General features: G+C 37.5%; 3 protein-coding genes, 1 long non-coding RNA gene and 1 other non-coding gene across 6 annotated transcripts; 2 read left to right on the top strand and 3 right to left on the bottom strand.

Annotated features, from left to right (window-relative positions):
- Positions 1-4,068: 4,068 nt before the first annotated feature.
- LOC104439678 (protein DETOXIFICATION 16) lies at positions 4,069-6,886 on the top strand. The gene is made up of 8 exons (XM_010052703.3): positions 4,069-4,170; positions 4,773-5,317; positions 5,649-5,735; positions 5,848-5,904; positions 6,001-6,239; positions 6,417-6,535; positions 6,644-6,730; positions 6,824-6,886. The coding sequence occupies exons 1-8, from the start codon at positions 4,084-4,086 to the stop codon at positions 6,884-6,886; spliced, it is 1,284 nt and encodes a 427-aa protein (XP_010051005.2). The 5' UTR covers positions 4,069-4,083.
- Positions 6,887-9,479: 2,593 nt separating this feature from the next.
- Positions 9,480-12,628, bottom strand: LOC108958396. 2 transcript variants are annotated; one of them, XR_005548918.1, is made up of 4 exons: positions 12,287-12,628; positions 11,975-12,087; positions 11,459-11,494; positions 9,480-9,780 (listed from the first exon to the last, which is right to left on the bottom strand). It is a non-coding gene; the product is annotated as an uncharacterized LOC108958396 (long non-coding RNA). The 2 variants fall into 2 exon arrangements; XR_001985556.2 differs by having other exon boundaries at positions 11,975-12,170.
- Positions 12,629-14,185: 1,557 nt separating this feature from the next.
- On the bottom strand, positions 14,186-14,311 carry LOC120292359. The gene has a single exon (XR_005550155.1). It is a non-coding gene; the product is annotated as a small nucleolar RNA snoR86 (small nucleolar RNA).
- A 4,817-nt stretch (positions 14,312-19,128) lies between these two features.
- Positions 19,129-28,544, top strand: LOC104437443. The gene is made up of 10 exons (XM_010050382.3): positions 19,129-19,875; positions 20,392-20,459; positions 21,709-21,779; positions 21,982-22,287; positions 22,702-22,865; positions 22,967-23,022; positions 23,127-23,179; positions 23,291-23,411; positions 27,521-27,618; positions 28,275-28,544. The coding sequence occupies exons 1-10, from the start codon at positions 19,685-19,687 to the stop codon at positions 28,344-28,346; spliced, it is 1,200 nt and encodes a 399-aa protein (XP_010048684.2). The 5' UTR covers positions 19,129-19,684; the 3' UTR covers positions 28,347-28,544.
- Positions 28,545-31,932: 3,388 nt separating this feature from the next.
- LOC104437444 (CBL-interacting serine/threonine-protein kinase 21-like) lies at positions 31,933-35,156 on the bottom strand. Its single transcript, XM_010050383.3, has 15 exons — positions 34,605-35,156; positions 34,418-34,480; positions 34,235-34,306; positions 34,047-34,154; positions 33,883-33,954; positions 33,744-33,797; positions 33,446-33,571; positions 33,278-33,367; positions 33,078-33,200; positions 32,901-33,008; positions 32,701-32,817; positions 32,564-32,629; positions 32,390-32,464; positions 32,206-32,315; positions 31,933-32,128 (listed from the first exon to the last, which is right to left on the bottom strand). The coding sequence occupies exons 1-15, from the start codon at positions 34,764-34,766 to the stop codon at positions 32,071-32,073; spliced, it is 1,404 nt and encodes a 467-aa protein (XP_010048685.2). The 5' UTR covers positions 34,767-35,156; the 3' UTR covers positions 31,933-32,070.
- Positions 35,157-69,891: the final 34,735 nt, after the last annotated feature.

Consider the following 69,891-nt stretch of genomic DNA (forward strand, 5'->3'; position numbering starts at 1 on the left):
AGAGCATAGACCCAAGTCTTCCTTGTTGCATCATCAATGAAGGTGACAAAATATCTCTTACCACCATAAGAGAGTTCCTGAGCAAGTCTCCATACATCATTATGAACCAACTCTAGCTTTTGGCCTTTATTTTGTCGCTCATTCAATTGAAAACTAACAGCCTTTTGTTTTCCATAAATGCAACTCTCACAAAAATCTAACTCAACTTTTTGTAAACCCGGAATTAATTTCATCGAGTGTAATTGTTTTACACCTTTTTCACCAAGATATCCCAAACGATAATGCCAAAGAGTATATAAATTACCTGTAGCTATTGTAGTTGCAACCATATCACTGATATTGTCTCCTTGGAGAAGGTAAAGTGTACCCGTACGCTTTCCCTTTGCTACTACTCTTACCCCTGAGGTTATCTTCCACTCTCCGTAGCCAAAAGTTATTACCAAACCTTCTTGGTCAAGTTTACTGGTTGAAATCAGATTTTTCTTTAATTCTGGAATATGCCTAGTTTCACGCAAAACTAGACGTCCTCCACCTGAGATGTTCACAGTCACGGTTCCTTTCCCAATAATTGGACACGTGGCCGTTTCCCATAACCACTTGTCCAAAATCTCCACTGGCATAATCATCAAATATGTCTCTTTGCGAGGTGCAATGAAAAGAAGCGCCAGAATCAATAAACCATTTATCTGTTGTCAAGTCAAACCCTGCAGACAAACATAAATTATCTAGCAAAGATTCATCGCCAACCATATAAGCTCATTGATTCTCATCTTGCTGCTTCTTTTTGTAGGCTTCACACCGAAACCTCTGGTGTCCGGTTTTGTGACAAAACCAACACTCATCTTTTGCAACCTATCTCTTACCCCTTGATTGTGATTTGCCACGACCGCTGAAATTTCCTCTACTTTTACTTCTTCCACGGTTCTCCACTGCAAGTGCCGTTGAAGATGTAGATGCAGAAAAATTATTATCTCCACCTGAGACTTTCCTTCGCATCTCTTCATCCATGATACTACTCACAGCATCATCAAGAGTTAAATCATCCTTCATGGTGCTCGAAATTCCCTGCATTGCGGTATTGTAGCTCATTGCGGTATTGTAGCTTTCTGGAAGAGAACATAAAAATAATAAAGCTTGAAGCTTCATATCTAAATTTATGCCTGTGGATTCCAATTGACCCGTGACCTGCGTGAAACTATTAATATGCTCTGCCACAGAACCTCTATCATATAACTTCATATTAACCAGTTTCTTTAGAAAAAATACCTGATTTGATGTGGACGGCTTCTCAAAAATATTCGTTAGAATATCCATGGCTTCTTTTGTAGTTTTTGCTTTCACGATGTGGTACCCTGTCTTTTTCGTCAACCCTAAACGAATCGCACCTAATGCCTTTCGATCAAGAATTTTCCATCCGGCTTCTGCTATCGGATCCACTTCCGCCATCTCGGGTTTCCAACCCTCAAGTGGTGCATAGAGATCTTTTTGATAAAGATAATCCTCTATTTGTAGTTTCCACCATCCGAAGTCCTCCCCATTGAACTTATCGATTCTGATTTTATCTTTTGCCATCATGTTTGCTTTCAATCGAACATCACCGAAAACCCTCGATGTTCTCATTAGCCAACCCAGCTCGATACTAGTTGTTATGAAATCGCACGTCGATTCCAGAAAAATAATGCTCGCAAACAATTCACCAGACAGAATATAGTAATAAAATAGCAGAATCAAATGAACACGCCATAAAATTTGTTATCGAAATTCACCCAAACCCGGGCTACGTCTCCGCGCAGAGGCACTCTGCGAATCCACTAGATTTCAGAAAAAGTTGGAATACAACGATGATCTTCTCTCAAGATCAGAGCACAAAGAGATTGAGAACTCTCATCAAGAAAAAACTCACTTTTTTGTTCTCTCTTTTTCTTGCTTCTCTATTTCCTTTTTCAGTGTCTTGACGGCTAGGGTTTTGCCATCGCTAATATAAAGATACCACTTTTAACATAAAAGAAAATCTAATAGAAAAGACAAAAAAAGCCCCTAAAAACAATTATTTGACTTCATCTATAACACTTTTTATGTACAGTTGGATTAGCCTAGCCTAGTTTCTTTTTGGTTTGGCATAGAGGATGGATCGGCCCTCTGTTGGGCTTGTAATTCGGAAACGATCCTCCATAGGTTAATCCAATATGAAAATGTATATATGAGTAGTTGTGGTCTTTCTGCTGTTCATCTCACTATCCTTATTTGAATGCTTGATTGTATGTTGATGGGGAGATGATATGTTTCCCGCTTGTGCATAATGAAAGAATAAAAATGAAGGGTCGGCAATGAGTCTTGGGAACGTCGCAATTGTTATCGACTATCGAGGGATGTGCGCGCACTCGAGGTTCGGGGTGTGATACCCACTGCATTGGTTGTCGACAACTGGTCGGGTGAGATCGTCGAAGGCTCGCTAGGCCAGGGCGAGGCTTGACCCAACCCCGACAAGGCTCGGCCGACGAGGCACGGCCTCATCGAGGGCCGGCGATGCTCCAATAAGGTCACTGACCCTCATTTGGCCGATCGCGGGCCATCCCATAGTCGATAACCAGCAACTTAAAGAAGAAGAAGAAGAAGAAGAAGAAGAAGAAGAAGAAGGGAAAAAAAGTAATAAAGTTATTTAAAACTTAAAATAAATGATTTGAAGTAGAAATTTTGAAAAAGGTATCAAACGCAATTCTATTTCGAAAATTGAAATTTTAGAGAGTTATCAAACGGCTTAAAATGTTTAGAAATTGTTCTAGGAACATAATTAAAAAATAATCATTTATAATCAGAAATTGTTCCTAGGAATAGAAGCCTTACCAAATGCTCCCTTTATGTGCATTTGAAACATCAAAAGCACTCACACATCGATTAAAGAGACCTCAACGGTATTTGACGCACAAAACAAACCCAATCCAACAAAAACCTACCAATTTTTAATTCACAACTTGTCACTAGATAAACTTAGCGATTAGGTAAGAACTGGGTAAGATTATATAAAAAAAAAAAAAAATCAATAACAATAATAAAACACATACTTTCATGCCATGTCATGTCTATTATTTGATATCAACAGCAGATTAATGTAAATGAAATTGAAAAAGTACAAATGAAAAAGATAAGAATATCTCCTGATTCACTGTTAAAGAAATCATAGACTTTATTTTTATTTACTTATTTATTATTTTTTCCTCTCTTTTTATTTCTTTTTATTCCTTCCATTAAAATTTTTATTAAATGATAATTATACTAATATACCTAAAATACTAATGTACCTCATATATGTAATAAATATAAATACTAAATTATATATATAATACAAATTATAGCATAGAAAAAAATTCAAATATGTATAAGTAGGAAAAAATGAAAACAAAATTGTTGTTATTTTGAAATTTCTTTTTCATATTAGAATTCGAAAATTAATTATAATTAATTATTATTTTAATTTTATTAATTTAGGAAGGTTCTTATTTGAGAAAATTAGCTTTTATAACATTGATGTAAAAAATTCTGTCCACTTTAATCCCACCTACCCCATTGTCATTTTTATCCAGTTTATATTTCCCTTCTATTCGACTTTATTGGGCAAAGACTAAAATATAAATGGGATAATTTTTATCTTATCCTGTCTCTTAGCTGGTTGCCAACTGTATCCTTGAGGTGTTTGATGGTCAAAAGAAATCTGACTGGACAAAAAACTGCCAAATTACATGTCACGAAATAAGCATTGCTGTCGGAGGAGGAAAGTGTGTTGATGTTCTTTAAAGCCCTCTACTTGTTCGTTTTCTGCTGAAAGAATTCTAGGATCTCTATAGCCATTAGCCTGTTTTTTTCCTTGTCTTTGGCTCTGCTTCGCTCACTCTAATGGATGTGGAAGAACAGAAACCGCATCTGGAGTCACCCCTGTTAGCAGTTTCCCAGGAGAAGGCTGCGCCTGAACCGGGGAATGGATTCAAGAAGGACGAGATTTTCTCGGAAATAAAGCGGCAACTGTCGTTGGCAGGGCCATTGGTGGCGTTGAACCTGTTGATGTATTGTTTGCAGGTGATCTCAGTGATGTTCGTAGGTCATCTCGGAGAGGTGGCACTTGCCGGTGCTTCCATGGCCACATCCTTCGCTTACGTGACTGGCTTTAGCTTGTTTGTAAGACAGAACAGTTCTTCCATTTTTAATCTTGAGACTAAACCATTTTTCTCTCCGAATGCGTTGCTAAGACATTGAAGATTTTAAGCATTGAAAGTAGCATCATACTGTTTTGCTTCTATGCAATCCCGCTTCTATTCTCGATGTGATTATTGGGACTACCATGAATAGATTGCTTGTCTATTAACCTTGGCTCTTTTTCAGATTCTTGCAGTTTGACAAAGATTGATCTACTGAACGTGTTATCTCTCAATTAGCTCAATGTGCTAAATGTGTGATTTTTCCCCTTTAGCTAGGCGTGGCAATGCTGAGATTGCGAACTGAATGTCAGTGTTTGTCACGAATTAGAACATTTATTAACTGGACTTAAAAAAGATTGTTCGGGGCCCTAGGACAACAATGAAATAGATGAACTACTTTTTCTTGTTAAAATTCTTCCATTGCATGTCGGTTGAGTGAACTATGGTAATACTCTCCTTCTGATGCTCCAAGCAAGGCCTCATTTGAGTTTCTAGGGCGTACTGACAAGACTTTTTGATATTATTTGTGGACATCTATGAATTGCTCCAGACATTATCTTATAGATGCTTGGTCCATAACAGATAGGCATGTCAACTGCATTGGAGACATTTTGCGGTCAGTCTTATGGAGCTAAACAATACCACATGCTCGGTATCCACAAGCAGAGGGCCATGATTGTTCTCCTAATAACTAGCTTTCCGGTCGCTATCATATGGGCTTACACAGGCCAAATCCTTCTCTTTCTCAAGCAAGATCCTCAAATATCAGCAGAGGCAGGATCCTATGCTCGGTTCATGATCCCTAGTGTTTTTGCATTTGCGCTTCTGCAGTGCCACATCAGGTTTCTGCAGACGCAGAACAATGTCGTTCCGATGATGGTCATATCAGGAGTCACCACATTGCTGCACGTTTTCATATGTTGGTTCCTGGTGTTCAAGTCTGGACTTGGAAACAAAGGCGCTGCTTTGGCGAATTCCATCTCCTATTGGATAAATGTGTCATTGATGGCAATTTATGTTAGACTTTCACCGTCCTGTAAGAGAACCTGGACTGGTTTCTCCAAGGAGGCCTTGCATGGGATCTTTGCATTTCTGAAATTAGCAATTCCTTCGGCTGTCATGATCTGGTACTTCTCAAGCTCTTAGGCTTCTCCTAGTTCACTAACGGCAAACCAAAAGACTTATAAGAATTTCAACAACTCACAGGACCAGTGTACAAGACAACTGATAGTCATAATCCTTCTTCAGAATCATTAATGAGCTGTTTACTTTTTCATTCTTATTTACGTTCATGATCTGATTTTTACAACTTCGAAGGGATTTCATGTTCTTATTAGTTGGCTCTGATGCTATTCTTTGCGGGCAAATATATGATCTTACATTATTGACATTGGTTTTCCTGATTCTCTGTAACTTGGAGCAATGATGATATTCTGTTTGGTTCATCGCCTGCAACAGCCTCGAGATGTGGTCATTCGAGATGATGGTCTTATTATCGGGACTTCTTCCAAACCCAAAACTCGAAACATCGGTCCTCTCAATCAGGTACATCAATACTTAGTATGTCAACAGGAAGTGAACAAAAAGGCTAACCTCCTAATACCAGTTGCTATCATTTCCAAAAAAATGTAAACGTGGTATCCTGTGCTTCTTTCAGCCTGAACACCTGTAGCTTGGGTTTCATGATACCTCTTGGACTCAGTGGTTCAATAAGGTAAGGCTGACTGGTTAAGCTCTACTTACTTAAGTGGATCTTGCAAAAGAAGCAGCTATTCCACGTTCTGACACTTCCTTTGCGTTACCTTGGCAGTACGAGAGTTTCAAATGAATTGGGTGCAGGAAGACCACGGGCAACTCGTTTGGCAATTTATGTTTCCTTAATGATGGTCGCCACAGAAGCCTTGTTTACAGGTGCTCTCCTTATCTTCGGTCGGAGGGCGTGGGGCTACCTCTATAGCACGGAAGAAGAAGTAGTGAGATACGTGGGTGATATGATGGTGCTACTCGCAATTTCCCACTTTTTCGAGGGCATTCAGTTGATCCTTTCAGGTATGCGCGGACTTTGCCTAGTATTGCAGTTTATGGTGCACCTGATATAGTACAACTTCGACTACTTATCCTCACAATTAGCGAGGGAAGATGGAATATGTCATATCACAAGTACTTCAAAGTCAAAACCGATTTGTATATCGACCATTTTTTCATTCTATTACATTTTTTTTTCAGGCATTGCAAGAGGATGTGGATTGCAAAAGATTGGAGCTTTCATCAATTTGGGTGCCTACTATTTGTTTGGTATTCCTACCGCCGTACTCCTTGCTTTCGTCTGTCACATCGGTGGAAAGGTAAATACCGGTCACCCGACCATTCTACCTCGTTTCGTCCTTTACTTTCATCGTAGATAGTCTAGTCCAATATTCATATAATTGATTGATCTTCTAATCGAGCCGCAGGGCCTCTGGACCGGGATTATAGTTGCACTCATTGCGCAAGCATTTTTCCTTGCGATCCTAACAGTATGTACCAACTGGGAGAAAGAGGTAAGATACAGTGAATTAATAAATTGAACCTTTCTATCGTGTAAAATTATTGGTCGACCTGTGGTTGGTGCTTGATATTTGGCATTGTGTCAGGCAAAGAAAGCCACAGACAGAGTACACAGCGCTGCGAGTCCTGCCGGTGGATTGTTATCATAAAGCTATGGTGAAGAAATATCATCCTCGGAATCAGACGTTAGACGAGAGAGATTCTGGTTCATAGCGTAGAAACCTAGTGGAACTGGAAATAGATGAAGTAAGACAGAACTTATCGTGCTGTTTTTCGTGAGGAAGAGTCACATCTGGAACTTCTGCCAAAAAGTCTGAAACAAATTTTAAATCTGTATGCCATAAAGTTGATCTCGGAAGCTCTTTAGCAAGACCTAATGTTGTAGCACAATCCATGTCTCGCGTTTTCCTTATTCATTCTTGACTTCCTAGACTCTTGGGGGAATCGTGCGCTGGCGGATCCTACATTTTCTTCCTTAACCTTGATCAATTAGTAGGACATGAACAAGTGCCCTGAAACAGCTACTGGAGACCATCTCAAATTTGAGCATTTTTTCTCGACCCTTTTAACTGAAGCCTGACATGAATCTCCAGGAAGCATCAAGACAGTTTGAATTTCCCCTTTTTTCTCGCAACAAAAATCCTCGCTCGCTCTCTCTCTCTCTCTCAGGGGAACCTTTTAGGGATCAGACCACTTTCGTGGTCCAGGACCATCTCCTCAGTCCGGTCAAAGGTAGGCTATACATGCCGAGATTAGGAAATCGCAGTAAATTGCTTTCTGACAATCACAATAGAATCTCGAGAAGCAAGCATCGAGACCTTACGATTAAGGTAAGATTCTTCATGGATCCATTCACCGTATCAATTGTTACCGATCCTGTTAATAGATGTTACCTTCTTTGATTGTTCTCTACGGATCACTTGGCCATTGGGATGACTAAAATTGATATTGATTTAAGCGTTCATGTTGCGTGAATCAGGAATAATCTTATATTACAGCATAGTAAGTCATCAATGAGAGATTCCGTCCTTTAGCACAGAACTCTAATTCGCAAGAGTCTAAAGATATTTGCACTACAAGTCCTATAACTTATCACGAAAATACAATCCAATCATAAAGCTTTCAAAATGTATAATCAAATCTTAAAACTTGTTAAATTGATGCAAACGAGTCATTCCATTAACACTATCAATTTGTCTAATAGAAAATGCTAATATTGCATTTTCAAATTAATTTTTCTCTCATAAATATCATGTTTGACTACTTTTCCTTAAATCTTATTTAAATAATATTAAAATTAAATAAAACAATTTTAAAAATGTTAAAAATTCTTTTAAAAAATAGAGGGTAGAGACTCACCGATGATCGTTGTTGCTGCCATTACTCATCTTTATAGGGGCCGATGAAATTCATCAAGCCTAATTGGGGGTCGTCGATCCTTGTCAACACTAGCCCCAAGTGAGGCCTCATAGGTCCTCAACTAGGTCAGTGAGACCTCCCTTGAGGCCAACAAGAACTTACCACCCTCAATTAGACCAGTCGCTAACCCCAAGTGAGGGCCGGTGTCACTCAAATCTAAGCGCCCTCAACCCAATCTTGGCAAGCCACGCCGACCCTTGCCTAGGCCAACCCCTTTCATCTAGGGCCAACACCCTTTGCCAAGCCCTCCGGCGATGGGCGGTGATGATGGCGGCGCCTAGCCGCAAGTCCTTAACATTTTTTTTTTCTTTTTTCCATTTTTTTTACTATTTTTACTTTTTTTAAATATTGATATTATTTAAATAAGATTGGAAGAAAAAATTAATTAAAAAAACGCCATGTATGAGATAGAAATTAGCATAAAAATGCTATGTCAACATCTTCCATTAAATAAATTAATGGTGTTAGCGAAAGTACTTAATTGAATTAATTTAACAAATTTTAAGATTTTATTATACTTTTGGAAAGTTTCAAAACTCAATTGTACTTTCGCAACAAGTTTTAGAACTAAATTGATGCAATTGAAAGTTTATAAATAAATTTATATCAATAGATTTAAGACTTTTTTCTTTTTTTTTTACTTTTCCAGATGATAAAGTGGCGATGCCTATATACTAAGTACCTAGAGTTCTCAGGAAGTTATGATAAATAATATTTTTTAATGTGTTAAGTCGCCAAGACGACATCCGATTCCTATATCCGAACCTATGGCCCAACTTTCACCATTCCTTTTCCAGCAGCGGACTAGGAAGAAAGAGCAACACAAAGACGAGGAAAAACGCCCATCCAATGTCTTTTTCTTTCTCGACAAAAAGGTCCTTTCTCTCTTCTTTCTGGAAGGCGAATCCTCCCAGTTCAAAGTGTACCATCAATCTCTTCTCCTAAGGCTCTTCTTTATACTTGAGAAAAATATGGCTTTACCTAATTGCTTTCTGATTTCTTCTGTCCGATCATAACATGACATATAGGGTGCGTTTAGGAAAACCTAAGCATTTCAAAAGCTTATATAGAGAAAGTATTTCGACTCCAAGTGTAAGGGTGAAAACAATTGAGCGTTTTGTAAACTATAATTAAAAAGTGCATTTGAAAGCAACCTTGGAATATGCCGCTTAGAGATGACTATACATCAACCTTGATAACTGCCCCTTTTCTTACAAAAAAGAATAATTTTTAATATAACATATTTCCTCCAAAATTAAACCATAGTACACGTTAATGATTTTTCCAGTCCTGAAAGTACTCCACCTCTATCAAGTCCAAAAATGTAAAGAAATAGTCCTAGCATTTCCGCAATACTAGTATTGCTAAATCCTTTGAGAACCTATTGTGTTACAAAGTCATGTATTAGATTATTAAATAAAATTCTACTAATGCTACAAATATGATAGCACCTCATCTTACTACACCTTCGCCCATCGACTCTTTTCGCCATGCATTTCGTCTATACTATAAGGTCATCCAACCTCCTTCATGAGTGTATTTTACATAATAAAGCAAGTATAGCATGGGTGGCGGCTACGACAAATTGTCAAAATTCATCTTCTTCTTCTTCTATATGGTTTTCCTTTCATCAAGAGAAAAATCATCAACCGTCATAAATATGCAGACTCCACCCAATAAGGATAACAACAACTGGAAGTGCCATATCCAAACACAAATAGAGACAGTGTTCACAAATAGTACAAATAGAGTTAAACAATGTAGCATGCCAAATATTACAAATTAGTTGCTATGATTAGTTATCTTTTGCTCATACTTAAGCCACCCAACTCCTCTTTCATTGTTGTTTAAGCTCATGAAGATCTCTCTATTGTCTTTGCTTTCCTTAAATAGATTGAGTGCCAAAATAAATAAATAAATAAATAACTCGTTGTCTTGCTCAATCTCAAATATGGTTTCCAACAACACTATAGAGCTCCTTGTAGCTCGAGCCCAATCCCTCCTTTGGGTGAGATATGTGACTATTCCTACTTTCAGTAGCTTGCTCATACTTCAGCCACGCAACTCTTCTTTCATTTCTTTTTAAGCCCTTGAAGATCTGCCTATTGTCTTTGCTTTCCTTAAATAGATTGAGCTCCAATCCCTCCTTTGGGTTCAATATGTGACTATTCCTACTTTCAACAACTGAAAAAAGCCGTTGTGTTAGCTTAGTTGATCCTATCAATTTCTTTTCTTTCTTTTCTAGAGTTTGCCTCAATTTACTCCAAGCCACTCTTTTACAGCTCTTACCTACACTTGATTCAACAATCTTTTCATCTATCTTATGCTCTAAATTATCATCCGTAGGTCCTATACCATCCCTACTATCAAGTTGTGCGGCCTCAATATCCTCATTAGTACTTAAACTTTGTGCAGAATTCCATGCGACATCTCCAGTAGCAACTGTATCTTTGAACATTCCATCTAACAAAACTACAAGATCTAGATGTATACCTTTTGCTCTTAAAAGCTTGAGCTTAGGATTTACTTGTTATAATATAACATTCTTGTGAGTTGTATCCTCCACATGTAGAATATGAACTCAAAGAAAAAAAAAACATAAAAGGCAACAAACAAGGTGATAGAAAAACTGAATTTTCCTCTTCCACCATGTGTCACTTGCATCAATGGTAATCTTCCTAAGATTCCATCCTAATCCCATTTCCTTGTTGAGCAATTGCTTCCATTTACTTTTCATTTGAGTTATATCATACTATTTGCCCCTCAAATCCTCAAACTTATTAATTACAGCTGTCCATCTATCCTCTTTGTTGCTTGCAAGATGATTGCTTTTTTTCAATTTGTTCAATGCACAACTTACAAAAAATTTCAACATCTTCAGGGCTCCAATGTGCCTTCTCCTTCAATGAATGTATCTTCTAGTAAAATGAATATGAAAATAATTTCATGACAATAAACATCAGATTAACTATGTCAAAATTCCATAAAATCAGTTGTTAAGACCTCAAATTTTGTAAGGGAATAATAACAAGGGAACTAAGAATACAATCTTAAAGATGCCATAATTAGAAGCATACTCAAAAGAAAAATATGGCCTTTCCCTGGTGCTACGCTACAGTCGAGAACAAATTTAAAGACATAATCTTTTGGTAATTCCAACTGTGATATAGATAATCAAAGAGTGTTAAACTTGAGCACAACAAGTGAATTATATGCACATCACAAATAAACAGATCGGAGTTTGTCATCCTGATTAAAACGCCCATAAAACCAAAATTTAGAGAAAGAGAAAGTGCGGTTACCTTCTTTGCAGCCAATCCCCCCTGTAGCTCCTTTGCCTAAAAGTGGCAAACCTTGTCTATTCAGGTTCATGACGTATGGGGATAGAAAATTATCCCAATAATTAAATTAGAAACTTAAAAGTAAATGCAGTCTCTACATCTCAATGGATGGTGATTGACACATGAACATAGAATCATATTAGAATTAGATGACAGTTACTTTGGCGAAAATTAAGATCAAGTCATCTTGAACCACAGAAACCAAAATTAATCAACCATACATAATGCAATAGAAGTTAAAAAGTAAAGATCCAAATTTCTTGATGATAACTCTGCAGTTAATCGAAACAAGAACTCCTACACTGAGGTTGAAGAGACATACAACAGCTCCATCACAAATATAAAGTAGATCTCACTTGAGCATGTAGCGTGTTCTAAGTTTGAAGGGCTTTTATACGTAGCTACAAACTTTGTCGAATGCATTGTCCGATAGCTAGATTAATGACTAGAAATTCGATATAGAAACCTTTCACTTACTCAGAAAGTTCTCTATCGCTTCTGCGTTAGCCCACCGTCTCCAAACCCAGTTGGAAACAAATGAGGCTGGTACATGAGCTGATTTAGAAGTCAACTAAAAACAAGGACCTCCCCTGCAATGCAGACGGGATGAACACACTTAAGCCAAATTAAACCATTTCCCCAGCTCTTCACCACACCCAACCACCAAAAAGAACTGCAGAACAGTGCAAACATTACAAATCATGCTCAGACAAGGCAAAGCAATTTGTACTTAGTAAAATCTACATATCAAACACGCGAGAGAGAGAGAGAGAGAGGGAGCGCACTCACCGAGGAAAGCTAGCACTTGAAGCCCTTGACGCCCGCCGTCAGCCGAGCGCCGGCTGCAGGCGGCGGGTTCCGGACGCAAGCCCCCGACGGCGGTTTTTCCGGCGGTCATGAGCGAGCGGACAGAGAGCGACGGCTGTGAGACAAAAGGGAATCGACGGATGGAGAGAGAGAGGGGGGGATGGAGAGACCTGGGCCGTCGGATGAAAACCAAGCTACCAAGGTTCGCACGTGACCATGGGAACGTTGGAGGGCTTTGATGAGCTCACCGTCAAAATTGTCTTTTCTCAATTGCAAGTACAGAGAATTTAGAATAGAGACATCATAGAGAATAGGGAAAAAAAGAGGAAATGGAGGACTTAGGCCCTGTAACAAGTAAAAAACACGAGGTTGTGAAGAATTGTCTAGAGGGGGGAAAAGAATGGTTGTTAAGAATTGTCTAGAGGGCTAAAAAGTCAGCATTCCTTTTCGGGAAAATACCTTTCCACAGTTCATCATATCAATTCACGAATAACACGCATTTTATGATTAGACAGCCTGTCATTTGCACAAGATTCTTAATAATTGTTCGGAGGGGTAAAAAGTCACAATCTTTTTTGGGAAAATACCTTTTGGTGATTCACCGTATTGGTTCACGAATAATATATGTTTTTTTTTGATTACGCAGCATGTCATTTGATAAAAAGATGACAATATTAAAAGTGCCGGGACCTTTTGTCATTTTTTGCAATCAAGTGTTCCCAATAATTTTTTGTTCCATCAAATGCTTTTAACTTTTCTTTTAAGAAAAAGTTTAAGTAAATAAGAGGCATTCATTAAAATCACAAACTAAAAATTGCCATTGTCAGTACTAATGCCATTGACTGTTCAACCAGCATTGGTTGTGGCCTTTTGAGATGACACCATATTACTGTAACATATCAGATGGTTAAGAGCATCTGATTCAACACACAATATCTTTTATCATCAACCGTCGCCTAAATGGAGATGCCACAATCACGTCCACAATTGTGCTTAACTTTTGCTCAATGATCGAGTCAAATCAACAAAATCATGTGACTTTGGAGGCCTCACATTAAGTCGAGTAAGGTGGGGAGAGGAGTCGAAAGACCGTCCACATCATAGACAATCGCAAACTTTATGGACCTCCAAATCTAATACTAGCACATGAAACTCAGCTTTTTCCACAATCAGTCCACTTAATCTCTGCAAAGCTAACAAAATTGAACACAAAACCGAGTCCATCAGAATACAAACAACATTGCAGTTTTGAGGATGCGAGATTCATGAAATTTTCCACGAAATGAAAAGCGAGTAAACAGAGTAGAAGTAAAATCATCAAAAGCAGGGTCACTGCACTGGGCTCAATTGGGTTTCAGCAAAATGAGAATGTTGAAATTCTTTATGCTAACAAGATCCCTGACACTTCGTCTAAACTCAAGATTTCACACCCCTCAGACAATTCCAGGTGATAATCTTGAGAGACCCATTAGAGTGAGGAACTTCTTCAAATGAAGACCACAAAAAGCATTAACTAACCGATCATCAGTTTTCATGGCGAAACTGTGACCAGAATAGGGTACCTCCCTAGTCACTATGAGCATGAGATTCACTCTATAAGCTCCATTTGTAATACTAACATATAAAACTTCGTTTTTTCTGCCATCACTCCGCTTAATCTCTACATAGGTCACCAAATTGAACACAAAACCAAGCCCATCAAAATACAAAAGAACAACCTGGCTTTGAAGATGCAAGATTCTTCAAATTTTCCGCGCAATGAAAAGCAAGAAAAGCTGAAGAAATAAAATCATCAACAGCTTAGGATCTACTCTGATTGACAAAACAAAACAAAACAAAAAGAGCTTCAAAAGCAATGGAGGAGAAAACGAATAGAGGAAAAATGTGGCGACTTGTTCGAGTCCATAATCAAAACCAAAAGAGATGTGATAGGCACGGAGAATCGCTGATTTATCACCAACATTCAATGCAATGTGCACCATCAATTTTATATCAATGCCTTTACTCTGCAAATTGGCTTCTCTATCACAAATTTGTGGAATTAAAAAAGCTCACTAGAAAAAAGAGTTAAGAAGAAACATAGTTGAAGATGATTGAAGCTGGATTGGCAAAACCGACAACGTTCTTCAGCGATGTAAAGACTCAAGAAACAACAAAGTTGACGAACAAATGGTCTTTGAATCTACTTTACCAAACACATGAAATATTTGTCAAATGCCTTTAGGGACTCAAAGTGCATTGCCAATGCTTTGCCAAACACACCATGATGATTATCAAGTCAAGCAATTTCTTAGACCTGATTATTCTTTACCACAGGCATTGAATGGCAAATATAACAAATGAGAGAGCAGCTACGTGTTTGCAGCGAGCAACTTTGACCTAATAATGGATCTAGTAAGAAAACAACGTGTAGTACGTGACTCCAACTTGTTAAAAAACTCATTACTGCAATATCCTGAAAAACCACCAACTTCACAATAGCAAGAGTGTTTTCTGCTTCAGCTCTTTGGCATTTAACTCTCTGATTCAGCTAAGCAGGGAATCGAGCCCATCCAAAACCTATATTTATTCTAGCCAATTATATGCACATCACAAATGAACAGATCGGAGTTCATTATCCTCATTAAAACGCCCAAAGAACCAAAATTTAGAGAAAGAGAAAGTGGGGTTACCTTCTTTCCAGCCAATCCCCCTGTAGCTCCTTTTCCTAAAAGAGGCAAACCTTGTTTATTCAGTTTCTTGACTTATGGGGGTAGAAAATTATCCCTATCATTAAATTAGAAACTTAAAAGTAAATGCAAGCTGTACATCTCAAGGGATGGCGATTGACACATTAACATTACTATATGTTTACTCATGAAAATGGATAGAATTGTACTAGAATTAGATGACAGTTACTACGGTGAAAATTAAGATCAAGTCATTTGGCATTAACAAGGAATGCAGAAGTCACCATATTTTACCAACACATGAGAAGGGGGCAATCTGGTCATGATCTTGAACCACAGAAACCAAAATTAATTAACCGTACATAATGCAAGAGAAGTTAAAAAGTAAAGATCCAAATTTCTTAATGTGATAACTCTGCAGTTAACAGAAACAAGAACTACTACACTGAGGTTGAAGAGACCTACAACGGCTCCATCACAAACATAAAGTAGATCTCACTTGAGCATGTAGCGTGTTCTAAGTTTGAAGGGCTTTTCTACGTAGCTACAAACTTTGTCGAATGCATCGTCGGATAGTTATATTAATGACTAGAAATTTGATATATAAACCTTTCACTTACTCATAAAGTTCTCTATCGCTTCTGCATTAGCCCACGGTCTCCAAACCCAGTTGGAAACAAATGAGGCTGGTACATTAGCTGATTTAGAAGTCAACTAAAAACAAGGACCTCTTCTGCAATGCAGACAGGATGAACACACTTAAGCCAAATTAAACCATTTCCCCAGCTCTTCACCACACCCAACCACCAAAAAGAACTACAGAACAGTGCAAACATTACAAATTATGCTCAGACAAGGCAAATCAATTTGTACTTAGTAAAATCTAGGGATATGTTCAGTAGAAGTCCTAAAACTTGTCTAGAAAGTGCAATTGAGTCCTAAAACTTACAAAAAGTTCAATCAAGTCCTAAAACTTGTCAAGTTAGTTCAATTGAGTTCTAAAGTTAACATCGTTAGCTTTTTCCGTTCAAAATGCTGACATGTCACTTTAAATTATTTTTTATTTTCCACGTGGATTTTTTTAATGATTTTTTATTCATTTTTAAAAAAATATTTAAAAACTAAAAATTATATTTATTCATTTTATCTTATTTTCACCAAAAATTAAAAAGAAAAGTTATAAAATTAATTTTTAAAATTGTTTTAAAAAAATCAGGGTTCTTCTCCCCAGTCGCCGCCGCCGCCCATCGCCGGAGGGGCCAAGCGACGGTCGTCGTTCCTGGGCGGCGGTGGCCGGCCCTCGCCGCCCCGGGCGAGGGCCGACAACCGTCGCCCGCCCCGGGCGAGGCTCGCCCAAATCGGCAAGCCTCGCGGGCCCCAAGCGAGGGCCGACGAGGCCTCGCCCAAGGCGGCGATGGTCCCTCGGCCCCGGGCGAGGGACGACGACCGTCGCCCGCCCGGGCGAGGCCTCGTCGGCCCTGTGAGGGACGGCGACCGTCGCCCGCCCCGGGTGAGGCCTCGTCGACCCTCACTCGGGGCCGATCTGGCGAGCCTCGCCGGCCCCGAGCGAGGGCCGACAAGGCCTCGCCTAGGGCGGGGGACGGCGCCGACCCCGTGAGGGCCGGCGAGGCCTCGCCCGGGGAGGGCCAGCCACCCCGCCCGGGCCGGCAACCGTCGCCGGCCCCTCCGGCGATGGGCGGCGGCGGAAGTCCACCATGCCCTTTTTTTTTTTTTTTTTTTTTGAATAGTTTTGTTTTTTTAAATAAATTTGTTTTTTTTTTAAATAAATTTAGATTTTCCTTTTTTAAATAAAATTAGATTTTCCTTTTTAGTTTTTAATCTAATTTTTTAAAGATTTGGAATAAAAATAATTTGAAAAAGCCATTTAAAAATAAAAATAAAAAAATCATTTAAAATATGACGTCAAAGACCACGTCGCAATTTCCATTAATTTTCTTGACGGTGTTAATTTTAGACTAATCAACCAACTTGATAAGTTTTAAAATTTGATTGAACTTTTTGTAAGTTCTAGGACTCAATTGCACTTGCTGGACAAGTTTTAAAACTTATGCTGAACATATCCCTAAAATCTACATATCAAACAAGAGAGAGAGACTCGCCACCTTCCGCCGAGTGCCAGCTGCAGGCGGCGGTTCCGGATGCAAGCCCCTGACGGCGGTTTTTCCGGCGGTCATGAGCGAGCGAACAGAGAGCGACAGCCGTGAGACGAAAGGGAATCGACGGATGGAGAGAGAGAGAGTGGGGTGGAGAGACCAGGGCCGTCGGATGAATACCAAGCCACCAAGGTTCGCACGTGATCATGGGAATGTTGGAGGGCTTTGATGAGCTCACGATTCGTCAAAATTGTCTTTTCTTATTTGCAAGTACAGAGATTTTAGAATAGAGACACTGTAGAGGATAGGGAAAAAGGAGGAAATTGAGGACTTAGGCCCTGTAACAAGTAAAAAACACGAGGTTGGTAAGAATTGTTTAGAGGGATCAAAAGTCGCATTCTTTTTAGGGAAAATTCATCTGTTATAATTATAATTGTTTGGAGGGGGCAAAAAGTCGCATTCTTTTTTGGGAAAATATTCTTTCATGATTCATTGTATCAGTTCACGAATAACACGTCTTGTATGATTAGACAGCTTGTTGTTTCCACGAAATTCTTAAAAATTATTTAGAGGGGCAAAAAGTCGCATTCTTTTTCAGGAAAATATTTTTCCATGATTCACCGTATCGAATAACACATGTCTTTTATCATTAGACAGCCTATCATTTCTACGAGATTCTTAAGAATTGTTTGGAGGGGCAAAAATTCACATTCTTTTTCAAGAAAATATCTTGCCATGATTCACCGTATCGAATAACACATGTCTTTTATGATTAGATAGTTTGTCGTTTGCACGAGATTCTTAAGAATTATTCGGAGGGTAAAAAGTCACACTATTTTCCAAGAAAATACCTTTCGGTGATTCACCGTATTGGTTCACAAATAATATATGTTTTTTTATGTTTAGACAGCATGTCATTGATAAAGAGGTAAAATGTCGGGACTTTTTGTCGTTTTTTGCAATCGAGTGCCTCAATAGTATGTTGTTCCATCAAATACGTTTAACTTTTCTATTTAAAAAAGTTTAGGTAAATAAGAGGCATCCGTTAAAATCGTGGACTAAAAATTGCCATTGTAAGTACTAATGTCACTAACTGTTCAACCAACATTGGTTGTGGCCTTTTGAGATGACACCATATTAATGTGACATATTAGATGGTTAAGAGCATCCAATTCAACACTCAACATCTCTTATCATCAACCATCGCCTAAATGGAGATGCCACAATCACGTCCACAATTGTGCTTAACTTTTGCTCAATGATCGAGTCAAATCAACAAAACCATATGACTTTGAAGGCCTCACATTAAGTCGAGTAAGGCGCTCTCCCCCCATGAAAGAAGTGACTTAGGCTACACCATCTGTTCATTGGAAACGACCTTGAAAAATCCCGACCACTCTAGGCACGATTCCTTGCCATCTCAAGCTATCCTATGTAACGCAAACATACGATCGACAATCTCAACTTCCGGAGGAAAGGGGATGCCCCGATCGTGAAAAGAAAGGGAAAAGAGAAGAGGAATCGGTTCGCACATCGGCAAGTAAAGGGAAACCGACTGTTTCATGGAACCTCGGGTCCAGATTGGAGAGGAATGAGCAAAAGAAATCTCAGCCATTGAAAGTCCGGTTCGAAAGTCTAATATAGCTTTGACAAAGCCATGCAAATGGCCTTGTACGATGTTTTTGGGGAGAATTTAAGGGAAATGCAATTGAATTTCTTGAAGACCCTCTAGACCAAGGTAAGTTTGGAAATGCTTCGAATTTTGACTATTTTTACTTTACCAAATACCCATGTGCATTTGAATAATCATTTTCACATAAAATCTTACATTTCTTTTCGAAAGCATTCTCTCAGAAGCCAACCTAACACGCCCTAACTTTTAACTTTATGTCGGTATTTCAGGAATGTTGCCTCTGCATTTTGTCAAAAGCTTTGGTTCCAAAACCGACCCAACCCCGCCGGTCCCGAGTTTGACTTTAACCTCCGCGATCCATTGCGGCTAGACCGTTCCCTCCATTCTTACCAGAAAAAACAAGGAAAGCCGCAAGGACCTCGTCCGTCGTCGGCGGAAGGTCAAACCGGCGCCAACCAGAAGGACCCCGTCACCCCCGGCCCTTCCCTTTCAACTCCCCACGTTCATCACGTGCCGAAAAGACCGAGAAAACCCGACAACATTCTAGTAAAAACCGTTTCGAGTTGTCCGAAGAAGAACCTTTCCATCGTCTGGAAGAACGCCAACTTTACTTTGACTGTGCAAGAAGCCGTCGCCAACTCGCCATGGCCACGCACTTCCCCCGCTAAAACCTTGGAATGCCGATCGAAGGGAAGATAGAAAAGGAAGGATTTTGAGAAGATCCCATGAATGGTTCGCTCCCCTCGCACTCTGCCCTACATGTTCGCCTCTAATCTCACGGTCCGAGCCGCCTCCACGCCGCCGCCGCCGCCGCCGCCGCGCCAGCGCCACCACCACCACCTGCTGCTGAGCCGCCTCGATCCCGATCTCGGGTCCTGGCTCGTCGTACGGAGGCTCGGGCTCGAGTGCAGGAGGAAGCTCGGTCGCGGTGGATTGGGGCAGCAGGGTCGACCTGGTGGCGAGGATGGGCGCCGGGTGCTTCAGGGTCGCGAGGGAGAGCGACCGCGGCGGGGCGGGGGCGGGGGCGGTGGCGGTGAAGGTGGAGTTCGACAGCGGCGGGCAGGACTTCTTCGACGCCGATGCCGTGGAGGCCGGCGGCGGCGGCCGCGGCGCGCCGGAGCATCTCGTCATCATGGTTAATGGGATGGTCGGAAGGTACGGGCGGTTTGGTTGGGTTTTGATCTGGGTTTTTGTGGGGGTGAATTGTGCACATTGGGACCTCCGATATTTAGTTTGTTTAGAATCTAAAATGTGATTCTTGGAGTAATTTGGGTCTTAGATCATCTTAGAATTGTGGTTCTGGTGTTAATTACCGTCGAATTGTGTAGTGCATGTTTTGGTGGCTTGAATTATGATTTTGGATTTGTTGTTTGCTTCAAGGACTTATCTTGCCAAGAGCATAGCTGTAGTGGTTGTGGTACTGTTTGCTTGGCGTCAGAGTGATTGTTCGGAAGCATGCTAAGTTGTTGACATTCTTCCTTAGATATGATATTCAATGCAACGGTTTTATAGTTGTCAGGAGAGCTTCTTCACTCCGTGGAAAAAATAGATGCGGTCAATAGGTGATGTGATAATTATTAGGATAATTACTGCTGCCTTCCTGAAAAAAGTGTCGACTGAGGTGATGAATCATGAGCCGGAAACTCATACACAGTTATTCAAATCTTTCAGTGCCAAAGATTGGAGGTATGCTGCTGAGCAGTTTGTGAAGAAGCTTCCAGATAAAGTGATTGTCCATCGTGAGTACTCCTTTGCACAAACAGTTTTCTCTCTTCAATCCCCTGTGTTTGATTGTAGAAGAACTACATCAAGTATTGAGTATTTCTGGTTTAATATACGTTCTTCTCAACGAGAAGTTACAAATGCCCTGTTAGAATTTTTAAAGTCAATTATATGTGACTTGGATTGTATGAAGGCACCTGGATAATTTGCAAGCAGAAAGGACTGGATGATATATTTGGTTTTGCCAAATCTACATATTGAGGTTTAATTTCTGATAATATTTGGAGGAACTGGACATTAGTTCCTATCTTTGTGTTATCTCCATGATAAACATAAACATAATGGGTATCTATCATGAGTGATAACTTTGTTAAGGATAATATGAATGGGCTTTCTTGGTCGTCCTGTGGACATTTGCATGCTGGCATGAAGCAGTTACAGATGACACCCTAGGTGTGATGGAAGAACACATGAGAGAAGCTCCTCGAATTCTTTTTCTGAGCTGGGGTTATAATTTATTTTTTTGGTCCAAAGCTAGGTTATAATTCATTACCCCAAGAGAGGCAGTTTCTCTTTCTGCAAATTCGCTGCAAGTTTTAAGCTATCATTTTGAGTTTTTTCTTTAATCTGATCTTTGTTGGTTGAATCTCATGCATTCAATATTCAGCTTTAAATAACCCTATAGCATCACCTCCGGGGAAGTGTATTAGAGTGGGATAATAACACATCAATCTGTGTCCTCCGTGAATTATTTTTATTTGTGCATGATGTTTTGCTTATTCAAATTACTAATTTCCTTGGGATGTTTTCTGTTGGCTGCAATAGTTTAACTGCCAAGCGTTAGTAAATAGGTAAACGTTGTGGCTTTGATTGTATACCCAAAAGGTTACTGCTTTAAGAGTCCTGTAATGTTTCAACTTGTTGTAATGTCACTTTTGAGTATCTGTGGATTCCACCAATATTTGGAGCTTCTTTCTGCCAAAATAGCATTATTTCATCATTTCTTATCTCGCAATCTACATTGGTGTTTTGAGTCATAATATTGAAGCTCGATAACATTGATTTCTACCGAGTCATTTTCTGCACATTTTTTTCTTTTTTTTTCAGTATGGCCTTGATGCTGGTTTTGTTACTTCTTCTAAAATCCTCATATCTTTTGTAGTATACTCATCAACCTTATATGCACATGTCATTTTATTCATACTTATGAAGTGTTTCCATGTGACCAAGAACAAGTTAACAACCAAGCCTTATTATTCTCTTCAGGTAGTGAGTGCAACTCCTCGAAGTTGACCTTTGATGGTGTTGACATGATGGGTGAACGATTGGCAGAAGAGGTATTATTATTATTATTATTATTTGTTTTTACTCAAGTTAGTTATCTGTTTGCTTCATTGTGTTTGGAGTGGAGAATGTGATTGTTTGCATAATCGTGTGATATTGAGTGGATGTTCAGAGAATTGTAGATATTTTGAGCTTGATTCTCTTTGATGCAGGTTTTGGATTTTGCTTTGTCTTGTTTTTTGACCATTAATGCAGGTATTGGGTGTTATCAGGCACAGACCTGGGGTTCGTAAGATTTCCTTTATTGCACACTCCTTGGGAGGCCTTGTTGCAAGGTATGCTATTGGGAGACTTTATGAAGAACCTTCACAATCAGAACTCTGTACTGCTATTAGGGACTGCCCAAGTGGAGAGCAATCAAATCATCAGATGGAAGTTCTGGAGCCTCGCGAAGTCAAAGTTGCAGCGGTGGAGCCTCATGAAGGCAAAATTGCAGGTTTGGAGCCAATGAATTTCATAACAGTTGCTACTCCACATCTTGGGTCAAGAGGACATAAACAGGTAACACTGATCATTTTCCTGGCCTGTGCTTACTCTGAAGATGCAGCTGTATAGAACACGAACACTAGTTTCTCCATCACTGTTTGAGTGGATGTCCATTACACTTATTTTGCCTACTTCAATCTTTCCTTTCTAGTCGTGTGAGGCATTCACATTCATTGTATTTGTTGTCTATATGGTAAATCTAACTTCTATTCTATTAATGATAATATGTTGCATAATACTCATAGTTAGAATGTATCCGATGCCCATCTATTGAGATGCCCTGGTCTTGTTTTCTATGCAAACTCATACTTTATCTTTTCCCATTGGTATTGGCATTTGGATAGGATATAATGATAGTACAAGTGGTACTGAAATAGTTTATTACCCTGCCAAATTCTTATATCTATCTATTCTTTGTTTTTCCCGTAGCTGCCTTTCCTTTGTGGTCTTCCCTTTTTGGAGAGAAAAGCACCTCAAGCAGCACATTTGATTGTTGGGAGGTCTGGAAAGCATCTCTTTCTTACTGACGGTGATGATGGGGAACCTCCTCTTCTTCTTCAAATGGTCAAAGATTCTGAAGATTTGAAATTCTTGTAAGTAGGTGTATTGACTGCCCTCTCCTCATCAGAAGTCCAAAGTTTTGGCTTTTTTTCCTCCTCATTTATGTTAGAATAACAGCTCGGATCCTGTGTAGGTCAGCTTTACGTGCTTTCAAACGGCGTGTAGCATATGCAAATGTCAATTATGATCGTATCCTTTTCTGCTTCTACTAACTTTTATAAGGTTTATATTTGAAGATGATCTTTGAACCTGCCTTTTCTTTCTTTGTGTGGATCTTAACTATAATTACAAAGAAGTAGTTGGGTGGGGAACATCATCAATCCGGCGTCAACATGAACTTCCTAAGGTAGGTGGCCCTTCACTTTTTGTTTGTCATGCCTGCAAAAGATAAATTAACATCTGAGAAGTACGTTCAGAACTTGCTTTAGTGATAAATTTTCTGCCATTTCATTTCCAGTCCAGTCTTCTGGTAAAAGATGAGAGATACCCTCACATTGTCTATGTGGAGAAGGAAACTCCCGAGAACTTTCAAAGGAGAGTGCCTTCTCTAGTCACTGAAAGAAACACTGATTTGGAAGGTTTGTTATACCCTTTAACTCCATTTAATACTTGACTACCATTATTCTGTTTGCTTGTTTCTTGATTAGCTGTGAAGTGTAAGGGGAAGTCCTTGACTTTGCTCTTTGTAGTTGATAGAACAATTCTGCAAGAGATGAATTTTGAAATGTTGCAACGGAGGAAGCCTATTATTTTAGGAAAAAATGATACATTTTCCCTTCTCTTTCCCTGTAAAAATGGTAAGCCTGTATTTATATGGATAAACAGTCAGGGAAAGAATAAAATAGATTTGGTAATACAAAACTGTAGTTTTGTGCTTTTGTATTCTAAAGATTCGTAGAAGTTTTGTCTTGCTGGATTTGATCCCTGGCCTTTGTAGGAAAAATGTAACCTCTTTTCTGTTGTTTACCTCTGGTGACATTGACATGTTGCTGTTAGCCTGTTCCATGACTCCATAGTACATCACAGGGTTGCCATAAGTCGCTCATTGCCCTGTGATTGGCCATCTGGCTATTAGGTTCCAGAATGCAGATCTTTGGCTTGAAAAGCCAGATTTGCGATTTTTGGCATTCCAAAGAAATAACACTCTGATATTCTTCTCCTCCATTAGACAAGCAAAAAGAACAGATGGAGGGAGTCTTGTATGAAAACTAAGAGACCTAAACCAGAATCTGATTTTTGGGGAATGAATCTTGATAAAAATTTGGAGAATATCCATGGTGTTGGTTTTCAAGTCTTGATGTTTCGAAAGATAATAACAAAGCATGAAATTAAAGGAGGGAATCATGTATTTAGGAACGACTTTGACAGGAAAAGAGGCCATCTTTCAAATTTGATTTGCAATGAAGTTTGGAGGAAGAGGAGTTTTCATCCCAAGTTTTCAATCATGGGTCTATTAGATCTTTTTACCTTGAGGTTTTTTTCTAGGAAACAACAGTTCTAGTTTGGCTGGATGAAAGTCTTTAATGAATATTCAACTGCGTGATCACCATTTGGTTTATTTCCTTCATATTTTATTGCATATTAGAAGTTTGTAAATTAGAAGTTAGTCAGAATGGCCTTGAGGTCGTATTAATGTCACCATTTGATGTAAAAGGAACAGCTTTTACTTTAATGAACCTGTCCACATATTATAATTTAAGTCATTGAATTTAGTCCTTGAAGCCATTCTACTTTCCAGATAAAAGTATTGCATTCCAAAAACATTTTCTGAAGAAGCTACCCTTATGTACCATGTTTTAGGCAAGTAGCATCCTGCATTCAGCATGCCGAAATAAAGCACAATATCAGGCAACCCTGGTACTTCCTCTAGTTTTTGAGAGGATCCACATTTGGATTAGTCACATTTTCCTTCTGCATCTTCACCTGAAGATATGTGATAAATCCGAAGCTCTAGGCAGGAGTCCTTTCTTGTCCATGTTATATAAGACTCTTCAATTAAACTAGGTAATTATGCCTAGTAGTACATCTTTAAACAGTTTGGAGAATCTAGTTCTCTTGTCATATTGTTGTTGATCTCCCAGTGCACTAGAGAGGATCTGTAGTGCCTCTACCGCCTTTCCCCGCTTTCTTTTTCTGAAATTTCTTTTTTTTTGTTAATTCATGGCAGGCCACTAAGGTTATTTTAGGTTGTGCAGTTTCTTTTGTTTTTCTTGATGTATCTAGTGAGATCTGCATGAGGAGAGATTGGTTTCCCTCTTGTTGCAAAAATGGCTATCATAAAGATAGAAAGATCTGGCAATGGGTGCTCATTATTTTTGTCTTCTTGGAGTGGTAGTGCAAGAATCTAAGTGGTTTTTTTTTTTTTTTTTTTTAAGTGTCAAGGATGTCATTCTGTCACCTTGACTTGGCTTTCGTTTGTGCTATGGAGCTTGCAAAGCCATTTGGGTTCCTATGCTGTTCGCTGAATACTAGACTTTCAAGTCTTTAACAATTATACTCACTGAATGGATGATTGGGCACTTGTAATTATTCATAACTTCATTTTCACCTAGAGCTGTGATTGTCAAAGATTGAGCTGCATGGATAAGAGGCCATGAGCTTGTGATTTCAGGATCAATCTACTAGTCTAGAATGGTTCATGATTTTGCTACCTGTCCCCAATTAGCGCATGGAAGTAAGCTTGCTGAGATGGAATGCATTTTCGACAGCGGTGTGGAGTACTTAGCAACTCAATCTCCCGGTGAAGAATACCACTGTGCTGCAGTTTGGATTTTTGATATTTAGATGCTTTGACATTTTTCCATTTAGTAGTATCTAGGAGATGAAAGTAGAGTTGAGAGAACTGGATTTGACTCCTGCAGCTTGTTTGCTTGAGTTTACTGAAGGGAAAGGGAGAACATTTTGCCAACTGTTCTTGTTTTCTATTTCCTTTTATTCTTTTTTGATGATTGGGGGTGGGAAGAAGCAGTTGAGTTGTCAAATCAGCTAATTGGAGGAAAACATGCCTAATGAAATAGCAAGACGGCTATTGAGCACAACTTGTGTGGGTAACAGCTTGAGTGGCAAGTATAGATACGTTCTGGTTCTTTTCTTCTTGAGATTCATTGCAATATTAGTCATAAGAATAAGTGTCGGATGAAGGAATAACAGTGCAATTTAGGAAATGCAGATTCTATGTCTGATGCAAAGTTATTTTGCTTAGGATTCTCTCTCTTTGGTATCTTATATACTTTTTTTTCGGCTGGCAGCAGATAATGTAAGTTGCATAATTAGATACTGGCGAAATATTTTAGAAAAGCCAAAACTTTCTGTGCCCCGAACCTTGAAATGTATCCAGGAGATGTTAACTTTTATCTGTATTATGTATAACTTTGGTGCAGCCGTTTAAAGCTCAGTTAAATCACAGATGTGGTAGATGATGTGGCTAATTGTCTCCATTAAGCATCACTAGTTAGTCAATTTATTGAGTAATAAAATTCATTTAAAATTTTAGGAAGGGAAAAAAAGTTTCTTTTAAAAGAATCAGGTTAAGCAGAAAATTTTATTTTAAAAATTCAGGTTAGAAAAAAAAAAATTGTAATTTTGATCTTTTTCATTTGTTCATCCAACTTTTTGTGCAATTGAGTTTTGCTTGTTTGATTTTGCTATCGTGTTTTTTAGTGATCTTCATCTCTTTGTTCCATTGAATTTGTACAAACCTTGCTTATGTAAACATAGTCCTAATTCTAGTTTTGAAAGGAAAAAAATTGGCATATTTAAGCACGACTTTAAGTAGACAGTAGTAAGAGGATTTTTGGTGGATTTAATTGGTAGTCACTATACTGAGTATAACTTGTATATCGCATGTCAATACTGGCAGCACTTTCAGTTTAAAGAAAAATCTCTGTAAATGTCTCCTTGTAGCAGTAATGTGGGCCCATCAGCTGCAATGGCTGTTATTTTGTGGAGAAAAAAAGTTCTTTTTTGCTGTGCTAGTGGCGATAAGGTCTGTCATGAGCAGTATTGGAGCTATGAGATGAAAATGACACTTCATTATGCTAATTTAATCTCATCTAATCTTTTAATCGAAATGAAAAACTAGCTTTTCTGGAAGTTATTGAGGAAGTGCTCTATCTCAAAGTAGACCATTCATGCAAATTATGTAATTGATGATGGTAATCGTGTTAATCAGAGAAAGAATTGTGAAGATACTACAATATTTACAGTCTTATGAGATCAATGCTTATGTATGAGAAAGCCTCTTTTTCTGCTATGTGAAGAACAGTTTGTGAAAGAGAAACAGAGAGGATAAAGGAAAGTTTCTGAGGAACTGCGCCTTTCGTTTTTCTCCTTGAGATCTTTAGATTAATTTCAGAGCGTTTTCAGTAGATTTAACTGTTAAATATGATTGATTAATAAGATCTGGAATTAAATCAAAGTAACATGTTTCTGGGGTCTATTCCCATTATGTTCTTTATATATAATCTGATCTCCATTTTCTCAAAATTTAAACTTGCAATTTGAGTCTTGTTTCTGTACTTTATCTTGATGTTGGAACTTTTGATTGTCTCCTCTCGTATGAGACATAGCTTTGTCTGTTCTTCCTCTTCTTCTGCTATTCCTGCTAATTTATGGACCTGAATATTACATTTCACGTCATTTTTATTCTCTGACTGACTTTTGTGACCTTTCTTCATCTTCTGTGCAGAGGAAATGATCAGAGGCCTCACGCAGGTGCCTTGGGAGCGTGTAGATGTCAGTTTTAGCAAAAGCAAACAGCGGTATTCTGCACATAATACAATCTTGGCAAGTTTCGAACTACATCTTATGCGACTAACTTTTTGGCTATCCATCCAGTGATCACTCAGTCTCGCACTCATAATTTGATTGGAAGACTGTTGTGTTGTTTGCTTTCTCATAAGTGGATTTCTCATTCTTTATTTTGTCATTTGAGAGGTAGATTGTCACTTGCAGAAGATAGAATCTTTCAAGTACAGATAATACTTGCATTTTTGAGAGCTAGAAGTTGGATTCTATTGAACATATCCAATTGAATGATTAAACCGCACCCAAAAGTTTCCATCGCAATTGTTACTTTAAAAGATTATTTCACCCCCAATTTTTATTATAGTCTGTTTGCATGAAGGATCTGATAAATATTCCCACTATGCCTGAGGCATGAAAAGTTAAGCGATTGAAATTGAATTTTTGGTTCCTTCCATGTTCCAGAATGGCTGTAGAATGCTAAAGTTAAAAATATTTGACCCAGTTTCTTCTAATTTTGATCCTGTCCTAGTGATTCTTTGTTAAAATGTCTAGGTTTCTGATGTGTGCATGTGGAACATTTGTTGGGTGTTTCATTTTCGTAGTTTACTTATTGAGTGACCAAAAGGATGAAAAAAGAGAGAGAGAGAAGCTAAATTGCAAACTGATGTCTAATCGTATGATGCTTTGGTTTTCAGGTGAGGAGTTACAGGGTAAATTCTGATGGTGCCGATGTTGTATTCCATATGATTGACAACTTTCTTCTATAGCTTTCAATGGTCAACCATTTGTGCTTCTGGAGAGGGGTTAGGTTTATTCTCGGGGGCAAAATGTTCATTGCTATTATGAGCTACTCTTCACTTTGGGTTGCTTGATTTCTATGTTTTTTGTCTATATGGTTATGCCCTGTAATTGTACTTTAATTCATTGTTAATCTTTAGAAAAATGTATTCTTTTATGAGTTTGTGGCTAATCTTCCAAAGCACTGGGTTTCGCCTTAAAGCATTGCCTTTGTGTGTGTGTGTGTGTCGCACACATGCGTGTGTCCTGTAGGAGGACTAAGTCATTGTTTTGAGACTACAGTAAACGAGCTGGAGGACTAAATCCTGCTACAAGCCCAAACCATAAAAGTGTCAGAGTACTACTACTCTCCTGTCATCACACAAAGATCTACGCAAAGAATTGGCAATCTAAGACTTAGATCAGGTAAAGCCAATAATCTAAGCCTCAAATCAAGTGTAAAACTAGAAAAAGTAACTTGTGCCAATAATTTGATATTGATGTCCTATCATCCCTTTTTTTTTCTAAATATTTCCTTGAGTTAAAGTTCAATGGAGCAACAATGAGTTTTAGTTTTTCAAACACAGCTTATAAGTTCCTCGCGTGAATGCCTCAAGCAACCGATGCCCATTCTGCTAAAAGTATGGTCTATGTGTGTAGCACAAGCACATTCATAGTCACATGGTGATGATGTAGCCGTAGCATTGACAGATTGTTGATGAGATGGCAATATAGAATGTGTGATCAGTATTTTTGTAGAGGTGTGTGTCTACTTTTTATGCTTAATCCATTTATTCCGTGTGAAGTTCATGCTTTAGAGCATTTCTTTACTTTCTGATTTTTTGCAATGCCATATGGGGTTAATTGGTGCTTCTTCTATCTACTATGTCAACAAGAGATACCTAGTTGTGATCCAATATCCGATATCACTGCTTAATGGTTTCCTTCAGATAATTCATCTAATTCACACATAAGGTGATAATCCAATTACTTGTATTTGATTCAATGGAAACTCGGGCCTCTCATTGCTCAAGATCATGAGGCTTTAGACAATGATACTGTCAGCAGGTCTTCACTTTGAAGACAATTAATTTAGTAATAGCTGCAGGGATGAGCTTCTATTTGTATCCATAGATGCCTATTCTCACTTTCATTGCATATGTTTTGTTCATATGGCTTTAAATTTTCAGTTTTCTTAGATGTTAAGGATCAGAAGGCCAGTGTTGCATCCGTAATCAGTAATCTTTCTTATTAGCCATTGTCTCCAACAGGTAGAGCTTGATGACACGGTAGCTGGGGATGAAAAGCTTCATCATTGACTGTACAGTTATACACGTAGGCATATGAGGCATCTTTTTGTTCTCAACATGATTCTTCATCTTGATTTACAAAATCAAGGGTTGGGTTCAGTGAGATGTTAGAGTACAGCTAGCTAGGGTCTGCTACCATGGGGTCCCCCCTACATCATTGTGCCATCAAGTTTCACAGGTCATGTTAATTCCTTCCTACTGCTTGACTTGTTCTCCTACCATTAAAATTAGTTCGGCCTCCCGTGGCATCATGAAGTGATTGCTCAGATGGTCAAACCATCTTAAGGGGGTTTCTCTCCTCTTATCTTTCAGTAGACTGCTCCATTATTATGCAGACATATTTCTCTCTACTCGTTTTGTGCATGTCTGGACATCCGTTTAAATCCTCCACCAATATTATGTTCATAGTGGTACTTGATCTCTCTGCTTACCCCTCTAAGCTGGAGCAGACTATAACTGTGAAATGATGCACTTTATTGACCTACTAGTATTGTGCAAGCGATTTGCACAAATTTCTCCATTTTCGTTTCTGGAGAAGTACCCAATGTATTGTAGGTGTTTGTGTTGATACACTTCCCTCAGCAAATGTCTGGCATTGTGCAAAAAGAAGTGTCAACAGAGCCAGGATAGCTAAGAGTTGTAGAACATCTGGGGAATAGGTTTATCTACAAGAGAATGTTTTCACCCCTTTGTGTCACATTAATCTCTGTTAATCGGCATTTGCGGGAGGGTTTTTTTAATATTAAATAGTGTTGAATGTAGATTACATCCACTTGAACAGCTAGTGCACATTGATTAAATAACATATAGGTTTAATTTGGAAGAGCATCTCTTAGGTGAGATAACAGTCAGTGGAGCTGAATGCCTGGAGTGTGTTGCATTTATGCAAGGAAAAGTGGAAAATGCTGCTCATCATTTAGATTATGTCTTGTTGGATGATGCAGTAAAAAAATTTATGACTTCCCTTCCTAACCTTTTAATGCCCTGCTGTCTTACGAAATTCAAAATTTCTACTTGTGGGAAAAGGTGGTAATAGGAACTCTCTCAGATCTTGTCAATTGTGTCTCACGTTAACCAATTCTTGCCAGGAAAAAGGGGGGGAAAAGTAATTCTGTATGCATTTAAGTACCTTCTTTTGATTGTATGTAATTGAATGCAGATAAAAGATAAACATCTCCTGATTATACTTTGTGTGGTTGACCTCATTGATTTTGCTCTGGATGGTCAAGAAACTGAAATTCCAGATTCACGTGAATTCTACTTCGGAAATCATTAGTATTCTGTTACCATGTAGGTGTCGTGTTCTCAGTTTATTTTGATTTTATATTCCAATTTAGTTTTGCTTATCTTATGTTTCTCTGAACTAGAAGAGTCTAGAGAACTGTCTCGGATAGAGCTTCTTGTCCTGGCTCCACATGTCTAGTGTAATTAAATAATCTCATGCAGAGACTCCTTCCTTTGTTTACCCGATAGCATGAGCTAATTTTGGGTGGGTTGAATCCATCTTATACAGAGATAAAGAAAGGATGAGTTAATCTCTACAGCAAACAACTCTATTTTCTTAGGGATGCTAGTCCTGGAGAATTTATCTCAAAAAAAAAAAAAAAAAAATTCATGATAGTGATTTTGGAGAATGTGCTTTTTAATTGAGACAGCATAAGATTTTTATGGTATATTAGTTCTGGGTTTTTTTTATTTATTTATTCAGATGCTGTTTCCTTCCTCACCAACCATGCTACATTTTCTGAACTTGATTTTGGACTTTATTCAATAGCCATTCAATAGCCAATATCATACATATACCTTTGTGATTCTAGGTCTCTGAGCCTGCTAGTCTGAAAACAAGTTTGCATGAATCATTTATATAGAAATTCAGATTATCTTTATGGACCTATTCTAGTCTCGTAACCTAAAAGTTTAGGTTTGTCTTGTTAAATACTGAAGTTAGATATAAATGGGGTCAGGATTTCTTGTCAATTCTGGTGAGGTAATGCATAATAATGATTTAACCTTGTGGTAGCTATAAAATGACAAAATTATACTGAAATGTGTCATCTTGTTTATTTCTCTTAACATTTTCAAATCTAGTTAGTGACAAGGGCATGGTGGTACTGAATTTTGTTGAAGATCAAAGGTTTTTTTGTGCATATGTCATCCTTGAAGCACCTTGAATATTTCTTATCATTCTTCTACTAAATAAGACGGTGGAGATGTAATGCTATACATCATTCGAGATGATCCTTAGGTTTTAAGAAGAGACATAACAACCAGAGAATTTTTGTTATCCATTAAGTTGATTGAACTTGGTGCAAAAGCTTTGCGTAAATTTCTCAATGTACAGTTGAAATAGGCTTTACATTCTTTCATCGGCATGATCCTGAGTCCTGAAAGGTGCCCAGCTTGATCATAAGGAGGATGATGAACTTTGGAGGTCCTCATCATCATCAATGTCCTCTTTAGAGCTGCAGAACAGACAGTACAAGTAAGTTGGCTATGGAATATATCAAAGATTTATCCCTTTTCAGGAGCTTTAGATTACCATCCTGCTCTGACTACGTCCTCGCATTGGATTAAGCTCTCTCGAGACGTTGGACTCTCTAATGAATCGCATGATTTCTCAGTGAGCAGGCTTGATAAACTCCGGCAGAACTGATCACAAGAGAAGCACTGTTAAGTAACATGAAGAGAAATAACCAACATATACAGAAGATGCTGCTATTTACCTCTTTATACATTCCTAGCTCGCCTGCTGATTTCGAGATTTCTACTACACAGTGCTCAGGAGCAACTTCAATCACCTGAGAAATAAAATTGATATAGATGGGCCTCATTTGGCTCATTTAATTGGTACTTCTGAGCATGTCATAACTTACTGCACTGTTATTGAGCTTAATTACCTCTGCTGAAAAATCAAGATAGGATCTAGCACATCTAGTCATCTTTTGCCTTGGATGCATCTTCATCTGACATTGTCAAGCAAATCAGTGTTTGTATAGCTTTGAACTAATAGTAAATGCTCATGAATGTTTAGTACCTTATTGTTTAATCTTTCAATTGAAAGACTCATATCTGTTGCAGCAACTTCTATTTTTCTGAAGGTATCACTAATTGTATTTTTGGATCCAAGCCTTGTTTTTTGTTTCTTCTCTTCCTGTGGTATGAAACAAACACCATGACTAAATAAAACTTGTAAGGGACCAATGTGTTCAAAGCGTTGTGCACATCTTGTCTTGCCTGTTCTTCAAAAAGTCCTGATAAATCCAGGTCGCGTGACATTGCGATCAATTGAAAAGCATTTATAAAATTGTTGGACTTTGGCATTGTCTTCTCTGCATCACTATCCTGTTCAGAAGGACACATGATTTAGTTGAATCACTATGTACTGCTCTTTTGCTTGTCTGTGACTAATACCTCTAGTGCGTCAAAAGCAGCATTAACATCATCCAGGTTCTTTGCATCACATTCGCCTCCGCAAGCAGGTTTGTAGTTTTCCTGGAACCAAGCATCCTCTAAAATCTCCGATATTGTTATTCGCTGCATTGTGGTTGAGGACTATGGTTGAATTATTTGACAAGGAAAGAGGCGTTCTGAAACATTTGGAACGTTCTTACCCTTGTAGGATTTGGATCAAGTATTCTAGAGAGGATCTTCTTTTGACTGTTTGTGAACCATGGTGGACATGTGTATTCTGCTCTTGCGATCTTAAGAGGTATGAAGATCAGTTAGGGAAATTGTTTCTAAGGGAAACTCTGTCAGCATCTGGTTATGAAGAAGCGTACCTTCTTGTATAAATTCATCAGGCTACGGTCATCAAACGGCAAATTCCCTGCCAGTAATTCGAAGAGGATCACCCCACAAGACCAAATGTCTGCAGCTGCTCCGTCATACCCTTTATCCGCAAATAGCTGTTTAGAAGTCGAAAGTATCATTAATAACAGGATTGGGAGAAAATTCATTTATTAACTCTGACCATGCAATGTCATGTTCACTCTGTTCTGGTCACTTTTTTTGAAGTCCTCTTCATGTAATGGAGAACGTTGAAATGTTGACGCATGGAATTAAATATTGGGTCCTCACCTCGGGTGCAACATAGCATGGAGAGCCACACGCTGTCGATAACATGTCTCCAGGCTGTTGAATTTAGCCAAGCATACTTGAAATAGTTCAATGTCATATTGACATGGGCTAATCAAATTTAGTAGAAGATTGTCTTAACCTTTCGCAAAGCACTAAGTCCGAAATCAGACACCTTCAGATTCCCCTTGCTATCCAACAGCAAGTTTTCTGGCTGTGCACAAAGGATGATATCCCCATTGATTTGCATGACTTTCTTCCATCAAAAATGGATAATTAAGCGAAAGAGAGTCGTCTAATACTCACCTTCAGATCCCTGTGATATACCCCTCTGTGATGGCAATAGTCCACCGTGTCGATCAACTGTTGGAATAGCTTTCTTGCCTCGCTTTCACTGAATTTCCTCAGATAAGACTGAGAAAAGCAAAGAGTTCTTGAGAAAGTATGGCAGAAACCTGTAATTGTACTTCCTTTATGAGTTATGACTGTCTCACCAGCTTTTCTGATAGTTGTCCTCCGGATACATATTCCATTACTATGTATATTTTTGTCTTGGTTCCGATGACCTGTTGATGAGAGCCACCATGTGAGAAACTAATGATCTGCAAATTTTTCAATGCGGAAAAGAGGTGGCAACCCAGAATTCTGCAGAACAGCTGCTACCCAGATAAACATACCTCGTGTATCCTTACAATGTTCGGGTGAAGTAAAAGCTTCATTGTCCGAATCTCTCTTTTCACCTGAAGTGTATGGTTTTAACGGTATTAGGAGATTTTGAAGTTTTCTGTATCTCAGGTTTCACTTGCACGGAAGATCAAACTAAGGAAAAGAAGCTTCAAATGAAGCACAGGGGTTGAGACTCGCCTGATGCTTAAGATTGTTTTCCATCACCATCTGCTTATCGATGACCTTGACGGCAACGGTATGGCCATCCGAGCTGTCGATGGCCAGCTTGACCTTGGCAAAGGTGCCTTCTCCGATCGTTTGCCGGAGCTGATACTTCCCTATGTTGCTGACGGGGGCCATTTTCCGGCAATAAATCGAACGACTCTCCTCTCCTTCTTCGGCTCCCCTTCTTCCAACTTCCTGTGTCTGCCTTTGTCCCTGTCGTTGCCGTCCTTCTTCCTGCTGAGACGGCCAAAAAAGAAAGAAAGCGGAATTCAATTATTCCTCCACACTTCTTGCAGGTGCGCCTTATAGCCTGGGCGTCCGGAGCCTTTGCTTATATGCGAAGTGACCAGATTTATCTTGCCCGTCCTCTTCCTTGCAGCGGCCACCCTCGTGGCTCTCATGTCCTCTGAGAAAATCCAGCGGTTGACAGTCACATTTTCTTCTCATCTTGGACGAGTCATATTTGTGTATTTACGATTTTTTTGGGAGGCCTGTGATTCCCCACTTGGTAAGATCCTATCTGCATGGAGCGGGGGACGACCGGTTGGTCAGCTGATGAGGAGAGCGAAGAGGAGGACGAGGCTCCTCTTTGAACGGAAGGTAAACTTTTTCTCTACATTTTTAAAACAGCTTTCGATGTGTTCAGATTCAAGATCCGGGATTATTCAAAACCCACCTCCCTCCATTAGAAACTCGCCCGCCGTGCCGTCGAAGTGGTGTCGAAGCGACGTGGGATCGCGACGAGTCGCGCGTTAGCCAGGGCGCTTGCCGCCATGTGCCGTGACGCAATTGTGGCGTCTCGGCCAGTCGGCAAGTTTGGATTAGTAATTGGATGAGGGTGGTCAAATGGATTATGTTGTGGATAAACATACTTTTTAGACTTATCATCGGCAGAGCTTATCAGAGGGGTTACGAAATGAAAAGCAAGTTTGCATCTTCTTTGCTTGGTAGGTGCCATAATTCTTGAAAGCTTAATGGAAACGTAGATTTTAGGTTCGAAAAGTCTTTATCCCACCTGGGGTTCTAAATTCAAACGCATGCTAAATGTTGTTCTAGCTGCCACACAGAAATCGTTTTTCTAGTCAAATGCCAATTAGAATCACTTCTTTTTTTTTTTTTTTTTGGCCTTAGAACAACGTTTAGCATGCGTTTATTTCCAAATTGACAGGTTAGTGTGAGCTCATCCATGAGGTTGGAAAGCGGATGATTCCTCATCTCCTTCTCGTGTTCCGTCAATTAGCCAGCAATTTATTCAAAACCCCAACTCACGGAAAACTGAAAATTCGGATAACGTTTCTTAAATAATGATTAGTGTATTGCCTAGAAAATTAATTAATGGAAATTGTTTTCATTATCAATAATTATATATCTATTTTTTTTTTGTGGGTAATAGAGATATCTTGTGTTTATTCATTTTTGTGATCAGTATAGACAATTATTTTTTGAAAAATATTTTTCAAATCACAAGTTTTCCTTCAAACAAATATTTTTTATGTTCTGTTTGTTTAACAACAAATGAATAATTTAAACAAATATTTCTCTAAAATGGTCATTTGTATCATTTAGAAAATTGAATAACTAGAAAATAATTTCATTATAGGCAACACTATACATATACACACATATTTTCGTGGATCATGAAAAACATTTTTATTTATTTTTTGAAAAATATTTTTCAAATATTTTATTTTTCTCGAAAAAATTGAGTTACTTTATTTATCAATTGGTCAACGCCACATTTTTGGATGCAACCTACCAGGCTACCACCTCATCAAGTACGTGAAGGCCCTTTTGAGCAAATCTACCCATTAGAGAGCTTCTGTCGCTTGAGTAGGTGGGAAGAAAGATTTATTTGAGAATGGAAAATGTATCATAAAAAGAAGAAGAAAGAAAGAACGAAATTGGAAAAGTGGGTTTGAGGACCACGAGATTTTCCTATTGGCTTTTTCCTTGTTGCTGGATCGTTGGAAAATTCAAAAAAAACGCCTAAAGCTTAGCAACGAAGAAAAGGAAATCGACCTTCTTCACAGCTGGATGGTAATTGCGTCCCGACCAATTTGCACCACCAATTTGTCTTTTGTCCGTCGTCTTCAAATGTCAACGTAAAGGTATTGCCAGCTTGTCCGTTTGATATAATGAAATTAGAAAGAAATAATGCTAAAACATCATTGGATTAGGATCTAAAAATCTCAATGTACTCTTCTTTAAACGGTGAGTACTATAAAAAAAAATTTCAAATTGATAGTCATCACGAGTTTATTTTAAATTAATTTTCGTTTTATAAAACTCTAAAACCAATTTTCTTATGATGTATTTATTCCAAATTAATTTCTGTCCAATAGAAAATTTCAAACTAATTTTCATCTTCCTAAAAAAAAAAAAAAAAACCGAACCAGTGCCGGTGGTGTTTGACAAATCTGACATGGGAAATCCTTAGGCCGACACCAAATAACTATAGATTTTGCTAATTTTATTTTATCTTGGGATAAGGAGTTTTCTGCTAAAAAAGTAATACAAGTAATCCCATTATGCAGCTATAATGGGTCACACGGATATTTTTAATATTATGTGTACGATTGCGGAAAATCTGGGGGACATATTTCTCGTAGTATAGAACTAGCTGCGCTTATTATAGTCCTGAGATCTCCTATTGCTTGCTAGAAAAGTGTGGACCGAGCATTAGGTGATATAAGGGCTTGGAACAGCGATGTTAGATGCACTTAGCATTCGCAGATTTTCACATAAAACATTTTTTTTTGGCACTGTCGAAATATACGATTACCTAACTTTCTGTAACTGCGAATTTGTCAAACCTAAATCATCATAATGGGAAGTATAATTATAACTATGATATGAATGATGTTTTCAGCATCAATAGGAAGCTGTGAAGATCATTGGCAGTTCTTGCGTGGAGTGGTAGGTAGGATGAAGGAATACTTACCCAAAAGTGGAAATTAAGGTGAACTCTGACCGGCGTTTTGGAATGGAACATATGTTAGAAAAGTCTACGATAGGGTTGGTAATCAAACGACTCTAGAATTGAGCCAAGAAGGTAAAATGACCAGTGAACAACTCGTGTGTCGATAGTGTCTCCGTCGTCCTAGAAACACTTTGCAGAACTCATTTGGTTAGTTGCCGCGATAGAAAGGATTACTTCGAGAGTTCGTTTACAATGTCATTCCGACTCAAGGCACATTTCGAGGAGAATATTACTTTGGTCCATGGAGAGCATGGTAAGATGAAAAGTCGATCGGTGAAGCAACGAGATTCTTGATGTTCATAGGCAGTTTGATTCAAATTATAGATATGTTAAAATATTAATATATTTTATTATGATTCCAATATTCCATTCTCAATAAATTCCCAATTGATTCCCTATATTAATTCCAATTATTGCCCTTAATTACCCACGTGTATTAAGTGATATTTGTCCGTTATTACATTACCATAATGGTCTTGATGGGAGATACCGTAACGTAACCAACGGAATAAAATCGCAGTCGTCATTTGAAACCCTAACGATACGTAAAACACACCCTAACGATACGGAAAAACACACCATCAAGTTTTTGTGAAGGGGATTGAGCAGTAGAACAGGACGTGTGTTTTCTACATTGCAAATTTCTCGTGCTGTGTTGTGTGGATCCATCAAAGATCCGGAGGTTTCCACTTCTAGATTTCATCAATGGCTGGAGGTAAGTTGATATTATGTTTCCGCTATTCGATCCCGAATTTGTATGAATTTACCTGTTATGGACAAATTCGGGATCTTCCAAGTTTTGTTTATATGCACGATATCTAACAGTTGGTATCGGAGCCCTTTATTAGCAATCTGCCTTAGTGAAGCCTTTTGGAATTTATTTTATTGAATTATATGTGGATAAATTTCGGATTTGTATATGGCTTGGATCGGAATTGAGAATTCCGACCAAATTCGGGCTACCCCATGAAATAATGGATCTGAATGATCACACCGCCATTAGGAAGAGAAATCTATAAATTTTTCGACATATTACTGATCCTCAGAAGAAATCGAGCGGTGAATTTTTGTGGTTAGGGTTTGATAGGGCAGACTTTTTTTTTTGGCTTAATTCTGGTCCATATATGGTCGTTTTTGCCGGATCTTGAATCTATTCGTTCGTCCCGGCGTTCTCTTCGAAACCCATCATCCAATTTGGTCGGACATGGGCTGTGGGAGGAGACCCAGACGGCGGAACAGAGGCGGTCGCGGCGGAAGAAGCGGCGGAAGAAAGCCCGAAAGAAGACCTCGGGCGCGTGCGTCGCACGCGCCCGAGCGCAGCAGCAGGCGCGTGCAACGCACGCGCCCGAAGGGCTGCAGCGGGCGCGTGGAACGCACGCGCCCGAGAGGCTGCAGCGGGCGCGTGGAACGCACGCGCCCGAGGCTGCAGCGGGCGCGTGGAACGCACGCGCCCGAGTGGCTGAAGCGGCGCGTGCGTTGCACGCGCCCGAATGGGAAAAGCACGCGTGCGTTGCACGCGCGCCTGTGGTTTCTCATTTTTGCCCCTCCGCTTTAGGAAAATTGCGATTCTGCCCTTGCCCGCGCAAAATTCCGATTTTGCCCTTTTGGCGTGAAATTCCTGTTTTACCCCTTAAAAGTAAAATTCCAATTCTGGCCTTGCGTGCAAAATTTCAGTTTTACTCCCTTTGCACGTGATTTTACTGTTCTACCCTAAGGTGCAATTCTATGAAGAAAATTAAATGTTTAGTGATCCGTATATATTTAATTAATTAAGGATTAGCCACAGCATCTTTGATTATATTAAATTATATACATTAAGAGCCTTTGGATCACATATGGTTAAAGACAATAAGTGTAATTATTCACATTAATATTATGAATTTTATCCCACAGAATTTTCAATATATTAATGTGATTAATTAGGATGAAATATTATTTTATCTTTCTTAATTTACCCACAGGGATTAAGGAAGGGAATATAATTTGATAGTTTCATCATGAAGTAATTATGAATCAATTTAAATTAGAAACTTAACCCACAGGTAGTTTTTGATGTTATATGATTCATATTTTAAAACATGTTTTACATTGGTAAAATATGATCTAAGTTTATTTGCCTCAAATATATTGATACATAAGTTTCCTTTGATTATAATGCAGTTTTACCACCTACGATTAATTCCGTATAATTGTTCCCGAGCTTACGGAAATAACTTCAAAGAATGGAGAGAATTAGTTCTTCTCCAATTGGGGTGCATAGATCTTGATTATGCTCTTAGGTCAGACGAACCACTTGAACCTACTGAGAGTAGTACTCATGTTGAGCATACTCATTATGCTCAATGGGAGCGGTCCAACCGTCTCAGTGTGATGTACATAAAGACAAAACTCTCTGCTAGCATTCGTGGTTCGGTCATTCAGCATAACAATGCCAAGGAATTGCTGAAGGCCATTGATGCACAATTTGAGTCTTCGAGAAGGCGCATGCCATGACCCTAATTATGAAGTTCTCATCATTGAAGCTTACCGGTGTAAGAGGTGTGCGTGAGCACATCATGAAGATGAGGGACATTGCAGCTCAGCTGAAGAATCTTGAGGTTGGGATATCAGAATCCTTTCTTGTATACTATATCCTAAATACTCTCCCACAAGAGTATGCTCCCTTCAAGATCTCTTATAACACACATAACACTAAGTGGTCAATTAATGAACTCATGACCATGTGTGTTCAAGAGGAAGAGAGGCTACTTATGGAGAAAGGAGAAAGTGCTCATATGACAACACGGATAAGTATAAAGGGCAAGGCAAGCAAAAGGGGAAGGGTAAGATGTCTCTACCTCCCCAAGCTGGCATTAAGAAGGAATCCAAGTGCTTCTTCTGTAAAAAGAAGGGGCACATGAAGAAGGATTGCGCCAAATTTAAGGCGTGGCTCCAAAAGAAAGGTAACCAACTCACATGTGTATGTTATGAAACTAATATGGTTGATGTGAGTCACAACACTTGGTGGATTGATTCTGGTTCTACAATCCACATTTCGAATTCCTTGCGGGGTTTTCGAACCAGCGGAATCCGGTGGGAAGTGAACAAGGCATCTATTCAGGAAACAAGATGCGCTCGCGTGTGGAAGCTATTGGGACATGCAGATTAGTTCTCAGTAGTGGTTTTGTTTTAATTTTGGAAAAGACCTTTTATATTCCTAGTTTTTCTAGGAATTTAATTTCAGTTTCAAGACTTGTACCTTTGGGATACTCCTTTGAATTTTCAGATTTAATATTCAATTTATCGTATAAATCTGAAATTGTTGGGAGTGGTATTTTGTCTGACGGTCTCTTTCGAATTAATTTACAAGACAATATCGTTAATAATGCGATGCACGTTCATGATAATGCTGGGATAAAACGATGTGTTGTGAATGAGAATTCCTCTATGTTGTGGCACCGGAGGTTGGGACATATCTCCATGGATAGAATTAAGAGACTAGTAAATGATGGAGTACTTAATACTCTAGATTTTACTGATTATGACACTTGTGTGGACTGTATAAAGGGAAAACAGACCAACAAGTCAAAGAAAGGTGCTAAGAGGAGTATAGAAATATTAGAAATCATACATACAGATATTTGTAGTCTAGATATGGACTCAAATGGTCAGAGATACTTCATTTCTTTCATAGACGATTATTCACGATTCATGTATCTCTACTTGCTTCGTAATAAGCACGAAGCACTAGATGCCTTCAAGGTATTTAAAACCGAAGTAGAGAAACAATGCGACAAGAAAATTAAGATCGTGAGATCGGATAGAGGTGGAGAATACTATGGTAGATACACGAAGATGGACAAGCACCTGGTCCATTTGCGAAGTTTCTTGAAGAGCATGGGATTATTGCCCAATACACTATGCTCCGGTTCACCGACCAAAATGGTGTCGCAAAGAAGAAACCGAACATTATTGGACATGGTGCGGAGTATGCTTAGCAACTCCAAACTTCCTAAGTTTTTGTGGAATGAGGCTCTTAAAACAGCTATGTACATATTAAACCGAGTTCCAACCAAGGCTGTTCCAAGAACGCCTTTTGAATTATTCAAAGGTTGGAAACCGAGTTTGCGACATGTACGTGTTTGGGGATGCCCATCTGAGGTAAGAGTCTACAATCCACAGGAAAAGAAGTTAGATCCAAGGACTATAAGTGGGTATTTCGTTGGATATGCCGAAAAGTCCAAAGGATACAGATTTTATTGTCCATCTCACACCACTAGGTTTGTGGAATCAAGAAATGCTAAATTTCTTGAAAATGATCTGATTAGTGGGAGCGATCAATTCAAGGACTTTGTCCACGAAGAAGGTCATTCAGATACTCAACCTTCCACCTCGAGATACTTTGGATTGGTTGTTTCTTACGCGCCCTTCGCTCAACCGGTCGCTGAGCAACCAATCATTGAAGATCCACAACCAGGCCGATATTGATCCAAGAGACCAAACTGTTCAGCAATTACCGTGATCTTTGTTGAACTTCCAAAGAGAACAGCATACTCCTCGGGAGAATGTTGATGCGGCATTAAGAAGGTCTACTAGAATGAAGAAATCAGCGATTCCTAATGACTACATTGTGTATCTACAAGAATCGACTATAATGTTGGAGCTGAAAGTGATCCCGAGTCGTTTTCACAAGCCATGAGTTGTGATAAATCTAATTTATGGTACAATGCCATGAAGGAAGAGATGAATTCTATGGCATCAAACAAAGTCTGGGATTTAGTTGAATTGCCTGATGGTGCAAAGGCCATTGGTTGTAAATGGGTCTTCAAAACTAAGAAGGATTCATCAGGCAATATAGAGAGATATAAAGCTAGACTCGTTGCCAAGGGATTTACTCAAAGGGAGGGAATCGATTACACGGAGACGTTTTCTCCTGTATCCAAGAAAGATTCTCTTCGTACTATTTTGGCATTGGTTGCTCATTTTGATATGGAGTTACATCAAATGGATGTGAAAACGGCATTCCTCAATGGAAAATTAGAAGAAGTGGTTTACATGAAACAACCGAAGGATTCTTCTCTAATGCTGGTGAGCATTTGGTATGCAAGCTTAAGAGGTCTCTATATGGCTTGAAACAAGCATCCCGCCAATGGTACTTAAGATTCCATGAGATCATCTCTTCATTCGGTTTTAAAGAGAATATCATGGATCAATGTATATACCGAAGGTCGGTGGGAGCAAAATTTGTTTCCTTGTGCTATATGTAGATGATATTTTACTTGCAACCAATGACAAGGGGTTGTTATATGAAGTGAAACAATTTCTCTCTAAGAGTTTTGATATGAAAGATATGGGTGAAGCATCTTATGTCATTGGCATTAAGATTCATAGAGATAGATCTCGAGGTATATTAGGACTATCTCAAGAAACCTATATCAATAAGGTCTTAGAGAGGTTTCGGATGAAAGATTGTTCACCAAGTATAGCACCCATAGTGAAGGGTGATAGGTTTAATTTAAACCAATGCCCGAAGAATGATTTTGAAAGGGAACAAATGAAGAACATCCCATATGCTTCTGCTGTTGGAAGCTTGATGTATGCTCGAGTTTGCACTCGACCTGACATAGCCTTTGCTGTGGGAATATTGGGAAGATACCAAAGTAATCCAGGTATGGACCACTGGAGAGCTGCAAAGAAGGTGATGAGGTATCTTCAAGGAACAAAGGGACACATGCTTATGTACAGACGGACGGACAACTTGGAGGTAGTTGCTTACTCGGACTCGACTTTGCTGGCTGCATTGATTCCCGTAAATCAACATCGGGATATATTTTTATGTTCGCTGGCGGAGCTGTATCCTGGAGGAGTGCAAAACAAACCTTGGTTGCCACTTCCACTATGGAGGCAGAGTTCGTTTCCTGTTTTGAGGCCACCTCACATGGTGTGTGGTTGAAAGGTTTCATATCGGGGCTTAGAATTATGGATTCCATTGCTAGGCCATTAAGAATATTTTGCGACAATTCAGCTGCAGTTTTTATGGCTAAGAACCACAAAAGTGGTAGTCGAAGCAAGCACATCGACATCAAGTATTTAGCCATCGAGAACGTGTTAAAGAGAAGAAAGTGGTCATAGAACACATAAGTACTTGGATTGATGATAGCTGATTCTTTAACTAAAGGCATGCCGCCAATGAGTTATAAAGATCATGTTTCTAGAATGGGCATTAGTCCAATTATGTAAATTTTTCTTTATATGGAAGAATTTATGAGACTTTTATTCATTTATAATGTTTTTCTCAATACAGTTGTATACATTCAGTTATTATGAGAAAAATAATTACGTTTGACCTGGAGTAAATATAAGGTTTATTCATTAAGTTATTTGATCACATATGGACTGATGAAATACATTGTGATACACGGAAGACAATACTCGCTCTAAGAGGACTCATCGCCGTGATTCATGTGTTTTATTTCAGTATGAAGTTTTGTGGGTTTGGGTTAATAACTCATTTGAAGGAATATTGGGATCAAGTGGGAGAATGTTAAAATATTAATATATTTTATTATGATTCCAATATTCCATTCTCAATAAATTCCCAATTGATTCCCTATATTAATTCCAATTATTGCCCTTAATTACCCACGTGTATTAAGTGATATTTGTCCGTTATTACATTACCATAATGGTCTTGATGGGAGATACCGTAACGTAACCAACGGAATAAAATCGTCGTCAGTCGTCTGTTTCAAACCCTAACGATACGAAAAACACACCATCAAGTTTTTGTGAAGGGATTGAGCAGTAGAAACAGACGTGTGTTTTCTACATTGCAAATTTCTCGTGCTGTGTTGTGTGGATCCATCAAAGATCCGGAGGTTTCCCACTTCTAGATTTCATCAATGGCTGGAGGTAAGTTGATATTATGTTTCCGCTATTCGATCCCGAATTTGTATGAATTTACCTGTTATGGACAAATTCGGGATCTTCAAGTTTTGTTTATATGCAATATCTAACAAGATATCCACTCCTTTGCTCCGAATGGCGTGGAATGATGCTTTGCCTTGCCACCATGTCTCTCCAAAGGAACCAAGAATGGGGGCAAAGGTATCCTAGGAAGTTTGTTTGTGGAATTTTTCTCAAGCGTTCACCCTTTATTCTAGGAAGTTTGAGAATGTTGAACTATGACATTTTCTTTTATGATAATCTAGACGTATGGAGATGGAGATTGGGTTAACCAGAAGGCCAATGAAAAACTTTGTAAAGCCTATAAACCAGTTAATTTCGAACTTTTCACCTGTTGAAATAATTTTGACTCAAAACAGTTTGCATATGGTTATTATTTATTAAAATTAAAGTCAAAGTTTTTTAGATCCCTTTAAAAGATATAGAGGTTGTGTTTGGGAGATTTCTGATGAAATTCAAAGTCATTTCCTCAAAAATCTTTGGTTCAAGATGTATCTGCTTACTAATTGGTTAATGACTCTCGGTATACTTTTTTCCAAGATAGCTTTGAAATCAAAAGTAAAAAAGAAGAAGCACGAAACGACAAAGGTCTATTTGTCATCTCCATCGTGGAAGTAGAGGGCTGTCGTGAGCCCTAGCGAGGGCTTCAAGGTCATGTGGTCCAGGCATGGCAACACCAAGGACGCCTGACCTTGGGCAACATAGATTTAGAGGCAAAAGGCTTGGGCAACCATTGACCTCAATGACACTTGATACAACAATTATTGACTCGACAGCCTTTGACTTGCCAGATCTCATCTGAGTTGTGACCCTCTGGATCTCGCCCAACATATCCACGACTGTCTTGACAAGCCTCCTACCCTGGGCAACCGTTAGCGATAGTCTACAAGCCTTGGTAACCCTTGGTGGAGCGTCACCGACGACCTATATCTGCAACGATGGAGAAGATGAACAATTTTTACGAGGATGAGTGTGGAATATAATAATATTAGTGAGGGCAATTTTGAAAGAAAAAAAATTATTAACCCCGAGAGTGCCTCCTGAAAATGCTAAAAGCTCATAGGCTCTCAGCTTTAGCGATACTAGCTTTTACTCGATGCTCTCCAGAAAAAGGAAAAAAAAATTACCAAATACTCAAGATTTCATTAAAGGGATGTGAGGCCCAAAATCCTTTGGGAATACCGAACATTTGTATCAATAAGAGTTCATTGATTTATTTATTGGATCACTTTGTGGGGTCATGATCCGCCACTAGATCTGTCCGCCATTACGAAGAGGGAATTAGTTGTGCAAAGAGGCCAGCACCGATGGTACAATAAATAATATTGGGATCTTCCATTGCCGGCCAATAAAATATCATTTCCTAAATCAAGTTTCTGGGAAGTGAAGGACAAGGTTTGATAGCGATTATCATCACGTGAGGTAGCTCCACCTACATCATCAAGTCTTAGCACTAGGTTTTCCATTCCAAGAGATTAAGTAGTAAAATAAGCTTAAGTCAAAAGGATTAGTTGCTTCTTATATGGAGGAGCATGAGGCTTAGTTCCGGTTCGACCTCAGCATTATCTCTCTTGGAGCCAATTCATGATAGAGTAATTTCTCGCGAATCTTCTAACACGAGCGTTGGAAAATGGTGTCATGGAATTTTCAATCAGTGCCAACTGATTCAAAAGCTTAATCTAATTTGTTGAGGTGGGGGTTTAATATTAATTTTGCCCTAGTCAAATTGAATGTCTGGTGGAGATGGACTTTGTTTTGGGTAGCTTTGTTTGGATGACAGGAGGAGAGGGTGTTATGAGGGTAGGTGTGAACGATTTGAATGGTTAGTTTAATCTTTTCTTCTTTTTGTTTTTTGTCGAAAGCGATTGCATGGAAAATTTATTTTCTATCCCGAAGCCCACATTTTTCCTTCCTCTCTATTCTCACAAACAATGCATAAATATCATGGGACCACAATAATATATTTTACTCAATTCGTAACTCCAACGTATATTTCTACTACCGATTGATAGATGGAAGAGAAGTCGGATTTTAGATCTCAAACTCTATCTCCTTTGGACATTTTTTATCCTATGAAAAAAAGGGTGAGAAGGGACGATCGGCATGACTGCCTTCCTTAGAATTGCAGTCCAATTCGGTGTGGATTGGCTTGAAGTTTAATTGTTGAGCTTGTAGTATTCAAGCGTTTGACCTCCCAAGTTAAAGCACACGGGAGGAAGCCCTTGTCCAGCCCAGTTACCTGATAACATTAGGAGAGATACATAAATCGAGAACGAAATTAGTGCAATCTATTTTGCCAAATACATATGATACTGCAAAGTCTTGTAGGAGCCTTTGAGAAAATGGTTAAACATAGAAAGAGTTATTATTATTATTATTATTATTATTATTATTATTATTATTATTATTATTATTATTATTATTATTATTATTATTATTATTATCTTCTTAGGTTTTGTCCTATCCTATATCTATTGTGCATGTTACTGTGTGTGTTATGTACAAGTTGCAAAAACCTACTCCCTCACTCACATGTCCTCACCCCAATACCCTCTCGAAAAGATGGGGAATCAAACTCTCCACCTACTTTTTCCTATTTTTTCCTAAGTGTTAAGAGTGGCCAACTTTAACAATCGGACCATGCCTGGAGCCCGCCACTCTATGAGCCTTGTACAATATGCATGAACAATGGCAATTCATTGTACGTCATTGGGATTTAGTAAAGCCAAAAATTCAAATATTCACACAAAGAGAGAAGCCAAAAATTCAAATATTGAAAGAGAGAAAGAGAGCACATTTTGCTACGCCATTGGGATTTAGTGAAGCCAAAACTTCAAATATCCACGAGGAGAGAGAGAGAGAACGGCAATTTGTGTATGTCATTGGCATTTAGTAAAGCCAAAAATTCAAATATTCATAGAGAGAGAGGTCGGTGAGGCTTGAGCCTCGCTAGCCTTGGACAAGCTTCCACCTTGCCAAATCTAGTGAGATCAAACAGCATCCAAAGTTGATGAGGTCAGCTATTTATGGCTGGTCATTGGCCGTCACCAAGGCTCGGCAATTGAGTAAGGAAGAAATAAAAAAGAAAAAGAAAGAAAAGGAGAAAATTTATTTATAATTAATTTTAAATAAATTATTAAAATTGTCTATGTCAACTTCAACTATGCTCATGTAAGACAGTCAAAGTCCACATCAATAATTTCCAGTCAAAATTGATTAGAAAGACTAAATTGACAAATTGTCAAAAGATTTATGACTCAATTAATACAATTGAAGATTTAGGTTTGAATTGGTATGAATGCAGTAGGTTTATGACTTTTTTGATAATTTCCCCAATTTTGGTCAACAACCCATACAGATTGTAGCTCTAGCAAATAAATTTATGGCATAAGTAGATCGATATATCCACTCAGAGATTGCTTAAGTAAGAAGTTTGTACACTTTTACAGTATATGTAATATAAATCCTCCGGATAATAGCCATTTCGATATCGAGAATGGGCTATCATAAAAACAAGAAGCAAGTCATCGATTATCATCTTCGACGTATTACTTATTTGATACATAAAGATCACTCGATATTCAAAACAATTTGGGTTGAATCAAATAGGACCCTACGTTGCGTTGCATTTAAGAAAAGATCACTTGATATTCACGCAAACACTTGTAGATCGTGCGGAAGCTTTGAAGGAATATTTGGGTCGACGAGCTCGAAATATATATTCTTTCAAATGCGCTGGATGAAATTAATTAGCACATGGTGCTTATATTATATGATACATAACTTCGCTTTTCATGTCATTCTTTGCATGTGGGCTTCCCACGTAATTTGACCGTGGAGGAAGAACATGCTCTGATGGGGGTCCAGCAGAGAAAAGTTATGAAAATGGTTAGTTTGTTTCGCGAAAATATATATTGTAAGAAAAAGTTCTTAATTCCTATCCTTTATATCGTTCGGAAAATGAGTTCATTCAATAATTTTTCTCTAATAATCCATGCCTTAAAATATTTTTCAAAAGAAAACATTTTTTGTTAAATCTTTTTCCTAATAATTTGAACAATTAAAGATTAGGAAAATCTTTTCCGAATTATTGATTTTTTTTTTTTGTGGAATAAATGTTTCCAAAGTAGATGAATGTTCAAAGTGAGACAGGCACTGAGCTGTACTGAAAAAGCTTTTGTGATCGCTTATGACTTAAAATTTTTTGTAGGTTTTGATTTGTGACGATCATTTGTCGGCTTCTCTTTGGAATTTCCTAGTGATGCTCTGAGAAACATTTGCTTTGAGTTTGGAGCCAGGGTTTTGAGTGAGTGATCTTTTCTTTTCTGTATCTGAATTTATCGTATTGAAATTTCTGCTCCTCATTATGCCCATGGATGCTGTAAAGTTCAAAAGCGATTCACCATCAAATTGTGTGGCGAGATGAGACATTTGTTATCCTAACTTCTACTTTGAGTTGTTAGGAGGGTTTAGTTGAAATATTGAAAGTTGTACCTTAGTTTGTAGATTAAATGCTATCACCCTGAAAAGTTGAAGCTTTCACATTGTTGACTTGTTCTTTCGTTTGTAGATTAAATGCTATCACCCTGAAAAGTTGAAGCTTTCACATTGTTGACTCGTTCTTTATACAGCACCGCAGCAACTAGGCCATTTCCCCACAATTTTTACAAACTGAATTCACTGTTCTTCCTTGATCCACATGGCTTCTAATGAATCCGAGGAGACAGATAATTCAATCAAGAAGTCATACCTCACATGCGTTGACCCGGTAGATACGAATGATCCATTCTATGTTCACCGAACTGATAATCCACGTATGAGTTTAACCTTTCAACCGTTGATCGTCAAGAGAGCTATTCATCTTGGAATAGAGCCATGGCTTTCACGCTCCAGGCAAAGATAAACTTGGACTTGTGGGTGGGAAGATTCCCACGCCAAATGAGGATGCGACGAACAAGGCTGCGTGGATTAAATGCAATGTGTTTGTTCATTCGTGGATGCCCAATTCAATTTCAAAGCACGTGTCCCACCTCAACTAATGAAGTGGGGGACCCTTTGAAAGTGCTTTACTATCGAAAATCTGCACCTAGTCTCTTTCGGATTAAAAGAGTGATTTCAAATCATACCCTAAAGAAATTCACATTGCCTGAAGGCAATCTTTGAGCATCAACAGAATGATCGATCGATGCAATTTCTGATGAGTAGACTTGTCAAAAAAGGTTATAGCCTCATTTCTTAACCCATATTTGATGACTTTTTCTTCACTCTCTTTTGCCCTTACTCAATCTTGCATCGCTCACTCCATGCTCTCATGTCAGTTTGGGTTTAAGTTTTACTAGCTTAGATTAAATATGAAATTGCTTTAGTAATATGGTTGGGTCATGTATGAATCACTATTAGACCTTGACTTTTTCTTCACTTTCTCTTACTTTCACTCGATCTTGGTTCGCTCATTCCGTTCTCTCACATCAATTTGGGTATAAGTTTTTCTATATTAGATTAAATATGGAAGTCTTTTAACAATATGAGTCAAGTCAAGTATTAATCACTATATTTGTATTACAGGAAATGAGTTAAAACAAGTTGAATTGGCCAATTTGGGTCAAACTATTTTTGACCTGATCCACCTGTTTGATTGATCTTCTAATGGGTCTTAACCATTCATATAATAGTATTCGAAGCTCAAACTATAATTATGGACTTGTTGCCATCTCTAAACAAAGCCTGTCAATTGAGTGTCGAATATCTAAAGTGCGAAAACTTAGCATGGGGGAATACTTAAATGTCAAAAGTTACGAAAGTGGCATTTTTTTTTTTTTTTTTGAAAAATGAGACACTTGAGTGTCAAGTCCAACAAAAGTAACTAAAAATACTACATGACAACTTTTTAATAATATAGCTTGCCTATGTGGCATTTTGAAGAGCTCAGTCAAGAATAAAGAACCAAAACAATGTTGTTTTGTCTCTTTTTAAAAAAATATATATTTTAATATAAATATAATTGAATAAAAATATTTATACTTATAAAAATAAAAATAAATATTAAAAAGAGAAAGAGAGAGAGAGAGAGAGAGAGAGAGAGAGAGAGGGAGGAGGAGGATGAGGCAGAAGGTGAGGGCTGAGCTCTCGCCGCCGCCTCCCCACCATCGCTAGGAAGGGTTGGTGATGGTGGGGGAAGGATGATTGTCGGGCCCTAACAAGGGGTTAGCGACCTCAACCGATCGGCAGCAAGGGTTTGTGAGCCCTCGCTAGATTTGGGGTGAGGGTTGCAGTCCTCACCTAGATCCAATGAGGGTCGCCAGCCTTCGTCCAATTGGGCCAAGGGTTGCTCGCTAGGCTCTCGCCACTAGTCGGCCAAGGGCCAACAACCTCAACCGACCCTCCCCTCATTGTCGTCAGCCCTTCTGGCGATAGCTAGGAGGCAGCAACAAGGGCTCACATTGGAAGAGCTCAGCCTTTAGCCGCTTGCAATCTTTATCTTCTTCCTTTTATTTTTTCTGGTTTTTTAAATTTATTAAAATAATATATAAATAAATTTAGTTTTAAATTTAATTTGATTAATTTTTATATTAATTATCTAGCCACATCAGCAAAATAACATTATTTTTCCACTTATATAACCATATCAGCGTGCAAAACATCATCATTTTTTACACTTGTTTTACTGAAAAATCATCACGTCAGCAATTTGGCCGGATTTTCTCGCTGTTGTCACTTAATTTATTCATTTTACTCCAATTTTAGCACATAAGCGTCACTTTCGTAACTTTTGTCACTTAAGTGTTCCTCACTCCGAGTATTCATTTTCCCCTATCAATTAGTAAGGTGAGATGAGCAGCGGAGAGGAATCTTATCCGCTTCTCATCGGCTTTATCCGACCTCTATGAGGGATCGGCAAATGATGATTAAGATGATGAGAATAAAAAGAGATTTCGAGGCCCCACAACCCATTGTGATTATCTTCATCGGTCTGGTGACACCTTGGATAGATGTTATCTGTTTCGTGAATATCTTCCGGATCACAGATACCATGCTGGACCTGCAAATGGCAACAATGGAGGCCTTGCAGCTGCAACCATGGCCCGCAGTCAAATGGAGCCGATGGGACAGAGCACGATTCTGCAAGCGACAATTGGCAGCAATGTTTATGGATCGTCAGCTATGTTAACTTTTGACTCTACAGCGAGTCCAACTACGAGCTTTGCTTCCTTAACGTCAGAGCCCCAATCAACCACCTTCGTACTTTGTAGTTAATTCATATTCTCTAATTATCAAGTGGCTTGAAATTTTGGATATTAGATACATGAGCAACTGAACATGTGGCCTCTCCTCAAATTATTTTGGAAAATGTTCACAAAATTAAGTTCAAGAGAATGCAATTACCAAATGGAAATTTCTGCATGGTATAGCCGAGGAACTTGACAGTTAAATGAATGTATTGCTCTTACATAATGTATTGCGGGTTAAAGATTATTGAATTCAAGACCAAAATTCGATTTTGAAAACTTGATCTGATGAGAATCATTGTGATGTTCGTCCTCGGGCAAAAGCAAATTAATTTGTATTTCGAAAGTTCAACTATTTCCACTATACACCAATTTGATCTGAATAATTTTGATAGAAGGGGCTAAATATTTTATGACCATGGTGGATGACTATACTCGAGGCACATGAACATATTTAATGAAGACTAGAGCATGAAACAAATATTTAGCTATTATGAATTTTTGCACAATGATAGAGAATCAATTTAACACTAAAATTTAAAAAATACGATCCGATAATGGACATGAATACGAAGGAAGTGATCTAAGTATCTTTTTGGTCGATGATGAATTATTCGGCAATTAGCATACCCTTATGCTCCCCAACTACACGGACCTGCAAAAAGAAAAGCAAAGGCACATATTTGAGGTGGCTCAAGCATTACTGTTTCAAGCAAATCTACCAAAATATTGTTGAGGGAGATTGACTTATAGAGATATCCAAGTCCACTCTTAGATGGTAGATCACCGTATGAAAGGCTATTCAACAAGAAACCAGATAACGAACGTCTTAATGATTCCGGATGTTTGTGTTATATTGTCATAACACTCCGCATTATTTAAATTCGAAAGAACTATATTAAGATGTCTCGTAAAAGTTGAGGATTTCATTGGCAAATTGGAAAGTTTAGAATTAAATTGGCATATGTATACTAGAGGTTTAGATTGATGGGGTAATTTTCTCCCCCAACTAAAATAGATTATAAAGTATAATTTGGAAACCAAGAGAGTACGAGTCTCTAGATATGTAAAATATCATAGATGTATTTTGCCCTGTCAATTTGATAAGGAAGAAGTGGATCAATAACCATATTTTCCAAAGTCCCGCACTGTATTTGGGATGATAATCATCATGAATTAGCAAAAGCTAGGGACATTGAAATTGATCACGGGATGGAAAGTGAATCCCAAATTGGTCAAACAAATGAGAAGGACAAAAGCCAATCAAATGAAATGATATTGTTCGTTCAATGAATGAAACCGGAAATTATGATCGGTTTTCAACAATCAATAATTGTTTCATGTCCTCACTTTCCGTAGCAAATAAGCCAATTAGCTCAAACGAAGCAATCGAGTGCTATACACGTTGGACAGATGCAATGCAAAGTCAGATTAAGGCATTGGAATCGAATGCCACTTGGACCATCATTATTGAGCCGCAAAATGTACGTCCAATTGGATGGAAATAGGTCTACAAAATAAAGTTTAGGAGTGACGGAAGTTGTTAGGAAGTCCATCAACATATCCCATTATCGACAAATGTGAGTGGCACATGTAGCTTGACTAATGGGGTGGACAAATACATGAAAGGAATAGAATCCGACTTTGATACTATGATAAAATGCCCATCTCAAAGTTAAAACAAATAAGTTACGTTTATAATATGATATAAATTTCATTATCGAACGATGTGAGATATTTCAATAATAAGTACTGAGGGATAAATTATGTTTAGTGGCTAAAGGATATGCCCAAGAGGAGGGTATATATTCTATTCCCTATTTAGAGGGTCTAGAGCACGTTTAGTTTTAGACTTCTAGGTTTCCGAGGTGGTAGATAGAAATTAAGGGGTAGGTGCAATTGCTGAAGATAGTTGGCAGAAATCTTCCATCTAACTTGTCGACTTATAGCGTGACTCATGCCTGTTGTGGATCCGAAGGATAGTAAGCAAATGAAGATCAAAATGTTAAATTGCGTTTTCCTATTAAAGTTGAAAGCATGTTGAATCACTCCAAGTCCTAATCACAAAATAATCGGATCATTTATCGCCCTAAGATTTTATTTTTGGTTCCCCTAGTTTAGTTTTTTTGAGCCACCAATAGATCTCATGTGACATATGTAACTACAATGGAATAATGGACAGGGAACTTAGGGGTAAGCTTCAGAAGTTTAGACTTCCCCCATCATTTAGTTGGACTTTAAAGAAGACAATTGACTTTCCCTTTTAAAGTTTAATTTTGTTGGGTCAAACAAACTCCATCGCTAATCCCGTCCCGTTGGCTTGCACAAGGGTAGATAGGTATCGTGCAATCCCAAATTAGCACAACTTTCAAAGCCGTGCAACTGTCAATGAACAGCAAACTAGCTTTAGCCCAAGTGAGGCCCTGGGATGTTGCGCGTCAATTGTGGGCCGCTGCTCTAATGGATAGTTTTGCGCAATCTTCAAATCACAAGACGAGCGCGGGCCTCGATGAGTCATGATCAAGACGGTCCTGATGAGGCTGCCAGTAATGTTAACAGGCTGCAAATACAATTTCCCAGCAAGAGTTCTAGTACGCATGTGTGAAGCTTTTAGAAGTTCTATTTTGTAGGGTAAAAACTGAAACATTGTTCCATTTTGGTAAAATATTAGAAGTGTCGAGAACTGTCAAAATCTCGTTGGTAATAAAAATTTGACTGGCAATTTTTTAGTTGGCAACAAGTTATTACTAACACTTTTAAAAATGTGCCAAGAGTCACTATATTATTTTAAATTAACAACTATGCAAGAACTTCCAATATTTATTTAGGTAAATCACCAATGTGTTAAAATAGTTACTTTTCTAGAAATTTGCCTACTCTTATTTGAGTTCACTTTTATTTTATTTGAGTCAATGTTACCACGATCATTGGATTGTTTCGACAAATAGTTCCGACAATTTACCAACATTTATTTGTTAAACTTGCCAATGCGTCGAAGTTACTATCTCTTATAGGAAACAACCAGCTTTGATTTGGGTGATTTAACAACTAGTTTGAGCTTTACTAATTCTTATTTGAGTGAGTTATCAGCATCCATTCAATTTTTTTTTTTTTTAAATTACCAATGATTTTATTGATTTATTAACATTTATCTGCGGAGCTTACCAACGTGTTAAATTAACCAATTCTTGTATGAAATTACTAACTCTTATTTGAGTCCTTTCAACAACGTCTATTTGAGGAGATTGCTTTTTTGGTATAAAAGATGGCGAGTAGATGCGGTAGCTAAATCCATGAGCTGAGACATTCAAGCGAAGGACGAAAACTCCTTGGCATCAATGGAAAGAGAGGGATTCGCTACTATACAGGTCTTTGAAGTTCAGTTATGACCACTCCATCAGAGATGAGGTTTTGAGGACATCCATTCCGGGCATGCAGGTCTACTGCAGTGCATTGAGGACATCCATTCCGGGCATTAAACATGCATAATGTTTTCTGGGATACGGTCATCTATATGATCAGTTCCCATGATCATGGTCTGAAAATCTTGAGTTATGAAACCTTCTCCGATTGTCTAAATTCTAAACCATCTTATTCCATGTTGTCTGTTATGAACTTTGTAAAACTGAAGGCTCTGTTGCTCTTGCCTGTGAAGGAATAAGGCGCGATGAACTTGATCTTTCCTACACCTCTACTGGTGATAAACCTGAGATAGAGAAGTTGGTCAACTTGATCAATCTTAATCTTTACTGTGCTTTCTTCTACGGTCATTGAATTCCAAAGTTGTCCAGATTACTTACGAGTTCAGACTCAGACTTTGTCGTGATGGAATGGACATTCCCTCTGTCCGGCTGATACAGAAGGAGTGATGTGTGTTGCGGGTTGACATTTGAGACTCTGATCATGCGGCATTTGTTCATTTCTTGTTGGAGTCCCCTAAGCCTTGCTCTCTGGCTCGCTTCATCTGTTATCTGGCACATTGTTTTTTAGGAGTCTTTCAGGTTATTTACAGTCTCTGATATTCATCTGCGTAAAAAGTTTGATTTATCAGTTTGAGGATGAGGTGTTCTTGGTTTGAAGTTTGGTCTCTCCGAAAGATGTATATCGAGAAAATTACTAAATAAGTCCTAAATCTATTACAATTGTGCAAATTCAGTTCTAAACTTATTTTTTTGATCAATTGAGTTCTAAACATTATTATTCCTAATCAGTCCATCTAGCCGATGCGACGTGGCAGCCGGCGGGCATCGGCAACATTTTTTAATAATATTTTATTTTTTGAAATATTTTATTAATTTTTATATATTTTTTTCTTTTTCTTTTTCTTTTTCTCCTCCCTCTCCTCCTTCCTCCTTCTTCCTTTGGCTATAGCAATCGGCCAAAGAGGAGGGCTGGCCGGTCATCAGATTGAGGCTGCTGGGCTAGCTCGCCTCGCCATTGCTTGCAAGGGGGCGAGCTCGCCCAGCCATTGACGAGGCGAGCCCTCGCCAATTGGTGAGCTCACACCTAGTGATAGTGGGGCGAAACCTCGCAAAATCTGGCAAGGCGATTCGGCGGGCTCACCTCGAGGCGAGCCCTCACTAGATCCGGTGAGGGCTCGCCCCGCCATCGCCGGGCACGAGCTAGCCGATTGGCAAGGCGAACCCGCCGGATCGCCTTAGTCCGGAACCCGCTAGCCTAGCCAGTCGTCGAAGCCAAAGGAAGGAGGAGGGAGGGAGGAGGAAGAAGGAAGAGGGAGAAGGAAAAAAAAAAGATTAAAAATTAATAAAAATTTCAAAAATAAAATATTATTAGAAAAAAGGTCGCCGGCCCACATCGCGTTGGCCGGCTAATTTTTCCCGGATGGACTAATGAGAATAATTGTAAAATAAATTGGTAAAATAAATAAATTTAGGACTCAATTTTAAGGTAAAATCTAATCTAAAGTCCATTAAAAAAAAACTATTTTTAGGAAATTATTTTTGACTTCTCACTATTTTGATCATGAAAAACTAATCAGAATTTTTTTTTTTTTTTTTTTTTTTTTGGGGTAAAGGATCTACATAAATGTTTCGTGTGAATAGAAAGTAATAGATCAAATTGAGGGAAAATGACTTTATTTTCTAGTAAAAAGGAAAGCACTTTCCATAAATCATCAAATAAATGAAAATTTTATAAAAAATATATTATTTTAATGAAATTTTCAATGAAACAAACAAACCTAAATTGTCATTTAAAATATGGCTTTGTCTATTTGGTCGCATAGTCCGTTGAAGGACGATAATTTTGTCAACTTCAATTGGTGGTGGAAAGTAATAGAACCTTGCTCCAATTCCTTCTTTTCTAACCAGATTTGTCCTGTGCATCTCCCAAACAAGACGGCAAATTAGGTATTGCATGAGAACATTTCTATTCTTAGGAATTTATGTTCTTTTGTTCCCTGAACAAAAAAAGAACAGAAATTTGTTTCGTAACATTATGGTTGTTTTTCTATTCCCGGGAATAGAAAGTTAGCCTGGGAATAGATTTGGAGCAAAAACGATAAGCAAAAAAAAGTTGCTTCTTGTTCCTGGGAACAATTTCTAGAAATAAGCTAATTTTCTTTTTTATTTTTCTTTATTTCTCTCTTGTCGCGGCCACCTTCAACCGCCCGGACCCACCGCCCACCGCCACCGCCGGTCACCGGTCGCCGCCATCGCCGGTCACCGGCTATCACCGACTGCCATCGCCGTTGCCGGTCATCGATCGTCGGTCATCAGGCTGCCCACCGCCGCCACCCGCCATTGTTGCACAAGTGTCGGCCGCCGAACCGTCACCGCCGACCGCCGCCGCACAACCCATTGGCCGAGGGAGGGGGCAACCGATGGGCTGTGCGGCGGCGGTCAGTGGTGACGATCGGCGGCCGACGGTCGTGCAGCGGTGGCGATGGGCGGCGATTAGCGGTCGATGATCCGTGAGCAAGAATAAAAAATGAATAAATACAAAAAAGAAACTATTGCATTACCAAACGCATTTCTATTCTTATTTTATTTCAAGAGTAGAAATTTTGTGTAGTTACCAAACGGGTTTTTTTACTCAGAAATTGTTCCCTGGAATAGAAATAGAAAAGAATTATTTCTTAAAAAAAAAAAAAAAAAAAAAACTCTTCCCCAACCAAGAAGCGTTATCATTCGCACCCTTAGTCGTTCGTGCACCATACTTTTTTTTTCAATGAGTATATTGTTCTTTTCTAAAGTAATTTGATAATTTTATGGATAGCTAGTTTTTTAATTGTTACTTTTCTCAAATAATGTACTTCTCTCAACGAAAGTACAATTGAATTAAAAACTTAAAAAAAAAACAGAGAGTCTAATCAAGATATAAAATTTATCAAATTTGTGCAACGAAGTCCTTTCGTTAGTTTCGTCTAACTTGACTAATGGAAACTATTGATGTGGTGTTTTTTTTTTTATTATCATTTTATCTTTCCTACGTGGTGTCGACGTAACTAAAATAATGTCATTTTAGTCCAAATCTTATTTTTTAGTACAAATTTTATGTAATTTATATTAAAAAAACAAACTCAATAAAATACTAAAAAAGAGAAAAGCAAGACTAAAATAGCATGATGCAAGCCCTTATTGTCATACCCTACCAACGCTAGGAAGGGCCAACAATGGTGGGAGAATGATTGACGAGGTTCACTAAGTCTAGGCCAGTGGTTGGCAATGTGCAGACCCTATGAACCCTGCTAGCCATCCCCTCACTATCGCTGACCATTCTCGACGATGGTGGATTGGTGGTGGCTAGGGCTAGCCCTTGCTTGATTTTCCTTTTTTATTTAATGTCTTTTTTAAGTTTGCTTATTTTGTAATATAACTTGAATAAAATTTGTATGAAAAAATCAAATTTGGATCAAAATTACATTGTTTTGGTCGTATGTTTCATGTTGTAGCCACGTAGGAGAGAGAAAATAATAGCAAAGGCCATATGGATATTTTCAATTAGCCAAGTTGGATAAAATTAACGGAACGATTTGATTGCACCAATTTAATAATTTTCAAAATTTAATTGCATTTTTTTGAAAATTTTAATATTCAATTGCACTTTTGTGATAAATTTTAGAACCATTATTGCACTTATGTCCTGACCTTCCCAAAGGTGAATAACCAAAAGGAAAACTAATTGATTGCTAAACCCAAAGACTTAGTGCGAACTTTCCAAGTCCATACCAATCGTAACTTTCTAGTTTTAATTTAATCAATTAAACATGCAAATTTAATTTATGTAAGAGTCAATACTATTCTTTTTTGAGTCAAGTAGAAATCCAAATAAAGTGTGGGAAAATACTTCATTTTTTTAGAAACTAGAGATAGAAACTAGAGATATCATAGGTATAGGAATTTGATTAATCTAGATAAATCCAATGGCCTTTTGGTACATTTTCTCTTTATTTTTAAAAATATTTTTGCAGGGCAGTCTCGATCAATTTTAAAACCTAAATCACTAATAAGTGATGGGTGTTCATGCGAGGACACAATTAATGATGTAACACTCAATAAATCAAAGTAATAAATAAATTGCTAGAAATGATGCATGGCAAAGCACAATCCTACTATAATTAATTTCAAATATCTGCGAGATATTAATTAAAAAATACCTGCATATCTTAAACACGATTTTTATATATAATGATATTTAATTCTTTTTTGGTTTTTATCTTTGTATAATAATTAAACTATAAGCATCGCATGAAATATGACTTAATTCTAAATTATGACTATGTGATCTAATTTAACATGACTTGTGATATGCAATCTGTATGACGTAATTCTAATTAGAGGTGTGCAAAATAATTAGGAACTGTCTTGATCACCCAAAATCAGATTGAGCCGACTCATTCTGAGCAATTCCCATGAGGACTAGTCCGGTTCCCGATTCCAATAATTGGAATTGATGAGTATTAGTGTGAAATCGTTCACTAGGACCAAACCAGTACATATATATTTATATATTTTAAATTTTAATGTCAAAATTTTCAAAAACCCCAATTGTGAATGTCGTTTAGACGTTCTCAACCTCTCAGTCCCAGACGCTCTCTTCTCTTTCACAAAATCGAATCCTCAGTGCTCTGAAGTCTCAACTCTTTCACTCTTGGTCACCTCTCACCTCCGGCCCTTTATTGTTTGCTTTTGATCGCACTCGATCTCACTTGCTCTTAGTTGCCTCTCACCTCTAGAGCCCTCTATTGATCGCCCTTGGTCACTTTCAGCTACCCTCAATTGCACTGTACTAACTCAGTGCTACTCTCGTGTTGCTGAAGGCTTTAGCCTGAAGCTACCTTAAAGCTGTAAGGTGGGTGTCCATTTGCAGATTTCTGGAACTCCAAAGTTTATGTCCGAAGGTCTCAGTCATTACCTATTTTTAATGTTTATAAGAGATAAGCTTGAATTTGAATATTCTTGAACTTGGTCGAGAAACATCTGCATGAAATAGGATCCATCTTGATGGGATGGGCGTTAATGCTTGGTTGCCTTGGATTTGGCCGATAAGTATTTGTAGTTGATACGTTCATGTTGAGATTTGATGGGCTTCTCTATTTGTATGTAAAAATGGTTCGCTAGTGAGGAAAATAAGACTAAAATTCATTAATTCATTGGTTAACTCACTAATTGATGAATATATCTTCAAAAGAGAAACATTTATGTTTGCAAACTGATGCAAGCACAAAATAGTGAAATGCGTGATGGTTGATTGTGCATTCATGGCTGATTTCATGGACCCACCAGAGAATTGAACCGGATCGGTGGTTTCTTGATTCATAATTTGTGAGGATTGGATCGGTGGTTTCTAATTCTCAGTTTGTGAAATCGACCCTTTGTAGGTGGTTTTTGGTTCAAGGTGGGATGAACTATTCTAACATGACATGTGGATGGTTCTCAATTTCCAATTTGTGAAACTAGCACTTTGTAGATGTTTTCCAGTTTCAAGGTGAGAACCGTCCACCCTAAAGTTGATCACCCTTAATTCAATGACAAATAGAATTAATATGAACTATTCTCATATGAAATGTGATTTAAGTTATACGACCCTTAACAAGTAATCACTAACTGACATGGAAATTATGATATGGTGACATGATGATGATATGGTGATTATGACATGGAATTGATGCAACTAATTCTATATGGTAAATGCATGTTATTTCTGTGATTTTTTTTTTAAAGTTAAAATAAGAAATGACCTAACATATGAGATTACCTAATTCAAATTAGGAAATAATTTAGATTATATTTTATTCTAAATTAGGAATTGCTCCTAGATATACAAATACACCTTTGAGTTAAGATTGTAGAGGAAATGGGCTTTGGAAATTTCTCCAAAACTTTCCCAATCATATCCTTTAATTAGTTAGATCATGAACTTTAAAAGTAAACTAAAATACCAAGTTAGTTTAACGGAAGAACAATTTTCTCGATATGTTAAAAAATAAGTTTTACTCACAACTCGCACATTTTCTATAATTTACATGTACGTTATTTGGAATATGAATTCCTTTATGACATGATCTATTTAATCAAGTAGTGGTCATTTTTAGTTTTATTATTAAAGTTCTAACCTGAATAATATCATGCTTTTTAGTTAGGTCTAATTTTTTCTTCTTTTCATCTCTTTAATTATTCTACCTTGATTTCTACCTTCGAAAAGCTAAAACAAAAACCATGATAACTGTTGTAAAATATTGTGTTACAAATATATAATAGAGAGAATAAAGAGATTGAGAAGAGAAAGTAGGTAAACACTGAAGATAATAGAGAAAACCATATGAGATAATTTTATTTCCAATGTATCACAGCATGTCTATGACATAAGCTCATATTCATAAGAAAACAATGATGTACTTATCATTAATATCAATGCATCGAATAATACATGTATTAGATAGGGAAATGAAAAATATTTATTGTATAGGGATATGTATTTAGAATGTATTATACAAATGTACCATAATAAGTTTATTAGATAAGATGAATATAATGAATATTCATTCATGTATTTCATTCATTAATGTATTTCTTAACACTCTCCATTGATTATGTATTGTATTCATTACGAATGTGCATTGAATGATACTGCCTCATTAAAAACCTTAAGCTAGAAAAAACCCAGTGTGACAAAAACCAGACAAAAGAGAAAAAGAGTGCATAGCACAAATTTTATGATCTCTCCCTTTTATGGATGCACTAATTGTCTTGTCAAAAAATTTAAGCTGAAAAAACCCTATGGGAAAAAACCGGACAAAAAGAAAAAATGAGTGTAATGCATAGTTCATAATATTTCCCCATTAATTGAGCCATATAGCCACTGCTAGGGGTAGTCAATCTTGCATCTTGTGAACTCGCCGCATACCAATGCCATATACTAATTTCTCAAAAATTGACATTGGCATATTTGGTAAAAAGATCTACAATATTATTTATGGATCGAATCTGTTTAACATCAATTTGTCGACTTTCATGGAGTTCATGAGTATAGAAAAATTTCAACATGATATGCTTGATCCTATCACCTTTGATATATCCTCCCCTAGCTTATGCAACACAGCAGTATTATCTTCATAAATTATAGTGAGAGAATTTGTAACCGGTATTAAACAAGAATTATGAATATGCGTTATAATGGATCTTAACCAAACACGCTCTTTTCTAGCTTCATAGAAAGCAATAATCTCAAAGTGGTTAGAGGATGTAGCTACTAGCGATGGCTTTGTAGAACGCCAAGAAATAGCAGTGCCATTATAACAAAATAAATACTCGGTTTGAGAGCAAGCCTTATGTGGATCAGATCTATATCCAACATTAGCATATCCAACTAAACTAGAGTTAGTGGAATCCTTGGAATAATATAATCACAAATCTATGATTCCTCAAAGATAATGGAAAATATGTTTAACTCTATTCTAGTGTCTCTAGTTGGCTCAAACTAAAAGGTGCCAAGAAATTTACTGCAAAAGTGATATTTGGTTTTGTATATTGTGCCAAGTACATAAAAGCCCAAATTACATTGAAATATGGTATTTTAGGACCAAGTATCTCTTTATCAAATTCTCTAGGACGAAATGGGTCATTTTAGGAATCTAGAGACCTTACAACCATAGGGGCGCTCAATGGGTGAGCTTTATCCATGTTGAAGCATTTAAGCAATCTTTTAACCTATGCCGATTGATGGATGATTATTCCGTTTGCTTTATGCTCAAGCTCTAAATTAAGACAAAGTTTGGTTTTACCCAAATTTTTAACTTCAAATCCATTTTCAAATACTCGGCAGTTTTAGCTAACTCTTCTGGAGTTCTAATTAAATTTATATTGTCGATATAAATTGCTACAATAGCAAATCCAATTTTTTATTTCTTAATAAACACGCATGTGCATATATGATCATTTTTGTACATTTCCTTAATTAGGTACTCATTTAGGCGTTGACACCACATGCGATCGGATTACTTTAACCCGTATAAGGATCATTGCAATTTTATTGAGAATAAATTGTGGGGAGTGCATGCTTTAGGCATTTGAATCCCTTAGGAATTTTCATATAAATATTATAGTCTAATAAGCCATATAAATATGTCGTCACAATGTCCATAAGACGTATTTCCAATCTTTTAGAGATTACTAGGCTAATGAGAAAACGAAATGTAATCATATCCATTATAGGTGAATATGTCTCATTATAATTAATCCCAAATCTCTAGAAGAATCCTTGACAACGAGTTGGGCTTTATACCAAATAACCTTGTTTTTCTCGTTTCATTTCTGGACAAATACCCATATATATTCAACGGACTTTACATTATCAGGGATATGAGTTACGGTTCCAAAAACATCTCATTTAACTAGGGAGGCTAATTTGGCCTTAATTGCTTCCTACCATTTAGGCCAATCTTGCCTTTGATGGCATTCAATAATAGATTGTGGCTCACAATTATCATCCATATTCTTATGAGCAACTGAGAATGCAAAAGCATTATCAATGATGATTTCATTTCGATCCCAAATTTCATTACAATATATAATGGAATTCTCAATATTCCCGAGATTGGTGTTCCTTTCATGGGTTTGCGCCTCTTCAGGGGTAATGAGCTCTTTGGGAGCAAGCACTACACCAAGCTCCTCTGAAACGGATTCATGATTCTTTCCTATTCATTTTCGAGGAGCAATATCTTTTGATCCTTATCGGTCTACCATGCTTCAAGTGCGGATTTTGATCCATTTTAGCTTGTCCTTCGATAATAGCTATCCTAGTTGGAGCATTTGCAGCTATAATATGAGATTTCGTTACCTTAGTAGTATCAATAAATGCATCATGAAGTCTATTGGTCATAGATTGTAAATGGATTATGTGATTCACCTCATTTTCACATTCAGGAGTCCTTGAGTCTAATTAAGATAATTTTTTCTCATTTTAGGAGAAAACCTTAACTGGTTTTTGTTTTGTAGTCATGAAAGTTATAGGTATCACAATTGATGGAAATCTAGTCTCATCGAAATGGCATTATGCAAATCTGGCAGTAAAAAGATCACCTAATAATAGACGGTGAATTAAACATAAGTGCCAAAATGGTGTTAGGGACCCATTGTCGTTCTTTTTGGTGGTGCTACAAGCACCTATACTACACAACTAAAGGTGCATAAATGTGAAATATCTTGTTCATAATCAAGAACCATTTGAAGAGAGATTGTAAAAACTAGCAGTGGAATGTAATCTTATGGGAGCTGCCACACGCAAAACTGCATGACCCCATATTGTATCGTTGAGATTCGTTCTCAATAATAGAGTGCGGGCAATGATTTAGATATGTTTAATCAAAGTATTTTGCCAATCCATTTTTGGTATGAACATATACAACTGGGTGCTCAACCTCGATTCCGAGTGAAATATAATAGGTATCAAAACTTTTTTATGTAAATTCACCAGCATTATCCATTCTTATGCTCTTAATTGGATAATCAGGGAATTGTGCTTGGAGATTTATAGTCTACGCAAGCAAACGTGAAAATGTGACATTGCGTGTAGATAATAGACAAACATGGGACTATCTATAGGATGCGTCCACTAGTACCATAAAATATGGAAATGATCCACTTGGTGGTTGTATTAGTCCATAAATATCACATTGAATTCTTTGTAAGAATAAATGGGATTCAAGATTAACCTTTGTTATAGAAGGTTTGATAATAAGCTTTCATTGTGAACAAGCCTTAAAATTATAATCTTTGGACAACAATACATTTATATCATTTAAAAGGTGCCCTTTTGTATTTTGAATTATTCTATGCATCATTGAAGCGCCAGAGTGACCAAGGCGATCATGCCACAATCCAAACTAGTTAGGGTTTACCAATCTCCAAGATGTGGTGGCTTAGGTTTTAATAGCCTTAATCATGACACAATACAAACTCATCTTTTAGCTTCTCATGGATGGTGTTCAGGCCCATCTTATAAGATGAAATGCCAATATATTTCTTATCTTACTCATAAATAGTCTCAATATGATACCCATTATGGCGTACATCTTTGAAACTGAGCAGATTCATTTTTGATCTAGTGCTTATAAATGCATCCTTAATATGTAAGATGGTGCCATTTGGCAAAATAATTGTGACATTCCCAAAATCATCAATAATCGGAATATAATCTAATATTGTATGGATTTGTATCTTATGCAATGTCATACTCGAAGAAAAAGTGTTTACTACGAAATATAGTATGTGTTGTTGCACTATTAAGCAAACAAACATTTTCATTTTTTTTCGGTATTTTTCATTTGCATTTATATTGACAACTTCAAGTGTCAAGTATCATAAAATTTGCATATTAGTTATAGAGTCAAATAAAATTTCAAAATAAATATTATATAAGGTTCATAAGCATTTTATAATCATATTAAAGAACAATAAAAAGTAATACATTTAAAGAAAAACAACTAAAAAAGAAATCATTAGAATCATAGAATTCGGAGTTCAAATTATCATCCACCAATCTGATGCTTCATCAAAGTAATCAGAGGTCCTCAAAAAAATTAAAGACATGCAGGGATGCATTTGTTACTTCAGGAGCAAGAGGAGTCCCACCAACAGAAATATTGTTAGCCTCAACAGTAGTTATGGCAGTAGGATTGATTTCAATGGCATGACATTCACGACGCTTGCCCGTATTTTTTAAAGATGCCTGGTATAGGTTAACAAAGTGCTTTAGTATACGACAAGTACGTGACCAGTGCCCAGTCATGCCACAACGATGACAAATATTTTCATTAATCACCTTCTTTGGCTTATTTTCTTTACTATGATTCGGGTCAAAGTTAGATTTCTTAGGGCGATTAAATTCTTGCCATCCCTTATAAGATTATGTTCTTATCTGTGCTTATAGTCCTTAAAATGACCAGTATTTTTCTTAAAATTAGCATGTGCTTCAGGCAATGCTTTTGAGCCAACAGATTTAAGATTATGAATTTTTAGCAGCAATTCATTAGTTTGCTCGGAATAAGGAGCACATAAATTAATTTAGAATATGTGGTAAACTGACATTGCCGGTATTACTGTTGCAATACAATATTCGAAGTATGGAATGTGGGGAAAGTTTTCTCTAACAATTCCGCATCAGCGAATTTGATATCACATAACTTAAACCGAGAAACAATATCAAATAAAGTGGAATTATAATCAAACAATGATTTAAAATATTGCAATATGAGATTTTGCTAGTCATATTGTGCTTGAGGGAAGATAACAGTTTTGGTATGATCATACCTATCATTCAATCTCCTCCACAAGATCTAATGGTCTTGAACAGATAAATATTGAGCCTATAAGCTCTCATGCAAATGACGATAAATAAAAATCAGCGCATTTTCTTTATCTTTTGCATTTGACGTTTCATCCTCTATAATTGCATTATCAAGTCCTTGCCCTTGGAGGTGCATTTCCGTGTCAAGGTACCAAGATAGATAATTCTTTCCACTTACTTCCAGGATGTGGAATTTGGGCTTTTCAATATTTGCCATAATTCTTGCCAAAATAAATCCTTAAATTAATTTAAATGATTTTACTTCAGGAACAGAATCATATTTTTAGATTTGAAATTTGACTTCGGGCCAAGAAAAATAAAAATGAAGAATTGATAGAAGAAGATGAAGTATAAGTTTATTAATAAAAAAAACACCTACCTTGCAAAAAATTACTTACTTAGTCGGTAGATCTTCGTGCTGAGAACGTGTTGTAAAATATTACGTTACAAATATATAATAAAGAGAATAGAGAGATTGAGAAGAGAAAATAGGTAAACACCAAAGATAGTAGAGAAAGCTAGATGAGAAAAATTTATTTCCAATGTATCAAAATATGTCTATGACAAAAACTAAGCTCTTATTTATAAGAAAACAATGATGTACTTATCATTAATATCAATGTATCGAATTATATATGTATTAGATAGGGAGATGAACATTCATTGTATATGAAGATGTACTTAGAATGTATGATACAAATGTATCATAATAAGTACATTAGATAAAATGAATATAATGAATATACATTAATGAATAAACATAACAATAACTACTTTATAATATATATATATATATTTGTGAAAATTCATTAAAAAGATTTATTAGTGTCCAAGTTCAAATTACTTCACTAGTTTCCTAATATACAAATCAAAATCACTTTTCTTTGGAAAAATTAAGGAAAAAGGACATAAAACATAGTTTCTGCATTATTTTTTATTTTTCAATTTTGGTACCTTGCCCGAGGTGTGTGTTTTGAGTGATGTCAAAAAAGGTATGGATAGATTAGAGTGTGTGAAGATGGATGTCAATATATAAATGTAAATACAAGATAGAATACGATCATCACCAAAGCCTATAGGATGCACCACTAGCCGATGAAGAAGATCATGATGAAGTTCACTACCAAGGCTTAAAGGTTAAGCCATGATAAATGATTTTGGGATACGAGAGGCTCACCACAAAGGCTAAAGGAAAACCATCAGTCAAGGATAAATGGCTTATTGGCTAGAGGAGTAATCCACTCTCCAAAGATAAAGAAAAAAAGATAGACTACAAAAGTATTCACTCACATAGAGAAAAGATCTCATATATTCATATACTCGAATTGTTCTCTGTTACCGTAGATATTACACCTCTATTTATAAAGAAACTAAACAAAAGAGGCTTAAAAAAGAGAAGCCTTTTCAAATTCCCTGAAATTAAATAGTTTTTTTTGGGGAATTCACCTAATTACGACTCTTAAAAGTAACATCATAATAAGGACTCATAAATAGCTATGAATTAAGGAACCTATATGCATGTGACAAATTATTAGATGCATTGAAACCTAAAAAGGCTCTAAATTTGTACACTTGCCTTGGAAGCCAAATAATCACTATAGAAAATCATCAAACAAAGGTAGAATTTGACCAAGACAATCTTCAATTATTTGTTTGTCATTGGGAAGTCTCGAATTCAGCAACAAGTCTTGCAAATTAACACCAATGTCATATAGTTGGCAACTTCATCCTTGAACCCATGTAACTACATTATAGAAGAAATTGGCTTTTTTGTTTGCATGAATATTGAATGGGGTTGGTTCAATTCGCAAAATTTGAGCAGATTTTGAGCGTTGATTGATAGACCTCAATGCTCATGCATCAATTTTCTCCTTAATTAGAACATTTTTCATTACTTTATTACACATCTCAATAAATTATTTTCTCCCAAATATTTTGCACTTAAAAACTCCATGCCATACCTATTCCAAACCATTTAAGAACAACAACAGAATTTTGAGTAAGAAGTATTCTCCTTATTCCAATATATCACTCTCTTCTCTTTGCTTTAATTAATTTTTAAATGTGTTTGGTCGATTAATTTTAGCTATAGACAATATAATTTTTAGTTACATATCCCACGATCTCTATTATTAATACAAATAAGTAGTTGTTTGATTATACAGATGTTGTAATTCATTTAAAATTTGAGCTATTGAATTAACCTTCCCAAAAAAAAAAAAAAAAAAAAAAAATCAAGCACATCAGTCCAACCAAATGGAGAAAAGGAAATGATTAATACCACTAAGAATCTTGAATTGGTACATATGTGTTACAAAAATTCCTAAACGAGTATCCACGCCCATTGACCCCAAATAATTTTTCTTATCATAAAGGAGTTAGGGATTTTAAAGTATTTTTGAAACTTGAGGACATCGTTTGAGAAAGATTAGCAGATGTTGATAGATTACCCAATTAGATTTTGGTGATTTCAAATTTTTTTGTGACTTGAAAATTACTTTGGTAAACATGATATGGGTATTATCAGGATGGGATTTTTGATAACTCGAAAGTTTGAGGCTAAAAAGAAAAGCCAAAACAAGTACATATATTAAGGGTAAGCATGGTTCGGATGGTTCGGGTTGAGCCAATTTTACACCTAATCCAAAGACCAATTTGCATAGTGTTGATTCCTAATTTTTGGGATTGAAAATCGACTTTGTTAAGCATGGGACCAAGGACAAGATTGACTTTATGGGTTCGGTCCGATTTTAAGATTAACCAAAGACCAATTGATTATTATTTTTGTATTCTTCGAAAGGATAAAAATACTCTTTATAGGCGAAACTATACATCTCTTAATTTCACCCAAAAAAAAAACTATTTCCAATTACATATCTATCAGCAGTGTGACATTAAGCAACGAAACTATAAACACAAAGCCATATCAAAAATAAAAATAATATAAGGTAATAATAGAAATTTGCACTTGTTAAGAACAACGAACCATAAAAATGAACATGCAAGGCGAGTGAACAAAAGCAAGCGACAAGACGAGTGAGGCAAGTGAAAAGAGGTGAGGGAGGCTAAAGTGAGTAAACTTCTTTTTCTTTTTTTTGTCGAATTAGGTTGAGTTTTTTTTTTTTGTACTTTCTAATTTAGACGACAAACTGAACTGTAAAGAGAACATAAGAAGAGACGCTAAAATTTAGTGTATACAAAAGCATATAATATATAATATATACTATATAATAAATTAGATAAATATTATGTATAGAGTTGTACCAATCTTAAATTTTCAAAATCGAAGATCAACCCACAT

Source organism: Eucalyptus grandis, chromosome 3, assembly GCF_016545825.1.
Source record: "Eucalyptus grandis isolate ANBG69807.140 chromosome 3, ASM1654582v1, whole genome shotgun sequence".
Taxonomy (NCBI): Eukaryota; Viridiplantae; Streptophyta; class Magnoliopsida; order Myrtales; family Myrtaceae; genus Eucalyptus; species Eucalyptus grandis.

Coding starts and splice junctions, on each gene's coding strand:
- LOC104439678 (XM_010052703.3), top strand. CDS start 4,084: ATGTTCGTAGGTCATCTCGGAGAGGTGGCACTTGCCGGTGCTTCCATG. Junction 5,318..5,648: donor CCTTCGGCTGTCATGATCTG/GTACTTCTCAAG, acceptor CGCCTGCAACAG/CCTCGAGATGTGGTCATTCG. Junction 5,905..6,000: donor GGACTCAGTGGTTCAATAAG/GTAAGGCTGACT, acceptor TTACCTTGGCAG/TACGAGAGTTTCAAATGAAT.
- LOC104437444 (XM_010050383.3), bottom strand. CDS start 34,766: ATGGCCCCCGTCAGCAACATAGGGAAGTATCAGCTCCGGCAAACGATC. Junction 33,368..33,445: donor TGATGAATTTATACAAGAAG/GTACGCTTCTTC, acceptor ATACCTCTTAAG/ATCGCAAGAGCAGAATACAC. Junction 32,129..32,205: donor GACGTAGTCAGAGCAGGATG/GTAATCTAAAGC, acceptor TCTGTTCTGCAG/CTCTAAAGAGGACATTGATG.
- LOC104437443 (XM_010050382.3), top strand. CDS start 19,685: ATGGGCGCCGGGTGCTTCAGGGTCGCGAGGGAGAGCGACCGCGGCGGG. Junction 23,180..23,290: donor GTCAACATGAACTTCCTAAG/GTAGGTGGCCCT, acceptor TTTCATTTCCAG/TCCAGTCTTCTGGTAAAAGA. Junction 23,412..27,520: donor AAGAAACACTGATTTGGAAG/GTTTGTTATACC, acceptor TCTTCTGTGCAG/AGGAAATGATCAGAGGCCTC.